At 42.9% G+C, this 72,089-nt stretch overlaps 1 protein-coding gene and 2 long non-coding RNA genes across 3 annotated transcripts; 1 reads left to right on the top strand and 2 right to left on the bottom strand.

Moving 5' to 3' along the window:
• The first annotated feature begins 25,804 nt into the window (after positions 1–25,804).
• DPT (dermatopontin) lies at positions 25,805–42,135 on the top strand. The gene is made up of 4 exons (XM_083611757.1): positions 25,805–26,146; positions 32,753–32,878; positions 38,435–38,542; positions 40,248–42,135. Exons 1-4 carry the CDS (start codon positions 25,848–25,850, stop codon positions 40,321–40,323), a joined length of 609 nt encoding a protein of 202 aa, XP_083467883.1. The 5' UTR covers positions 25,805–25,847; the 3' UTR covers positions 40,324–42,135.
• LOC310761643 lies at positions 31,379–36,987 on the bottom strand. The gene is made up of 2 exons (XR_014547622.1): positions 35,060–36,987; positions 31,379–31,829 (listed from the first exon to the last, which is right to left on the bottom strand). It is a non-coding gene; the product is annotated as an uncharacterized lncRNA (long non-coding RNA).
• Positions 41,519–66,135, bottom strand: LOC310761629. The gene is made up of 3 exons (XR_014547599.1): positions 65,428–66,135; positions 57,068–57,268; positions 41,519–42,520 (listed from the first exon to the last, which is right to left on the bottom strand). It is a non-coding gene; the product is annotated as an uncharacterized lncRNA (long non-coding RNA).
• Between the last annotated feature and the right edge of the window lie 5,954 nt (positions 66,136–72,089).

The following is a 72,089-nucleotide window of genomic DNA, read 5'->3' as shown; positions in this document are numbered from 1 at the left end:
GGGCCAACTTCTCAGTTTAGAAGCCCAGGCCCAAGTTACATGGTTGAGCCAGAGAGGTATGTGATGGGACAGCCTGATGCCTTGTGTTACCGCACCAATTGTGGCTACAGGCCTGCTGGATGCAGTGGTCATTCTGCTGGGTGAGAATGACCTGGGAAACAGAAAGACATCAACCTCACCTTTGTGGCAACTGCAGATCTTGCATCACTTCATGGAAAGCACCCCCTACTGGCTATTATTTGGTCAGAACTCTTGGCATGTTGGCACTGGCAAGGCACTACAGAGCCCACATGTATTCAGTAACAAGGCCCTGTTCAGACCTGATGAGGTGCACCTCTCACCAATCAGCAACAAGCTGGGCTGCTGCATAATCACAATGGTCTGTGGGATTGGTTGCAGATGTGAGTGGTTTGGCGGCAAGCCGGTGGGGAAGGGTCAATTTGGGTGGCAACTAAAGCATTGGTTTGGATCCTTAGTCAAGGCAGAGGGGGGTTGGGAGCCTCACCCCTCTCAAATGGAGTGGGGTACCCTGTTAAAGGGATCCAGGGGGAGGTGCTTCTGTCCAGGTGCCCAAACGGGGGCCAATGGGCCATAGCACACCCTCGGATGGTAATCGTGTGGGGGGGGGTCACTCCTATTTGATGCACATCCTAGGGAGATCATTAACCCAGGACAGACCCTGACACTTAATCAACCAGTCATCAGGCTGGATGATTCAGGATGCACACCCAATGCCTACGTCAAAACCTACAGCATACCCTCCAACATGATGTGGCCCAAATCTGGGACACCATCTTCCAGATCCAAAATTCTGTGCAAGACCCCAGACCAGAGATCTCAGCCCGAAATCAATAAACCAAAAATGGCCGCTGTACTCTTGCGGGGGGAAATGGGATGCCCCAGTTTTTCTGGGGCGCTTGAGGGGTAAGTTACAGACATTCATAATCAATGAACCTGTGGCCTGTTTAATCCCAAGACGTGTGTCTGTGTTTGTCGTAGCCCCCCCTGACCCCCACCAGCGGAGAGCTCATTATGCCTGGGCCCACAAGTTCTCCTATGTCTTAGATACTCCTTTTCCATTCATGACCTGCAGAAAATTCCCTCTTTTGAAGTGACAGTAAGGCGGCCATGTTGAGAACTGATATTCTTCCTAACCTTGTTGAACAGCTAGCTAAACTTTCACCCACCTATTTGACTTTTGAAATGTGAGGTGGACAGCCTAAAAATAGGGCCATAATTGAAACTAATTTATGCCAAGGGCGATGTTTGCATAGCAGCATGCAAACACAGTATAAATGTTAAACAGGTCCAGCTCTGCTTCCAGCTATATCACAAACATTTTCTGGTTTCTATGCTACCAGCACTGCAACTCCTGGATTTGAGATCCAGGCCCGGCGAAGAGTTGAAGATTATGAGAGATGCTTTGTCGGACATAGAGGGAAGACCACTGGGCATTTTGAAATCTGCTGAATAGGCTTTGTACAAAAAAGCCCTGCTTTGATTTCGGAAGTGTAATAGCTTTCAGTCTGCTGGCGCATATCAAAATGACAGCCTGGAGCTCAGCTGCCATGGTGCTCATGTCAGAATCAAATTACCCCAAAGGTCAGAGTCATTAACATGCATTTTAAAGGAAACGAAAATACCAGTGAAAAACTTACAAGCTTTCACTGCTGCAGTATGTAATCTCTGCTGGCACAATCTTCTCCCCAGTTTTAAATGACGATCGGGGTGTCCAGGACAGGAAAGAAAGAGAGAGCCATTGTGTACACGTAGGGCATCTTGCTACAGTGCAAATCTTTCTCTTTTGGATGCTATTAACATTTTCCAGTACGAGTCAAATTGTGTTGATGTGGATTCCTGTGCAGTATCTTATCGTCTCTGAAAGCCTGGAAGGGAAGTCTTTTTATTATTATGGATCAATCAAAGCATGACAATACCTAGGCCATAACTCCATATCTTTGAATGGGCATAAAACTCGACTGCGATGCAAGCTACCCCATGCTACAGCAGGGATGCCTTTGTCAACAAGAAGTTGAATTGCTCTTGAATCCTTCCATTAGAGCATCTAAACATGTCACTAGCACCTCATAGTCAAGGGTACCCAATGCATTCTGTATTTCCCCTTGTATGGCCCCTTTCCTAGGTCTCAAGAAAGCTAGTGACTTTCTTTTTTTGGACAGAACTGTTCTCCCTCCTCTTATATGACTCCCTAGTAGCTCTTATTTGAGAGGTGCACAGCTATATTTTTCCACTACAGAAAAAGAGATTGCTGTGCTAATTTTAGGAGCAAAATAATCAAACTGATAACGTCAATTTAATAGGAGCCCAGGAAAGTATCCTTGGAAATTAAAGGTCTAGCTGTGGCAATGATGGCTTTACCGTAAGCCATCATTTTTTTAGGCTAGCAGTGAAAAGAAAAATGTGTTATTCCTTCTGTTTGGGAGAAAGAGCTATATAAGATATAAGTGTTTGGTGGGTGAGAATGCTCCCAGTGTAATTTACCTCAAGTCATTTTCTGAACTTACATTCATGTGAAACTGCCCCCCCCCCCAAAAGCAGGATGTTGCTAGGCACTCAGGGCAAAAGCCCATAAGGCAATTTAAAAATAAATAAATGTATAATGCACTTCTGGGCAAATTAAAGATGGCGAGTGGCTAAGGCTTCACCAGCTATGCGTTTTTGTTTGATATCCAGCCATCTCGTAGACCAAGTCAAAACAAACATTTAAAAGAGGGGGAGGGGGAAATCTGGGGCCTGTCATAAAAGACATGGGGCTCAAGTCCCCTGGAGCACTCCCTAATAACAGCCATGCTTAAAAGTCACCGAGTGCCTCATGACTGCTATCTATGCAACCTGTTTCAAAAAAGCACCTAAAATGGTACTATAAATCTTTTCTTGCTGTGGACATTGCTTCAAGGGATAATGTAGGAAAGACACATATGCCAACACCAGAAAATTTGGCCTGAAGCACAGTCTAGTATCCAGGAAACTCTAGAAAGCCCCAAAGAGAGAATGATTGATCATGATCATTCTCTCACTCGTTGTGGGAATCACAGAGGATATCAGTCTTTATGAAGAACCCTGAATAAAGGGAGCCTGCTGATGTGTTAGAAGGGAACTTGTGATGGAAATTGCTGCTAAAACTGATGGTGAATTGAAACACATTTGGCCAGGACTGTGTAATATTATGCAATATGAAAAAAGTGGAGTTGAGACTGCAGCAGCAAAATTCTGTATTACTGAAATAAATCTCATTTATACAAACTCTAAAAGAAGTTTAACTGTAGGCTAAGAGGGTTGTAAAATGAACAGAATTGTCAGTCATTAGAAAGCATTTCCAAGGGCCAAAGGCATCAATAATGGCATCTAAGAATACTGAATAATAATAATAATCCCACCCTTCACCTCTATTGCCCCAGTGTGGGTTTCAACGTGGTAATACAATGTTAAAATGCAATATTAAATGCAGGTTTAAACAACTTGGGTGAAGCTGTAGACCCCAAAGCAACTATTTTGAACAAAATTACTGCTGTTTGGACACCTAGTTAACATTTTACATCAGGAGTGGCTAACTTGCAGCTTCCAGACATTGTTGGACAACAACTCCCATCATCCTGGGAGTTGGCTGTGCTGGCTGGGGTTGATGGAGTCCAGCAACTACTGGAGGGATAGACATCGTATCCATTTTACAAATTATATTTGCTCACAAGAGCATGGATGCTGGGATGCATGTGATAACCAGCCCTGATTTCCAGCAAACTATTATAAATGGAAGCTGAATTGGTTTAAAACTTGGGTTTCAGTATTGTATAACTGTCTTGTTGGCTGCCATAGAAGTGTTAGGATTCACCTCTATCTGTTAGGCGCAGGCTTTCTGAGAAAACATAACTCTTGCAAAACATCTTCCTAATCCCTGAGAATGTCATGCGTATTAACTGTAGCTCCAGCGGCACAAGTTATCTCAAGGGTGTTCAGTTGCATGCATGTGATAACCGAGGGAACACACCGGCCTAGGCACTCACCCCCTCTGAATGAATGGCTTTTTGTACAGAGTTGGGAATCTCCTTCAAGAAATTCACCTTCACCATCATTAAATGACTCAGACCCCCCAAACCCTGAAAGACTGCCACCTTCCCTACAGGCCTGAAGATTATGGAAGGGGCTGTCCTGATTGTTTCTCTGCCCGCAGAAGCTCAAGCGGTGGTGACCCAGGAAAGGACATTATTTATGGTACCCTTAAGTTGTGGAACTCCCTCCCCACAGAGGGAACTACTTCCCAACCTGGCACCTTCATTATATAACTCTTGGTGAATGCTGAAGACACACCTCTTTACCCTGGCTTTTGACTCTTGAGATTTCTGTGATTTAATATTGTTTTAAACTGTTTTTAATATTGTGTTTTAATTGTGGTAACCTGTTCTGGGTCTTTAGTGTGAAGGACAAGTTAATAATAATAATAATAATAATAATAATAATAATAATAATAATAATGTTGATGATGTCATACAATTATTTTGTTTCTTTTTCCAATAAGAAGCATGAAGGCCAGTGGTGTCGCAAGGGGGGGCGGGGGGGGGTGGTATGCCCTGGGTGCCATGTCTGGAGGGGTGACAAGAAGGCACCCTGCGGGGTGCTCACCACCCACCCCTGGGTGCGGCAGCGTGAGCAGCCATCGTTCCGCTGCAGCCGCATGTGGAGGATCCACTGTTCGTGGCTGCAGCCACGAGCAGAGGATCCTGACACCGTCCATATGGCGTTCGAGCAGTGCCAGCGGCAAACTGCTACATACAATGCATGCGCAGTGTCACACGCATGCGCTGTATGTAGCGACACTGCACATGTGCTGTACATAGTGGTTTGCCGCCGGCGCCGCCCAAGCACCATACAGAAGGCGGTGGGATCCCTCCATCGCCACTACAGCCGCATGTGGAGGATCCTCCGTTCATGGCTGCAGCCACGAGCAGAGGATCCCACCACCGTCCATACGGCGCTCAGATGGCGCTGGCAGCAAACTGCTATGTACAACGCATGCATGCTGTTGCACACACATGCGCCATGCATGCGTCGTACGTAGAGGCACAACACATGCATCGTACGCAGCGGTGCAACGCGTGCGCAGGCGGTGGTTTGCCCCGCCCTGGGTGTCGGTTAGCCTTCGTTCGCCCCTGATGAAGGCAGAAGCATGGCTGCTGGGTCCTGAAACTGGCAGTTGGGAGACCTTCCCGCTGTTGAACAACCGGTAATGTCAGAAAGTTCTTCCTGATGTTTAGTCGGAATCTCCTTTCTTATATCTTGAAGCTATTGCTTCAGGTCCTAGCCTCCAGAGCAGGAGAAAACAAGCCTCCTTTAGATATTTGAAGATACAGTGGTACCTCGGGCTAAGAACTTAATTCGTTCTGGAGGTCTGTTCTTTTTTTTTTTTAAATGATTTTTATTAATTTACAACAAAAACAAAAACACATATTAATTTCACATCCAGTTTTCACAAATTATCCCTTTTCTGGACTTCCTTCAGCTTTTCCGTAAATCATCCATAGTCATTATTTAAATTACGCATTCCTTAGGTTTATATTGACATTATTTATATCTTTCTTTTCTATTCCCTTTAGACAATACTTCTCAATTTTTCACAGTGCTTCTTTAAGTCCCTCTAGCGTTATCTGTCCCTCACTTAAACTTTCCAGATATTCCACAAATTTCCCCCAGTCCTCGATGAACTTTTGGTCTCTTAAATATCTAATCTTCCCTGTCAATCTGTCCAACTCCGCATAGTCTAAGAGCTTCATTCTCCATTCTTCCACCGTCGGTATTTCCTGTTGTTTCCATTTTTGGGCCAGTAGCACTCTTGCCGCTGTCACTGCATATTGAAGAAATTTACAGTCTTTTCTTTTTATCTCGTTTCCTAATATTCCTAACAGAAAGACCTCTGGTTTCTTTATAAATGTATATTTTAAAATCTTCTTCAGTTCATTGTATATCCTTTCCCAGAAGTCTTTCACTTTCTTACATTCCCACCACATATGATAAATAGAACCTTCTTTATCTTTACATTTCCAACACTTATTACATGTCTTATACATTTTCGCTAGTTTTACTGGTGTTATATACCATCTGTAAAACATTTTCATAACGTTTTCTTTTAACGTCATACATGCTGTAAATTTTAAGTTTTATTTCCATAGTTTTTCCCAATCCTCAAATTGTATGTTATAACCAAAATCTCTGGCCCAATGTATCATTACCGACTTAACTTTCTCATCCTTTAAATTCCATTCTAACAACATCTTATACATTTTGGATAAAATTTTGACATCGTTATCTATTATTTCCATCTGAAATTTAGAATCCTTGTCAGCATAACCACATTCTTTACTATCTTTCCTAAACATTTCATTTATTTGGAAATAATGCAGCCAGTCATATACATATTCTTTAACCTGTTCATATGGTTTCATTTTCCATTTTCCTCCTTCTTTAAATAATAGTTGACCATATGTAATCCAATTGCCTCTCATATTAATTTTCTTTACACTCATAACTTCTAAAGGAGATAACCAGTGTGGTACTCTAGGTTCTAATAGGTTTTTATACCTATCCCATACTTCAATTAAAGGACCTCGGAAGATGTGGTTCTCAAAACCTTTATGGATTTTCTTTTTCTCATACCATATCTGGAGGTCTGTTCTTAACCTGAAACTGTTCTTAACCTGAAGCACCACTTTAGCTAATGGGGCCTCCTGCTGCCGCCGCTGCACGATTTCTGTTCTCATCCTGAAGCAAAGTTCTTAACCTGAGGTAATATTTCCGGGTTAGCGGAGTCTGTAACCTGAAGCATCTGTAACCTGAAGCATATGTAACCCAAGGTACCACTGTACCTATCACATCCCCTCTCAGTCTCCTCTTTACCAGGCTAAGCATACCCAGCTCCTTCAACTGTTCCTCATAAGGCTTGGTTTCCAAATCGTTTATCGTCTTGGTCACCCTCCTCTGCACACGTTCCAGCTTGTCAATATCCTTCTTAAACTGTGGTGCCCAGAACCGCAGTCCTATTGACCAACCTTCTCCAATCTGTGGCTGGTTGGAGTTGTAGTCCAAAATTTCTGGAGGGGGCCAGGTGAGGGAAGGCTGCTATTGGCAATTTTGTGTTTGTGTGAATTTCATTTGTGTAAACAGCCCATTATATATCTGTTTTTTCCAGTATAACATCTATTTGTTGATGCTTGAGTACATTGGTTTTTGTTTTTTAGTATTTCCAGGTAGCATCTCATTGTGGAGAACTTTGAACGTGACTTTCCCTTCCTATTGTACTGATGGAGATGTTGCTGGGAATTTTTCTGACCCTCAAAGCTTTTACACTGAACTCTATTTAGATCAAAGGAAGAAGCTCAAAGGATGAGCGTTCTGGCAGAGCACTGTGACTGTTGTGTATCCAAAACTAGTTCCTGTGTGAAGTGAACTATAGGTGAGCTTGGATCAGTCTCCAAAAGGATTATAATTAATATTGTGATTAAGATAAAAAATCCTGTAATAATTTTGTGTGTGTTTTTCTTTCCTGAGGAAGGTTTCTGAATGGTGGTGATAGCAGCTGGGGAGCCAGTGATTCAATATTTTATGCCTTCTTGATCTGTAAGTAATATTTCCCCACTGATTTCTTTCTGCATCATCAGGTGACCTTGACACTCTGCCAAGTGAGGTGAGCACAGTTAATAAATATTCAGTTTTCCATCATTTTTGCTGGGTCAGAAAATGAACCTTATAAAGATTCAGTTGAGGGTTTATTGCCCAATTCGCCCTTTAGAGAGCCTTCTTTTTGCCTTAGCAATGGAAAAAATGCAGGTAGTTTGAAAGCACATCAAAAGTGCAAGTAGATAAACAGGTACCGCTCTGGTGGGAAGGTAAACGGCGTTTCCGTGCGCTGCTCTGGTTCGCCAGAAGCGGCTTAGTCATGCTGGCCACATGACCCGGAAGCTGTACGTCGGCTCTCTCGGCCAGTAAAGCGAGATGAGCGCAGCAACCCCAGAGTCAGCCACAACTGGACCTAATGGTCAGCGGTCCCTTTATGTTGCTCCTTTAGAAAAAAAAAATGAACTGCAAATACAAAAACCAGCGACCAAACTTTTTAAGTTCATCTTTTAGGAACTCATCTTAATTCTTGATTCAAAGTCAAAAATCCCACCCCACGTGTTTTGCTTAACATCTGGCCTGAAGAAGAATTCTAGTGAACCTGAAAACTAGCTCACTTCTTTTTAGTGGAGATTGTGTTGCTATTGCTATTTGGATTTTTTCAGCCATGACCCTCTGAGCCATCTAAAAACGACAAAAGGAAGTGGCTTATAGTAGGTCCTCGTGTTGTTTTCTATTTCTCTTTCTCCTTTGTAGTAAAATGTTCGAGCAACACGTTGGCTGGATGGCAGCCAAATCACTCCGGTAGTAACCTTTTAGCCCCTTCAACCAAAGGAGCGTGGAACGAAGCAGAAGGAGCTCATACTAGCTGCAGGGTGTCAGAAATTCTGAGTCTGAATGAGAAAATGCAGAAGCCACAGGAAATTCACCTATGATGAGTCACTGACTTGTGGAAGAACGTGGGAGAAAAGAACTGTTCATCTTCATGATTTGCCTTTCGTCCTCTGCTGTGCTGCCTTGCTGTCACCGTCCTCAGCGGCAATTGAAAGCAGTTACAGTGTGTACATATGAAAGAAGGTGCTCTTTTGGCTTAGGAAACATGTGACTAATTGCGACTATGAAGGCTGCAATCCCAAACCCACTTACTAGAGAGTCCCCCCTAAACTAACTTACAGTGGTACCTCGGGTTAAGAACTTAATTCATTCCGGAGGTCCGTTCTTAACCTGAAACTGTTCTTAACCTGAGGTACCACTTTAGCTAATGGGGTCTCCCGCTGCCGCCGTGCCGCAGGATGTTCTCATCCTGAAGCAAAGTTCTTAACCTGAGGTACTATTTTTGGGTTACTGTGGTATTATTTCTGGGTTAGCGGAGGAGCCTGTAACCTGAAGTGTCTGTAACCCGAGGTACCACTGTACTTGTGAGTAAACATGTATAGAATTTCATCATAAGCTGGTGGTTTCTTCCTATGAAAAGCAGTGAGATCCTATCTATAATCAGTGGCATAGAAGCCAATTAGCTCACTTGCTGTGGATAACTATAGTTTGCAAGCACTCAAGAGAAATACTAAGCAATATGGAAGAGGGATGATGATGATAATTTATTTTTCATTTATACCCTGCCCATCTGGCTGGGTTTACCCAGCCACTTCTGGGTGGCTCCAACAGAATATTAAAAAAGATGATAAAACACCAAACATTAAAAACTTCCCTAAACAAGGATGCCTTCAGATGTCTTCTAAAAGTCAGATAGTTGTTGATTTCCTTGACATCTGATGGGAGAGCATTCCACAGGGCGTTCCACTACCGAGAAGGCCCTCTGCCTGGTTCCCTGTAACTTCACTTCTTGCAGTGAGGGAACCGCCAGAAAGCACTCGGTGGTGGACCTCAGTGTCCAGATTGAACGATGGGGGTGGAGACGCTCCTTCAGGTATACTGGGCCCAGGCCATTTAGGGCTTTCAAGATCAGCACCAACACCTTGAATTGTGCTCGGAAATGTACTAGGAGCCAGTGTAGGTCTTTCAGGATCAGTGTTATATGGTCTTGACAGCCACTCCCAGTCACCAGTCTAGCTGCCGCATAGAGGCACCCCAGCCTGCTGTTGCCTACTCCACCTTTTTCTTTGGGAATGAAAACCTGCTGTCGATACAAATGGTCTAGTCAAACTTACAGACATGGATTATCTCCCCATAAGACTTCTCCTGTACACTATTTGAACCTTGAGCTGTATTTGTTCCTGACCATTTGGGGCACAACACCAAAAATAGGCATTGTGCCCATGGAGTAGAAGGTTATCACTAGCTATGAGCCATAATGGTTATGCCTCTGAATGCCAATTGCTGGGAATCACAAACAAGAGAGTGCTGTTATGCTTATGTTCTTCCTGAGGCCATCCCATAGGCATTTGGTTGGCCACTGTGGGAAGATGTTTGACTAGATGGGATTTTCATCTGATCCAGCAGTGCCTTTTTATGTTGTTCAGTTCATACACCCATCTTCTACATATATGTCAATGTAATGTAACTGTGAAATTATCCAGTTGTATGGGAAGTACATGAAAAGGTGTACTGGAGAAAAAGTTGGCTTTAATGTGACAACTGAAGTTGAATGTTTGAAGATTCGGAACAGATAAAAGAGAGTGGTGGAGTCTACACACCTATAAAAACACACACACTGTGAAAATGCTTTTTTAAAAAATGTTTTGAAAAATGGATTCAATTTGCCATAGCTCACCATCGCCATCTAGTGTCACATTCTTATATTGCTCTTTACAACACACTTAAAACGTTTTATTTGCAGTTGTGTAGCTGAGTCCGGTTTGCAAGTGTTGCTTCACATCTGCATTATCTTGAGAGGCAGCAGGCTACGGCTGGTGTTATTCTGTGAGAACCTTCTTCCCAACAACAGTGGCAGGTTTCCCATATGATTCATGTCTCTCCGATTATGTGTCTTGAGGGGCATTTCATTTTTGGAAGCCACCCTTGGTATGTTGGGAAGTGTGACAAGTCCCCTCATTAGCTGAGTTTCCCAGCCGTTGAAGTGAACAAAATATTATATTGGCAAGCCGCAACTGTCCAAAAATTATGACTAAGCCCTTAAGACTGAAATAGGTTTAGATCTTAAAGATACAGGCACCTCAGTAAATACACTGGCCCACATCCTTTCACTAATTTGGGTTTCTTTAATACTGAACCTCATTACTCTGCCAAGCTTTCCTTTTGTTTTTTGTTTTTAAAAAACCTACCTTTTATTATTATTGATTTATCATAAACAGCTGTGCAAATTAACACATAACCATGCAAATAATAACAGAACCCTAGATGGAGCATATTCAGTATAAAAAAAAATTACAGAGATGCAGTTACATATAGCCAAGTTTTAAAGATGTTAAGATTGCTATGTAGTTACTACTTAAAGTTATAATAATGCTTAACATTTGTATAGTGCTTTCAAGCATTCCAAGCCCTTCACAAGCCTTATCTAGTTGTAATCTACCTATAAGGCAAGTCAATATCATTATTTCCTCTACTACAGATGGCTGAGAGAAGATAACTTGCCTAAGATCACTTAAGTGAGTTCATGGCAGAGATGAGGTTCAGACAACAACAACAATTTATTATTTATACCCTGCCCATTCATAATAATAATAATAATAATAATAATAATAATAATAATAATATATTTATACCCCACCCATCTGGCTGGTTTCCCCAGCCACTCTGGGCAGCTTCCAACAAAATATTAAAAACAAAACAAAAAAAAATCAGACATTAAAAACTTCCCTTAACAGGGCTGCCTTCAGATGTCTTCTAAACATCAGATAGTGGTTTATTTCTTTGACATCTGATGGGAGAGCGTTCCACAGGGCGTTCCACTACCGAGAAGGCCCTCTGCCTGGTTCCCTGTAACTTCGCTTCTTGCAGTGAGGGAACTGTCAGAAGGCCCTCGGAGCTGGACCTCAGTGTCTGGGCTGAACGATGGGAGTGGAGATGCTCCTTCAGGTATACTGAGACGAGGAACTTTCCAATTCCTAGCTGAGTCTCTTAACTACTACACTGCACTACACCAGTTTACAAAAAATGTGCCAAGACTCCTCGAGTTTTTATGACAACGGTTGTAACGGATATCTGCTGCCACTGTATTATGTTCACCCTACTGGATAAAGATCAAATCATATGTGTTGCTCCTCCCACTTCTGCCTCTGGCCTCACTCACCATTTGCATGTGGCCCCTGAAAGGTTAGGGTGCAGCCCTCTGTCCCCCATCCCTGCTGTATAAGCACATGATGCTCAAACCACGTTGTGTAGATAGGTCTGAACACGTCTGTCATATTGTGGGCATTCTGTCCCAACAGGAGCATGGTGATGCTAGCAGCAGCCAAGCCACCTCTTCAAACAACAGCAAAGTTTGTTGTTGTTAAAAGAAAGAAGCAGGAAAGAGGGGGGAACCCTCAGCCACCTCATATTTGAAGGTAATACCAAAAAATTCAAAATGAAATCACCTAAAATGTGGAAATCATTGAATACCCTCCTCTTTGAAATACCCTCCCCTGTGAAAGGGGACAGAATCTCTGGCACAGCTTGAGTACTGACAAGTCTAAAAACCTAATGGAAAGTGAAATCAATAGATGGTGAAGCAAAACCCTGGTGCAGAGAACTATTGAGGTACATTGGAAAATTTGCATCTCTGTAGGGAGCTGGTATCCCTTGCCATCTTGAACCCGTTAATCCTAGTAAAGAGATTCTGGAGACAGGCAGTTGGGTGATGACTCTTCTCCAAGCAGAATGTGCTGCCTCTTTGAATAGGCACTGAGTACAAAGGGCTAGACCAAGGACCACTGTAAGCTTTGACAAGATCCTACATGAGCCACATTTTCCATGTCCCTAATGCAACAACTGAAGTAGTGAACATGTTTAATGTGGCAGAAATCCAGAGGAACAAGCCTGCCAAAACAAACCCAGGCAGCCCTCCAGCAGAATGCTTTGGAGTCAAATGTTAACGTGCACGAAAGCTTTAAGGGGGAATTAAAAAGAAAGAGAGAGACTCTTTTACCAAAGAATCACTATGGTCTAGTTGTCGCAAACTGCCGATAATGTGGTAAACTTGTGTCTGGATTGAACTACTTCAGATTACGGTAGAGGTCTGACATAACGGAATGCTCACTTATGGGGAAAATATCCTATATGTTAAAAATGGGAATTCTAGGCTAGCATCCTTCATCCTCTATAGTTTCCTAGGTACAGGGTAGTTTTTTGTATGTAAGAGCATTCAATCATCTGAGTCCAAGTAGCACACTCCAGAGACAGCCTTGACCCTATGGCAGCAAGTTAGCAAGACAGAATCTGTAGCAGTGTGTGTTAATGATTTTTTAAAAGTTAGAAACAGACATCCTACACTTCCACAGATATTCATAAATCAGTTTAAAAGGCAGTTTCAAATGAAAAGGGGTAAGTGTAGAAATTAGCTACTGTACTCTACCCACTTTTGCCTTTAGTGCAGCCCACCTTGGGCATGTCATCGCCCCCTCCCAAAGCTTGCCCAAAAGGGAATATGGCCCCCAGATTAACAATAAATAAATCTCCACTCCGCTTTGGAAGAAGGGGCGGGATGGAAATGTGACAAATATTCCAACAAAGAGGAACACAGACTACACCCAAATATATAATAACATGCGCCAGAAGAATAGTGCCTGAATCGGTTCTGTTTTATTTTAAAAAGAAATGGAATCTCATGCACTTGCACAAAAGGCAGCACGTAGATGGGACAAGCAGATGACAGGAGCTCAAGGAAGCAGTGAAGTGAAATGATTGGTAGTTGAATTTTCTCTTGTAAAAGATAAACTTCTGGCACATTTACAAGGAAGCTGTATCCATGCATCACCTCCCGTGTGGCAGCCACATCAGACGCGAGCCACGGAAGACAGAGGAGAGACCTGAGAATTCAAGGAAGATCAATTTCGCTATGCAAATTTCCTTTGTTGTCATGAATACAGAAATACACAGAACCTTCTCACTCAGTTAGTCTAAACTACCCATTTAGACTATAAATGCATATGACCAAACCAAGGATCCCTCTTTATCTTTCTTGACAATGGTTTTCAGTGGAGGAACAGTGGGTGTGGGTGTGATAAAACTTTTCTTTGCACACCATCTCACCGTGTTTGATCAGGTCAACACACCTTGTAGAGCAGGAGAAGGCAAACCAAAATGATTGATGGACTAGAGCTGCTCCCCTATGAGGCAAGGTTATTTAAGCTTAGACAAATGGTCAGAGGGGACCCAATGGAGGCATTTACAATGATTCATTGTGTGGCAGAAATAGTTAGGAATATGTTTTGCTCTGTCTTTCATACTACTAGGAGATGAGGTCATGCAGTAAAGCTGAATGGTGGGAGGTTCAGGACAGAGAAAAGTAAGTCCTTCTTTACACAGTGCATGGAATTTCCTGACAGCTTGTATGACTTTAAAGGGGGATTAGACAAATTGAGAACACAGCCTGTTGGATCCTATCTAGTCCAGCATCCCATTTTCACAGCCTATGGGAAGCCAGCAAGCAGGCCCTGAACACAACCGCACTCTTGTAAGAACCACTATTAAGAAGCTTACTGGCTCCCATGGTGAAGGTAGGGCTATCAGTGGCAAATGGTCATGATGGCTATATATTACCCCCAGTATCAGAGACAGTACAGTGGTACCTTGGTTCTCGAACTTAATCCGTTCCGGGAGTCCGTTCGACTCCCAAAACCATTCTAAAACCAAGGCACAGTTTCCGATTGGCTGCAGGAGCTTCCTGCACTCAAGCAGAAGCTGCAGAAGCCACGTCAGACGTTCAGCTTCCAAAAAACATTCACAAACCGGAACACTTACTTTGGGGTGTTCTGGAGCTGATTTGTTCAACAACTAAGCTGTTCGGGAACCAAGGTACCACTGTATGTATCAGAATACCAGTTGTTTAGGATCATTAGTGGGACAGTACTATTGCACTCATGTCCTGCTTGTGGGCATAGCTGTCAACGTTTCCCTTTTTTAAAGGGAAATTCCCTTATTCCGAATAGGATTCCTTGCAAGAAATGGGAAAAGTTGACAGCTATGCTTGTGGGCTTCTCATAAGCATCTGCCATAAGAACAGAATGCTAGAATTGGTGAGTCTTTGGTGTGATCCATCATGTGGGGAAGATCAGTGCGCTGATTTGGAGCACAGACCCAGCATACAGGGGACACAAGACGGAGGGCTTTTCTGCACTAATGGCAATCCAGGTTTTCTGCAGATTGCAGTTTGCTCTGATTCAGCAGTAGAGATGGGATTTTCCCAGTGGGGCAAAAATGAAACAAACGCTCAGCCACAAACCTGAAAAGCCTAGGCATGTGCCTAGAAATGTGGAGCAAATGCGGAGTAGATGAGCCCATACATGCTTTGCACCTCCAACTCATACATTACCAGTCCTTTATGTCTTTGCTCGTTGCTCTCACACAACATGCTAGGGTGGGGTCTGGCTCTTGAGATGGTACAGAGCAGATTGGCCCAATCTGGGGGCCACAGATCAGGGCCTCAAAGTGATTCACGTGTGGGGGTGTATGCGTAGTTCGACTTCTTGATTTGTTCTGCTACTGAAAAGCTTTTTGGAATACTTTACTAATGTTTCAGCTGTATCTACTATCTTGTTACTGAAACCCATACCTCCATGAATACAGCAAACATCTTCCTTTGGGATGTCAACGTTAAGGTAATCATTTATCTTCCCCCTGGATGTTCTGTTCATGAGAATAAGACTATTGCAGCATGATAATTGTTTAGTTGTACCATGAAGAGTTGAAGCGCTGATGTTCAGCGTGGCATTCCTGCAAACGTTTATATGGTTCAAAGTTCAATGTAAAGCCTTGCAGTTTCCTGGAACTTGGATCCTGTTGTTAATTTTTGAACTACGTGCGGCTTACTCAAGAAACTCTGCCAGTATTAATAGCTCATTTTAGTATAATGCTGTGGGCACACTGAGTTCAAGAAGTACTTCAGTGAGCAATTCTCTTCTTAACGGTAGATCAGAATGGGTTACCCACACAAATCTTTTGGGAGCAAGCCTTGAGCATCAAGGAATGCTACAGAGATTTCTTTTGCAAGCAAAGGTTTGAGTGTCAATGAGCTTGCTCTGTTCTGTATTATTTTTGAATTTGGTTGTCTTCATTACTGCAAATAGGCTTGTGGTTTTGCCTGAATAATCTGATGGATAATTAGGGAATTAACCAAAGGAGGTGGATGGTTCTTAATGTTCTGGAATCTCTCTTCAGCCTTTGGAATATTATACCCATCACAGAATGTTAGAGAGATGGAAAGACAGTTGGGAGGAGTATGAATTTCAGTGAGTAGGGGAGAGCTATGATATGCCAGAATATGAAGATCCTTAGGGTACACCTGCCTCCTTAAGAGCCTGATGCAGGATTAGCACCTCTGCCTGTTTTTAGAAGTCTGTCCACTCCCAATAGGCTCTGCTTATACACTTGTGAGTCAATAGATATAGCAAATACATCACAAGTCTCCAACACTTTTTCATCCATGTTAAATCCAGTAGCACTGAATACTTTCACTTTCGGATGTAATCAGTTGATTACAAAAAAAAATTATATTGCTAATACAAATGAAACTTATTACTTCATGTACATACATACTGATAAGTACTTTTCCTCACCATGAAACTGGCCTTGGATATGGCAGGATTCCTGAAGGTGATTTTGTGCTATACAGGGATGATGTGAAGCAGTCATAAAACTGATTGAGAGTCAGTGGTTGCCTGTGTTTTGGAGCTTGCCAAGATGATTTATCTCCCTGCTGTGCTTATGAGTTCCAAATCAAATGCCCTGTATTTACTGATTTGCCTCTGATGCATCTAGGTTGACGTCATGGTTCCTAGATGTATCTTTACAAAGGGGGTGGCAAGTCAAGGAGGTACTGGGTGGTAGGGAATAGAGAAAAAGGGGTCATGCAGAACGACTGAACCATAGGAACTAGCCCCACTTTTGGCATACGGATCTAATTTGGAGGGCTTTTATAGAGCCACGTTTTCTATCTGCCTGCACAAACAAAAGGAATGTATTACACTCATAAATCTTTTCCCCCTCCTTCCCACAAAAGCCAAACAGAAGGCTGGGAGATGTGCACAAGGAGCAGAAGTGGTTTCCAAGAAGATTCAGGGAAAACAAAGCAGGAAAGAATATGATGCAGTGCCAGAATATATCATGCCAGGGTGGGTGTGAAAGGCTTGATGACAGCAGCCATGGCCACAATGGTTTGTCATTTTTTGCACGAGTCTTCAGTTCATGCTCTTCACACTTTACTCTTGTCCTCAGCCATGGCATAGGGATGGGGAAGAAATTGAATTTGGATTCCATTTTTACAGGAATGTACCTAACTCACACTTCCTGAAAAATATAGACAACACAGCCATCCTTCAAAATTCTCAGTTTTCTGAATTTTGCATTTATTAGGGGGTAGTGTGCAGGAAAAATGCATATGTTGATGCTGGGGGAAATTGCTTGCAAAGATGTCTATATTGGGCAAACTTGCAGGAAAAGTTGTAATTGGCTGATTGGTCTGTCCCTAGAATGTCCATAAGGAGCTCTTGCTTCTTATTTCGATAAACTACTGTTTAGTGCTATGTCTGAAACCTAAATAGTTGTTGCTTAACTGGCTTGGTTACTTGAAGGAAGCCAGATTTATAACCAGTGATTTGAAGTTTGCTCATTCAACTATCTTCAGTTGAGACTAAATAAAGTTTTTTCTGAGTTTGGGCATAAAAGTAAGCTGTGGTTAATCTAAAGTGAAAATTTCCAATCTCCTTCTCCTGGTTGCACAGGGGGAAGGGCACAAACCTAAGGTTTGCCTGTGATTGTTCCTCTAACCACTGTTTATAATTTCAGCCCAACCCAGCCATGGATTGCACAGGGAGAAATCTAGGCCCATTCTAAATTTTCCATGGAGATTGATGAATTGATGGGACTTTAAAAAAATATTACTAAGTATGGGCATGCTCTGGTAGCCCATGGGTTTAATTAAGCCCACCAGGCATCCTAATTTGACCCACGGGCCTTTTTACCACAGTCACACCCAGCTGTTTTGCACCTGACATCGGGTGTGGGTCAGGTTACGCTGATAATACACCCCCGATTGTTTCACTGAAAGCTAGGCTTGCCTTTGTTGTTGCTTTACTCTCAACTAAAAGGAACCTACAATAGCAGGTATAGAGTACTGGATACAAGGGTGAGCTGGGAAATCTCAGCTCAAACATAAAGTCTTCAAGTGCTCTTAGGCAGGTCACTATTCCCTCAAGGCTCAACCTCCGCTTTGTAATATGTGCATGTCAAGTATCTTCCTTATTAGAATGCTACATTTAAAAATGAACAGATAATGCTTTTATTGTGTTTTATATCATCTTTTCAGCATTAATTTTTTTAAAGAAAGCAACAGCAAGAAATAATGCTTGATCATGTAAACAACCTTTAAACTTTGTTTCTCAAAGATGCATAAAGATGGAAGCAGATGAAAATGAGAATACTCTACACTTCCTTTGCTCCAGTGTACGTAGCGTGTACCTAGAGGAATTAAGCCCTTCAGCAACGCTTTCAAGAATGAAGCAATAATTGTGCTTCCCTGAGAACTACTCAACACACAGGCTGGACTCAATCTCATTCCCATGACCAGCCTGAGAATTACAGTCCACTTCTGACGCTTTAACTCAGAAGATCAATCGAGCGCTGACCTCTGCTTTACCCCTGTGGATCTGTGGAGAGTTATTAAGAGTGATTAGTTAGGAATTACCCCACAGCAGTTTGCAATGATATTATTATTATTGTTCTGTCATGGCATAGACACACTGCACAGAACAACAGGAACAGGTTTCCAGCAAAACCCTTATCCTGGATACAGCCCAACTCAATGTACAGACATAGATTTGTTCCCATGACAAGCACCAGAGCTTTTGCACATCTTAGTACTGTTGAGTAAGCACAGCTTCAGGAGAACCCAGAAGACTGGAGGTATTGGGTTGGATCAAGACTTAGTCATGCTTAGAGTAGACCCTGTTCCATTGATTTCAATGGGTCTACAACTCTCATCATGACTTATGTCTGACTCTAACCCAATATAAGCTAGCAAATAGCCATCACAATAGGTCTAGGTCATGTTTAGAGTAACAGGCCAACGAAATCAATGGGACTGAAGTTAGTCCAAACTTTCAACTACCTGTTATGACAGGTCGAGTGTGCATGAAGATAGTCTCTAGATTACACAGCAACAACAATTTTATTATTCATGCCCTGCCCACCTGGCTGGGTTTCCCCAGCCACTCTGGGCGGCTTCCAGTAGAATATAAAAGTATAATAATGTCAAACATTAAAAATTTCCCAATACAGGGCTGCTTTCAGGTGTCTTCTAAAAATTGTGTAGTTCATTATCTCCTTGACATCTGAAGGGAGGGTATTCCACAGTGCGGGTGCCACCTCCAAGAAGGCCCTCTGCCTGGTTCCCTATAACTTCACTTCTCGCAGTGAGGGAACCTCCAGAAGGCCCTCAGAGGAGGACCCCAGTGTCTGGGCTGAATGATGGGGGTAGAGACGCTCCTTTAGGTATCCTGGGCTGAGGCCATTTAACTCCTCCATCCCCTGCATCTGACAATGTAACTGTCTGGAGTAAGATAACACTTTCGGCCTCTCTAAACTTCCTCTCTCTTTACTATGTTTTATGTGCAGAGCTGGGCAAACCAGTTTTCCCCTGGACTGCTGTGGGGAACCTGGGAAATGAAGGACCTTTCCCTTTTACTTACTTTTAAATTAGGGCCTTGCAGTGACTGTCGTACCAAGAAGAGAGCAGGGAGCAGGTAGGTTCCTTCTGATGCTTACTGAGTAGTCAGTGCTTCCAGAACAATGTCCCCTAGGAGTTGTAGTTCAACTAAGGGTCACTGCGATGCCCATGTCCCTTGGAAGTACTACTACTCCCAAGAGAAACTGCTTTGGAAGCTTTGACATGCTCCACTGCCATGGCACCATCCAAATGTAAAAGTAAGTAAAAAATGGAAGTTACATAGGTGGTATGAATCTGAGTCAGTGAAGGTTTAGGGAGCTCAGAGGTCTTTTAAAAGCTCACCTCTCCTTTGAGCCAGGCTCAAGTGAATTCTCATGTCAAGCCTAGTTATGTGACATTTCATGACTCTTTGTGGGGATATATTACACCATGTTGTCACCAAAGCTACAAGAAAGGAAAGATTAGAGTGGAAAGTGAGGACTTCTTAACCATTCCCCCTCATGCGGTTTTCCACTGAAAAAAATCACCCCCTTCCCTTGCATGTGGTTTTTATGTCCACTGTGAGGGGAAAGACAAGAAGTGGAAGGTAAAAGTAGCTGGGGAGGGGTGATTGTCAGTGGAAAACATGCATGAAGAGAAAAGGTTAAGAAGCTGATATAATTATAATAATAATAGTAATAATAATTTACATAATATCCTCTCCTCTCATGCAGATCTTCCATTTCAGAATGCAACTTCAACAGCTGCATTCTGTAAAAACAGAACCCTCTTCAAAAGTATAACAAACTACACTCATCAAGTAACCCCTTCTTGCAGTGGAGGCTGATGCATAAGGAGAGTAGAACACTGCCCCACTAAAAAAACAGTCATCCTTTGAAGTGTCCCCACATTTCTTCACATTTTGCAGTGTCATTCTGCAGACTGGTAATGTGTACAAAAATGTATTTGGTAAAGTGTGCATAAAATATTTATATTGGTGAAATATGATAGTACAGTGGTACCTCAGTTACAAACACCTTGGGTTACAAACACCTTGGGTTACAAACACCTAGGGTTACAGACTCTGCTAACCTGGAAGTAGTACCTCAGGTTAAGAAATTTGCCCCAGGATGAGAACAGAAATCGTGCGCTGGCGGTGCTGTGGCAGCGGGAGGCCCCATTAGCTAAAGTGGAACCTCAGGTTAAGAACGGTTTCAGGTTAAGAACGGACCTTCAGAACGAATTAAGTTCATAACCAGAGGTACCACTGTAATGATATTAATAATAGTAATATTAGTGACATGATATCAATGTTGGTGAAAAATAACGAAGCAAAACTGCATTATTAAGGAAAAATGCATTGCAAATATGTATGTATTAGGCAAAACGGCATATAAAAATGTGTCTATTAGAAAAAATTTGCTCTAAAATGAAGCGTTTGGTGGCAGCTTTGACCACATGCACCTCTGACATGCACCATTTGTGGTGGTGGTGGCCAACCTTCAGCGTGGGCTAAAAAGGGTTAGCCATCACATTTCCTGGATATTTCATTTGCTCATCCACATAATCTGGCATTTTGAGGTCTCCGCTTTCAATGCTAGATGCAGTTTTTAACCTGACAAGATGCTGAAATATGGCAACTCTTGCACTGTATGATGTGGCAAAAAAGAAATGAAAAAGCAGGCGAGTGCTGGTGGTAGAAGAGTCATTGCTATGGTGATTAGCAGCTCTTGCAGAGTAAAACTCTCTTGGGTATAATGTCATCTTCATTGCTGGAGTTGGACATTTTTCTGTACGATGATGAGTAATCACACAGGACCTCAATGTAAACCTAGAATGTGTCTCACTGTAGAGCTAGTTAAGCATGAGGATGTTATTTGGCAACGTGGCAGATTCATATTATCATATAAAATTATTGTGAAATCACAGGGACCATGTGAGAATCTCAGATTTCTTTCTTTGAAGAAGAGAAAGAGTCTGATCAGTCTTGCAGTGCAATCCTATGTATGTGTACTCAGACACATGCCCCACTGTGTTCAATGATGATTATTCCCAGGTCTAATTAAACAAACTAAACAAACAAAATATATTAAGGGTGTAGGAATCCCCCCCCAAGAAATGAATGGTGTCCATTTAATATTTACTGTTTTAATTATTTGTATATATTTGTATAAATATGTTTTGAATTTATTTATAAAGATAAAACTGGAAATAATACTATTACCAACACTATTATCAAGACATGGAAGCACAGCTACCTTTTCTTTTTTGTAGGCTGCAAACAGACTTCACTTTCACAAAGTCTAAAAGCATTTTTTTAAAAAGTTGAAAATGGAGACATTTGCAGTTCAAAACACAAAGGTCCAGGCTGGATATAATTCCCCACCACCCTGAGAATTGAAGCTGGTTGGAAGAGGGAGCCCTGTGCATGGTGTGTTCATCTCTCTTTCATCCCTGGCAAACAGATTTTGCAGCTTTTTCTATTCTTTGTTTCAAAAACCTGCAGATCCTGTTTTTAAGGAAGGACCATATCTCAGTGGTAGAGCATATGCCGTATTTTTCGCTCTATAAGATGCACCAGACCACAAGACGCACCTAGTTTTTGGAGGAGGAAAACAAGAAAAAAAATATTCTGAATCCCAGAAGCCAGAACAGCAAGAGGGATCGCTGCACAGTGAAAGCAGCAATCCCTCTTGCTGTTCTGGCTTCTGGGATAGCTGCGCAGCCTGCATTGGCTCCATAAGACGCACACACATTTCCCCTTACTTTTTAGGAGGGAAAAAGTGAGTCTTATAGAGCAAAAAATACGGTACTTTGCATGCAAAATATCTCAGGTTCAATCCCTTGCATCTTCAGGAATATATCATCATCACCATTATTTGCAGTTGGGGGAAATTACTGGTACTTTCAGAAACCCTGGAGAGCCATTGCCTGTTGGTTTGGAAAATACTAAGCTAGATGGATCAAGTGGCTGACTCACTATTAATCACTTTCCTATATTCCTTCCAACATCCAACAACAGGTGATAATGAGTAAAAACATATATATGCATATGCAAGGGCAAACTATCTGAAGCATCAGAATCAAGCCTCTGACTCAAATCACTTTCTGCCCTCTGAAAATCTGTTCCCCAGCCCCAGAAATAATCCAAAACGAAAACATACTACTCAAGTATTCCAACACTTGGCCGTCTTGAAAATGGATTTAAAAACACCCTATCCAATAAACATTGGGTGTATGTTTCTCATGTGAGATTCAGCAACTTGCCTATATATCCACTTTTGCTTGGTAATTTTTTCATCCAGGCTGTAAAAAAAAAAAAAATGTTTTGTAGCATTGGGCCAATGAGGTTTTATGGTAAGAAGTTGGAATGGTCTTTCTATTCAGAAGAAATCTGTGACTATTTACTAGTAATGCAGTTTATAGGATTGTCAGAGGAGTGCCATTAAAGCTGGATAACTGCAGAATGCAAGATGCTTTTCGGGGAGGTTTCATATCCTGGAGCCGTTATAGGATTAGCATAAATTACCGCTGTTTGCTAGGCTGTCAGCATGAGAACAAAACATCAGGTGGAAACTACGTGTTTAGGAAGAGGATGCAAAATAAGCAGGTGCCACTAGGGATGGGCAGATAAGCCTATTTCCCTTCTGAGTCATAAGTCTGTTTTGTCCCAGGTTTTGCCTACAAAATGAGCACATTTGTGAGCAAAATGAGCCCACAAAATGAGCACAGGCATTGCATGCATTTTGTACTCATTTTGTACACATTCTTCCTCTATAATATCAAATGTATTTCCAATGTATTTCCCCCTAAAATATGTATCTTGGTGTGCATTATTTTTTTTTTAACCAAGAGTGCCCAGGTAAGATCCTCCCTCTATTGTGTGGGCAGGTAATCCCTCCCCTACCTGGCCTGGTCTCCTTGGCAACGCTTCCCCCAGGTGGGATTGGACAACTGACTGAGGTAGGCGGAGACCTCCAGGTATCCCACCTGAGGGAAGGCAAAGCCAAGCCTATGCTGATGGAGCCGCTCCAGATCTAGGGGCTGCACGCGTCCACGCAAAGGGCGCCCCCCGTTTTAAGTGGGGAGCGGTCATTGCAGTAATTGGAGAAACACATAAGCAAGCACATAATCAGAGCACGCCAGGCACTCCTGTCTTCCACTGCCTCCCGCAGTTTGGTCAAACTCATGCTGGTAGCTTCGAGAACACTGTCCAACCATCTCGTCCTCTGTCGTCCCCTTCTCCTTGTGCCCTCCATCTTTCCCAACATCAGGGTCTTTTCCAGGAAGTCTTCTCTTCTCACGAGGTGGCCAAAGTATTGGAGCCTCAGCTTCAGGATCTGTCCTTCCTGGGAGCAAGCACTCAGGGCTGATTTCCTTAAGAATGGATAGGTTTGATCTTCTTGCAGTCCATGGGACTCTCAAGCAAGTAGGCATGTATATATATCTGCTTATAAGTTTGGGAGTGACAAATTAGGCCAGTTCTCTTCAAAATGCAGAGCAAGCAGGGGCATCTGCGTCATGCTGGCCCATATCTTCCCTAGTATTATTTATCTTAACTCTCACAGGCAGTGGCTTTAGTTTCCAAGTTCACAAGCAGAGGACTTTCCCAGCCTTTCTGCCCAATACCTTTTCAACAGGAAATGCTACACCTTGTGCATGCAAAATACTTCACTGCCATATGTGCTCTAGAATTCAGAGTCTGGAGTCCCTTCAAACAAATTGTGCTTTTTGCAGAACAGAAAGCAGAATACCAGATTTCAGGGCAAAATGCTCCTGTACTTTCTGCTGTTGGGCTTCCCATAAAAGTGGCTCTTTCAACACATGCACATTAGAAAAGAACACATGAACACTTGTTGGATTAGACCAAAGGTTTGTCTAATTCAGCATCCTGTTGTCACAACAGCCAACGAGATGCCAATGGGAAGACCACCTGCAGTACATGAGGGCAATAGTACTTTCCCCACTTGTGGTCTTCAGCAACTTCAGAGGCATACTGTCTGCAGTATGGGAGGTAGCAGACAGCTATCATCAGGGATGGATTAAATCTGTCCATTTCTATTCTCTATGTGTCTCATTTTCTCACTTGTTTGGTGACCCCTATTTCCTGTCACAGAGCTACGTTTCTCAGAGTGGTTAAACTATCGTTCCCCCTTCCTAGGGAACTCTGGGAATTGTAGCTCTATGAGGGGAAACAGGGTTTTTCTAGCAACTCTTGACACCCATAGCAATTTGCAGTTCTCAGAATTGTTTGGGGGAAGCCATGACTGTGTAAAGTGGGGTGATAACTGCTTTAAATGTATAGTGCAAAATTGGGCCTTGGTTAGGAGAAAATATGGGTAGAGGCAGCATGTTTAATAGGTACCCAAATAGTATTTTATAACTGACAAAGAAAGTAAAAAGGATATTAGCAGGCTCATTCAACTGACCAAAGAGGAGACACATGGGAGGAGTTGAAACTAGGAAGCTGGAGGCTGAAGAAGGCAAGTAAAGCAGGTAAGTTTGTTTATTATTATTATTAATCATGGTGTGAAACCAATTTTGCAGCAAGGGCAGCCTCAGATGTTTTTCATTCTTTGCCTCCATTTCCACACTTGTGCTTTAACACTAACTGTTCTGCGTGAGGAGGATTTCAGGACAAAATTATGGGACATGAAATGATTGGAAATGAAGCCTAATATCTGCCCGGAGACCTTTGCAGGTGCAAACAGCATGGAAAACGAGATGGCGTATAACCATCATGAGCACAAATAACTATGACTGGCTAATTTAAAAGGTGTCTGGAGGGGCCCTCAACTGTTCCACAAGAGTTGCACGTTTTATCCTTTCCCGCCTCCCCAATGATCTGTTGATTTTATCACAGGGCAGCAAGCTTACAGTGCAACAGTTGCATAGGTACATACTTGGATCCAAGACTGTATTTTTTAATCTATGAAGGAATATTTTTCTCCAATAAAAAAGAATGTTGTTCCCCCCCTCCCCAAGCCAAACAGAGGCTAGGGGTGGAATATTGCAACCTGAAGTTATTTCATTGTGATTCCTGGAATTCCAGCTTTTTGCCAAATCACGATTGCCTGCAGCAGTAGATGTGCTTTCAAATGGAAAAGGTTTTCTCCCCCCCTCCTGTCCCCATCTCCAGCTACTGTATGAACATCTGTGATATATAACACTCACCTCTTTTTATATGGGAGCCCTTGGGATTGCAACTGGTTTATAGTCCTAGGAAATCCCAGCTCAGACGATGTCAGGAATTAATGTGCTCATAAAGTTCCACCTTAAAACTAATTGAATGTGTCTGCGGCCAAGTCTTTCGCCCAGAGAAGCTCCGCTAAACGGTGACACATTGCGTTTGGAGCTAGATATTCCACATCTGGAATCCAAATGTTTGACGTGATGCTAAAAAAAAAAAAGCCAGCACAACAAACCAGCAGGACACTTTACAGCCAGAAACACAAGCAACATGGACCTCGCTCTCCTCTGCATGGTCCTGCCGCTGCTCACGGTGGCCTGGGGCCAATACATGGACTATTATGACCCGTATAGTGACTACAGGGGCAGCGACGGATGGGTCAATGTGTACCGGCAGGCTTTCAATTTCCAGTGTCCTCATGGCCAAGTGATAGTGGCCGTGAGGAGTACTTTCAGCAAAAAGGAAGGCTCTGACAGACTGTGGAACTATGCCTGCATGCCTACCCCTCACACCTTGGGAGAGCCCTCAGAGTGCTGGTGGGAAGAGATCAACAGAGCTGGATTGGAATGGTAGGACACCAAGCTTAAACTTTCTTTAGGAGCTGCCATTGTGTTTGTGAGAGAGAGAGTGTGTGTGCGAAACCCATGTTACTCAGCGCCAGGCTGATGCGATGTTTAACAGATAGCAATGCATGTGGTACTAAAACAAATTAATTAAGGAATTAACGCTCTGCTTAAGCCAGTGTGAACAACCCAACAAGCTGCAGTGATGATTCTGCTATGTATTTCCATAGATGAGGCAGTCACAACTTCATGTATTTATTGGCTTTATATCCCACCTTTACTCCAAGGAGCTCCAGGTGGCATTTTTGGCACTTCCCATCCCCTCATAACAACCCCATGAGGCGGGTTAAGCTGAAAGGCAGTGACTGGACCAAGGTCACCCAGCGAACTTCATGGCTGAGTGGGGATTGGAATCCTGGTCTCCCAGATCTTAGTCCAGTGTTTGCAAACCTAGGGCACGCATGCCAGAGTGGGCACTCAGAGCCCTCTCTGTGGGCACGTGTGCCATCGGTCCATCCGCGCCGTTGCTGGGGGTTGACAAAGTGGGCAGCTGTCTCCCCCAGTCCACTGTGGGCAGAAACTCTCACTAGAGTTCCTTGGGGGCCCCCCCATGCCACTGCAAGCTGGAAATGGGTTATTTGTTGCTTGTGCGAGCTGGAGATTGTCTGTGGTGATTGGACGGGAGACTATTGCCTGTTGTCAATTGGCTTCCTCTGTGTTAGTTTGGTGGCTGCCTCTCGGCATTCCCCTCAAGAAAGCTCAACAAGCCTTGACGAACACATACACACCGCAAAAGCTAAACAACTCATGGCACTTTGTGTTGGCACTTTGCGAGAAATAAGTGGGTTTTGGGTTGGGGTTTGGGCACTCGGTCTCTAAAAGGTTCACCACCTGGTCCTGGTCCAACACTCTAATCACAACACCACAATGGCTCCCATTCGTACTGTTCCATTCCTTGCTTCCTCCACATTGTGAATGCTCCTTGATTTGTCTCCCTCCTTGTCTTGCAAGCATTGTACTTTTGTCCACCGGTTCAGCAACATTGGCTGGAGTTAGATGGATAATAGTTCTTGTTGTTGTTTGTAATGAGAAGAATTTTTGCTTGGCAGGGCTATCATATTCTGTTCTAGCGAAGCAGATTTTAACAGCGCCAGGAAACCTTGCAAAATCTATTTGACTAGAGAAATATTCCATGTGGGGCAAGAGGGGGGAGAGCAATGACTGTACATGAGCAATGATAGCTCTATTAGAATATGTTCAGCTCTCTGAAGAAAGTGCTGTTGATCTCCCGCCAACATTTTAATGATTTGAGAGATCTGCCCAGTGCTGGATGAATTTTGCAATGAAAGACTCCTGTTCCTATTCAGTTAAGAATGATTAAAAGTCCACCTCAAAAGATAGGGAGGGGATATTTTATGTAGTCCGAGTTCTCAGTTTCTCTTCATATTATGTGTGCAGAACATTCTGTCACACATACTGTGCACTAAATATTTCTAGGCAGGATATATCTAAACATGTCTTCTAATGGTTCGGTGTTAAATGCGCTGCCTCATTTCCTTGCTTATGATTATATATATATATATATATATATATATTTGTTTAAATGAAACTATAGATGGAAGAATTATCTTGTCCTTTGACTTGTGGTCAAGTAACCTTTCCTCTCCCCATTCCCCCAGTAGTAAGTTCTTCTTACTAAGGTGTTAAGTTGGTTGCAATCTCATTTTTACCTTACTGCCTTTAAAATTTGTGTTTGTACTAAAACGGCACCACAACTTTCCCTCAATATCCTAAAGCCAAAAAAGAAAACTGAACAAGAGGGCATAATCTCTCACCACCCCACCTCCCCTAGGAGCCTTTGGCACTTTGTGTTAAACATGAAAATGTTAACTGAACTCAACAAAACATTTTCACATCTTTTAACTGTATTGCTCATCATTGCATATATTTTTCTTCTTCACTTTGCTCACACAGAATGTGCTTATTTGGCACAAGATAGGAGAGGGAGACCTGCCAGTTTCTTTGCTAAAAAAGAAAGGAAGAGATGGTCTGGAGTTATGTCTTTAAAGGCGAAATGGAAATAAGAAAAAGCATCTAAATCTGGAAAAAAATATGCATATTAAGAAAGCATTAACACTGACCTCTTAACACTCTGGTTTGGAAATACAAATGGCCATTTTTTCCCCATGTATGCTATCGTTAGCTAATATTTTGCCTAGAAATGCTGATGGAGTCTATGAAATAAAACAGGCCTAGATGACTCATCATACCAAAGGATGTACATTTATTTCCCACCCTTTTCTCAAGGCCTGGGTTTAGGAAGTAATATATCTTTGTGCCATTTTATCCTCACAACGACCCTGTGAGGAAGGCTAGGCTTGTTGAATGGTCTCTTTAAATTTGAAGGTTCATTATTGTTCCACAAGATATGTATGTCTTTAAGGGCCAGAGCAAATAACTTGTCCCAGTTTTACAGCTGTGAAACAGTATAGCAGGTGCTGCTAAGTTGTGTTAGTTAAGCTGTGTCAGCAATTGGGTATAGTATATAAAGAGCAGCACCTAGCTCTCTCAGTACCCTGGGGGATGGGTTGGTGGTTGGGTCATGCTTCTTGATGTATTTAGTGTAAAAGGAGTTTTTGTTTTTGTTATTAAAACCTTGTTATTTTTGAGTTCCTTGTAATGCGTGGTCTCCCCAGCAAGCTTTCTGCAGCGCAACTAAACTGCAAATAGCCAACAAGGCTAGGCTAAGAAAGAGCTGGGACAGCTTCATGAGCCTGAGTTCTCCCACTTGCTAGCCTAGCTCTCCCTCTACTCCACCACACTTTCCCTGTGACTGGGGCCACAAATGACGATAATTTTGGTAATGCTGCTAAAACTTGCAGAGGCAGTTTTACTAGTGGTGACAGCGGTACACAAGAGTGTGTAGCCACAAGCAGTAACAGGTCTACCGTACTGCCTTCTACTCTTTTAAAAAGCACTGCTTGCTTCTACCTATGCAGCTGGCGATAACATAAGATGTTCCAGCACACCATCATAAAATTAGGTCGCATCCACTCCAGACATTTAAAGCACATGGCTTCCCCCAGAGAATCCTGAGAACTGCAGTTTCTGAAGGAAGCTGTGAACTGGGGACACACACCCTGCACAAAAGTAGTTGTGGGGGTGAGGAGAAAGGGCTTGGCACTCAGGAAGGCTAGTATGGGGCAAGGAGTGCTGGAGCCTGGGCAAACTCATTACAAACTGGAGAAGGGATGCAGCTCATTGGTAAGCAGAAGGTCCCAGGTTCAGTCACTGGCATTTTCAGGTAGAGCTAGGGATTGTCCCTTGACAATTGTCCCTAGCAAGCCTATGTGATTCTAGGCTGTACTGAACCAGATTGACCGATGGGTCTGCCAGAGTGTAAGACAGCTTCCTTTGGTCTTTGAAAACTGCTATAAGAAAAAAAAAGGCTCCCTTTCCCTTATGGGGTATTCCGGAGCCCGTATAGAGTCCTTAAGTGGGTTCCCCATTGGTAGGAGAAAATAACAGAGGCCAACCAGAGTATACTGAGAAGCAAAGTGGCTAGTAAGCCTGGTCTTTATTAAAGGAACTGTTGCAATAGGGTCCCCACTCACCACATGCAGGAGGGAGGGGAACCGTGAACAATGGTGTGCAAGCCCTTATATAGATTTTTGAAACTGCCCACCCTGTAGCCCAAGGCCACCCCCCAAAACATCACAGAGGGAGGCGGTCTACAGCAGAAATCCTGTTTGCCAGGATACCTGATAATGGTCACTAATTGCATTACCTGGGCAGTCTGGCCATTCTTTTGTGATGGTTAATACTTTAGGTCCTGAATCCGGGTCACAGGCTCACCCTATTCATACACAAATACGCCCTTAAGACAGGATTTGCAAGCAAAAAGACAATGGGAAGGCTTTCCTCATTTGCCTCCCTTACTACAGAGGAATATTCTGCCCGGACACTGAGGTCCAGCTCTGAGGGCCTTCTGGCGGTTCCCTCATTGCGAGAGGCCAAGTTACAGGGAACCAGGCAGAGGGCCTTCTCGGTAGTGGCGCCCGCCCTGTGGAACGCCCTCCCATCAGATGTCAAAGCGATAAACAACTACCTGACATTCAGAAGACATCTGAAGGCAGCCCTGTTCAGGGAAGTTTTTAATATGTGACATTTTAGTGTATTTTTCATCTTTGTTGGAAGCCGCCCAGAGTGGCTGGGGAAACCCAGCCAGATGTGCGGGGTACAAATAATAAATTATTATTATTATTATTATTATTATTATTATTATTATTATTATTATATTTGAGGTCATTGGGAGAATCAAAATGGCTTCAGGATTGCTCTCCCATACTATTGCAGACACATTTCATATATTTAGATATGTGTGCATTTTTGAATATTTATTCTATAACAGAGACCTTATTTTTTTAAAAAACAAGACCATATCCAAATGCAACTGTCTTCGTTCACCCCTTTTTGCTGACAAAGTCGAAAGTCAGTGTAAGGGGAAAATGACTGGTTAACAATTCAAGGCTATAGAGCCATTTGAGGTCATGTTCCTTTGGAATGTCTGGCTTTATTTATCCAAGCTGAAACTGAAATCCTTACGTGGCAGTTTTACCTAGTATTAGCACCTCACCCCACCTTTGTACCGTTTAATGATTTTAAAAACAAAGCAAAAAACTTCCTTGATGGTGGCACTGGTGACTGTGAAGTGATAGATGAAGCCATTAGCCCCAACTACTATTTGATGGTGATATGACACAGTAACCGTATCAGCGCTTGAGAAAGAAAAGCACATGAAACAATCATCTTGAAAGAACTGCATGGCTTTTATGGTAATAGCTGAGCAAAGCAGCCCTAGTTTATCGGCTGTTTTGAAAAACGGAACACAGGGATTTCTGTGAAATAGTGCCAGCGAAATAACTGCCACACAGTGGTGACACTATTAGAAGTGCTAATAGATTTGGTTTCCACGACAGGCAAATAGATCTTTAAAAAGCACTTATTCCTAGTCTACAGCAGCATTTCACTTTTGGAAGAATTTACACCTTTGCCAGCAGCCCCTAGAGACTGCAGATAATTTTCTTAGTGCATGTATGGTAGACTATCACAATGGAAGGAGAATCATCATTATGAACTATTATTACGTTATTGATTCTGCTGATTTATAAACTATTTCATAGCTACAAGCTATCAAAGCGATGTACAATAAGTTAAAATGAAATACAAAAGATAGACTGCAAAGACAAAACCGTTTATAAGATATGCAGTTAGCAATCCATAAAACAAATAGCTTATGGGAAAGCCTTCTTAAACAAAAATATATTTAACCTTCAAGGCACCAGGAGCTTGTCTGATTTCAGCTGGTAATTGACTCTGGAGGGTTGGTTTCTGGTACAAACTAAGAGGAACCTTGTGGCATGCACAGCGGTGCCCTATCTGAGGAGCACAGTTTTTGGGCAGGCATACAGCTACAGGTATGAGACCATTTAAAACATCAGAAAAAGTTAAGCTTCAAGGGCTGGCGCTGTTGGGGAGTCACCAATGTCCCGTGTACTCAGGAGGGTTGGTCTTCCCATCACAAAATGTCAGCTGCAACTACCAAAGCTTGGTAGTCCTTTCAGGGCTGGGCAAAGGGAAGCCAGTGATAGAGTCTGGGTTGCTTCTCCATATTTTGCAATGTCGTTTGCTAGCAAAGAAGTGTGTATATAAATGCATAGGTTAGTGAGAATACCATACAAAAAATGCAATACATATGGGGAAATCGCTTTACAAAAATGTGTTTGTGAGGCAAATTTGCACACAAAAGGTGACTATTAGGAGAAATTTGCACTAAAATATTGATGAATTTTCATGAGGACTTTTTTAAAAGTTGCAAACTGATGTGGAAAATGGAATGACATGGGTTGCATGTCAACCCAGTCTCTGAGTGGTGCAAGAGTCCAGGGGTTCCAAGCACTCACCTAGGGTTCCATTTCCTTGGAAAGAGAGACAGCGGGGACTGTGGTGTCTTTAGGATATGTGGTTTATTTACTCATATATACAACCTGAGCCTAAGATGGAAGGGCTCACAGCATTTACACTTTCTGATAGTCACAGGTTTGGAATCAAACAGAAATCAAGCATGTCTCCCACTGTCTGGCTTCTACCTGCTTCTAGCTGAAGCCCCAGGACTCTGGCTATTGTCCTTCTAAGTAGCAGCCAGGTGAGGAGAGGGAGAGGCTCGCTCATTTGCCCACAGGGCACCATCACTTCTTTTGCTACATTAATGGTGGTCCTTAGGTGACAACTATGCCCATTCTCTCACACAAGAACTTGCCTGACTAGTTCATCAATGGAATCCTCCATTTAGATTTCAATCCTTGCTGGAATCAGGACTTCGGGAGTTAGAAGGGACTCAGGCACCATGCAGACCAACTCTTCAAACTCACAACAATAATATTGGAAAATTAGAAACCAAGAAATACAAAAATAGTCATATTTGCTCATCCCTAGTTGCTAGATTCCAGTACTCTGCAAGAAAGTATTTACAGGCATGTTTATAACAACAACAACAACAAAACTGCTACTACTAGTAGTACAACTTATTTTCATTATCCTTTTTCTCTTCAGGTATCAAACATGCTCAAATAATGGGTTGGTGGCAGGATTCCAGAGCCAATACTTTCCGTCGGTGCTTGATCGAGAGTGGCAATTCTATTGCTGCCGCTACAGCCGGAGATGTCCATATTCATGTTGGTGAGTTCACAAAAGTGCACTGGGTTTTTAATGCATTGAGAGCATTTCTAAAAAAACAACCCAAGATCATTCCCTTAAACTCTGAAAGCAATAAAACCTTTCCAGAGATGTACAATTAATATTTTGTAAATGATTGTATAAATGATTCCTCAGAGAAAGCCTTCTTAAATAAAAATGCCTTCAGTAGGTACCTAAGCATCAAATACTATGTGCCTGTCTGATTTCAGTTGGTTGACCCCAGAGGGCTGGAACTGTAATACAAAAAAAAACAGTTTCTAGTACAAACTGAGCTTTAATATAGAACAAAACAGGGTAATTTGATGTATCACAAGCTGAGCGACTGGGTTGTTGATATAGCTGTCCAAATTAGAAACCAGGATGATTTTGTCTGTGCACATAAGATGAGCACTGGCAAATTGCTTCCTTAAATGGACTGACCAAAGGTGATTCAAAGTATCATAGACAAACAGAACTACAAAGGAAGTGAAGTTTTCAATTAGATGTGCACAAGATGTTTACTTGCCTTTTAGTGGGCCAGCTGCTGACCTACATGCAACAACAATGCATACAAGTCCAGAATAAAAATTGCCTTGCAGATAGGAGGGAAAGTAATCTTGGATTTCCCTTCATAAAATCTTCAAACATCCTTCCAAGTGTCGGCTGATGTTCTGCACCTGTGCGTGAAGCAACGGCCCTGCCAAAAGTCTGCCTTGTGAAGGAGGTGCTTTCTGCTTTACTAGCGAAGGTCATCATTAAGGCCTTTGCTTACATTTATGAAGGAACTGGTTTTGTGCCTCAGTGGGACAAGTCACGCTACTGTATCATCCAATTCAGTTGTAATCTTGGAGCATCGATTTGCCATGTCAATTGAAGGCTCTTGCCTGGCAGCTTCGGATGCTGTTCATATCTGAAGCACCACCTCCCTGCTTCTGGCATCCTCATGAGTGTGTGCTTAGGTATCCATCTCTATCTTTACACATGAGAACATAAGCAGAGCCTGCTAGATCAGGGCCAATGGCCCATTAGTCTAGCATCCTTTTCTCACAGAGGTCAACCAGATGCCTGTAGGAACCCTGTAAGCATGAGCTGAGTGCAACAATATGTTCTCTATTTCTGATTCCCAGTCAATGGTGTTGTCCAATCCACTTTTTAAAGCCATCCAAGTTGGTGGCTGTCACTACTAGTGAATTCCATAGTTTAACTATGCAGTGTGTGAAGAACTATGTTCTTTATCTGTCCTGAACCTTCCGATGTTCATCTTCATTGGACATCCATGAGTTCTAGTTTTATGGGAATGGGAGAAAAATGCGTCCCTGTTCACTTTCTCCACCCTACACATCAGTTTATATACTTCTCCCATCCCCTCCTTTGCTCACATTTTCTCTGAACTTAAAGAACTCCAAATATTGTAGCCATTCCTCATGGGAGAGTTGCTTCAACCCCATGCTTGCCCTTTTCTGAGTCTTCTCCAATTCCACAATGTCCTACACTGTGCACAGAATTTACCCCTAAGACTTTTCAGCAAAGATACGTTTTATTATAAAACCTTGTTAAGTGTAGCCTCCTCCTAGTATTTCCATTTTACAAACTAGATACAGTCGGACCTTGGTTGACGAACGCCTTGTGACGCCTTGTGCAGGAGCTCCCTGCAGCCAATTGGAAGCTGCACCTTGGTTTCCGAACGTTTTGGAAGTCAAACGGACCTCCTTTACAGATTGTGTTTGACTCCCGTGGTACCACTGTACTCACTTTGTGTTTGAGCAGACAGACTGGCCCCGCAACTTCTGTGTTTAATCAGGATTTGTGCAGAGTCCCTGAGTCTACATACTGACTATTACAGTACTGCGTCATTTTATGAAACCAAGCAAACCTTGTGCTCAGCATCCTGTTGGTTGGTGTCTTAATGGTCTGACCTTGCCCACAAACAGCTATTTGCATTTCATTATTATTATTATTATTATTATTATTATTATTATTATTTTGTATACTGCCTTTTATCCGTAGATCTCAGGGTGGTTCATCACAACATACCCTCTTTATGACACAAGCCTATGCATTTGTTAAGCCCATGAAGTTCAGAGGGATTATTTGTACATCAATGTGCATAGGATTACAGCTTTAAAGTGTAATCTTATGCACCTCTACTCAGAAGCAAGCCCTGATGAAATCTATGGGACTTACTTGCCGGCAACTGTTCCAGAAATCCAGCCTTCATTTACTAGGAACCTGTGAGATCTCATTAGTGCTGAACGTGGTTGTCTTGTTCTTTTATATGGGACAGTTTTATTACTCTATCAAAATATAATCTTGGAAGGCAAAGTAAGGTATTTCCCTGGGAAAGGCTCTAGCAATCAGCTACATTTTATGGTTCTGTGATGAGAGGCCAGCTGTGTTATAACTTCCAGCGTTAGCCTGGAAGGAATAAAGAAGAAAGTTAAATAGAGAAGTAGCAAATTCTTTGCAGATGTCACTGTGATGTTGCATCTATCTGTAAATGTATATAAGTGGAGGGAAATCTCAATCCTCAGCTTGAAGCAGTCTGAAAGTTAAACAGCATTTGGAATGCTGTTTATAATAACTTCCCTGCTCCAAGCAAGCAGGGCTGCCGAGGTCCAGAAAGGTTTGGCTGGTGCTACAGCTGCTCTCACTCACCATTGCCTCTCCAAGCAATGACCACATTTACCAAGACCTTACAGGATTATGGGCCCTAGCGGATGCAACTGTTTCCTCTACACAGTTTGCCATTTGTTAAAGGTGTTGATGTTAATGGACTCTTTCACTGGCAATGTCAGTGTCTGGAAAATGGCGCAACTGCAGAATACAGCTGGTATCCCTAGAAGGGAATGGAGGAAGTCTCTTTTGCTCTTCTTCATGCCTCCTTCCAAGGAGAAAGCCTTGCTGAAAGGGTGCTACCCTTCCCATGTTGCCCTCAACATGGCTTCTCGCCACTTCTGGTGATTTTCAACACAATGGCCTGGGAGGAGCCAATGTGCAGCTGGGTCCCCCTCAAGAGGAGCAGGGAGAGAGGTGCTTTCTCCTCCTTCTTCCCTCCTCCTGAGGAGAGCTGCCATGGCGCTGATACTGCTGCAGGGCAAGGAGGAGGAATGACCACCTGCACCTTGGGGCCTCTTCTCTCTCCTATGCTGTGATGAGATGCCACCTCCTCAAATTTGCTGCCCCAAGCAAATGCCCCATTTCCCATAAATACATCATTGCCTACCTGGGAATGCCTGGGATTGCACCTGGTTGGTTATTATGAGAATAGGGTGCTGGATGAGGTGAGCCATTGGTCTGATCCAGCAGGTTCCTAAGGACTTTCCATATGCAAAGCAGATGCTCTACCAATGAGCTACAGCTCTTCCAAGGTTTCTTGTGTTTGAAGATGACACAGACATAGCAGGAAACCTGAAAGGCAATTGTACATCTCCCTTCCATCTTCCACACATGCACGCCACATGGCAAGAGAGAAACTTACATAGTACCATTGCTCTCTCTATAAGGCATGGGAGATAAGTTCTCTTTTAAGAATTTTGAGCCGTTCCAGAATTTCAGAGTCAGTTGTTCTTGTTTGTGTTTGTTAGAGAATGTTCTTCTATTACTGGCAATGTTTAGACAGTGCACTGAATGGTCTTTTGAGGGCGGGGGCGGGGGAGATGAGAAAAAAGAGCCAGGAAATGATCTGTAATTAAACCACATCTGCTATGTACATGACATAGTAAACTACTAAACAGAAAAACCAAGTTGTGGAATATATGTTTAATTATATAAAAAATAGGGCAATTTCAGTGTGTCTATAATCACCGAAAATAGCTAAGGGCTTGTAGACAGAGAGACTCCACTGAAGTAGAATAACCAAGTGAGACACTATGCTCTCCTCATTTCCATTCCTGACTCTGACACAGGCTTCTTGTGTGTACTTGGGCAAGTTGCCTAAATTTTCTATTTCCCTTAATCATTTGACCAAATGGTGCCTTGCGGACTACAACTCCCATCAGCCCCAGCCAGCATGCAAAGGGTGAGAGGGGTCTCACAGGGGCTGAATTTTCGAGGATGCCAGCAACCCTTAAAAAGTAAAAGAGGAGGAAGAACAGCAAATTCAGGCCCAGTACAACAGGTTACTCCCTGGGCCAGTCTCTAAGAATGCCCTGAGTAGCAGTTACAGATAGGTAGCCGTGTTGGTCTGCCATAGTCAATTGGACAAACAGACCAAACCTTACGCCAAAGAATAAATGGACATAAATCGGACATCAAGAATCACAAGACAGAGAAACCAGTAGGAGAACACTTCAATCTCCCAGGACATTCTATACAAGATCTCAAAGTAGCTGTATTACTACAAAGGAATTTCAGAAATAGACTGGAAAGAGAAGCTGCTGAATTGCAACTCATTACCAAACTTAAAACTATGGAGAGACCTGGTCTGAACAAAGACATTGGATTCTTATCTCATTATACATGACAAAGCCATTTTTCACCTTCTCACCCCTTGCTTTTTCCTGTAAGACCTATTGCAGTCGTTAAGAGTCGTCAACAGGCTCATCACAGCTATCTGCCAATCACCCATTCCCACCACCCTTCTGAGTAATACCCCTCCCCACCTTCTCACTATATAGAAGGATCTGGCAACTTCTGTTTCAGTGTATCTGAAGAAGTATGCGTGCACACGAAAGCTCATACCAAGAACTAACTTAGTTGGTCTTTAAGGTGCTACTGGAAGGAAAAGTTTTTTTTGTTTTGCCCTGAGTAGCAGTAAGACATCTGTATTTGATGAAGCATGAATGGGTAAACCAACATGCTGCACAAATGCAGACAATGTTGTTGTTGTTGTTTTATTTTGCCCATCTGACTAGGTTGCCATAGTGACTCTGCATGGCACATCACGTGTCACACATCCGAAGCATTTTCTTTTCATTGAAGAAACTAGCAAGAACTAGATGAAAAGTACTGAAGACAAGAACTGACCAAGACACAACACTCTCTCTTTACATTGCTTTAATTTATTTGTTTATTTGAAAAAAAATGTACTACCAATATTAAGGTGAGGGTGGGAATCATGGCAGTGAGCAGCATAGTATCCATAACAGATCTACATCCATTTAAAAAAAAATGTCACCCATCAGCTTAATATATCGACCATAGATGGATCGGGTGCGTTTCAAGCAGGTGCCTAAATGCCAATACTGTAGGTGCCTTCCTGCTGTTCATTGGGAGTGCATTCCAAAGGGCTGGTGCTACCACACCAAAGGCCCTGGACTTAGTAGACACAAAATGGACCTTAGGAGAAGACCTTGCTCCAACAGAACCATCTGCTTAATACTACTTTGAACACAGCCCCTCTGTGTTTGTCAAGAGCAGACATGAAATCACAGGATGTGGGGCAACTACCCGCACTTCAGTTCAAAGTGGGCGTGATATGCACTAGGTTAAGTTACATGTGTGAACAGGTTTTTCAGTGGGCTGACAAAAGCAAAGTCATAACATTTGAAACAAAACTGTTATTACTTTTTCTAGAGAAGGAAAATAACTTGATTTCCCCCAAAACCTCCTATTTAAAAGGTTGACAACAGAACACCCAGAACACTACGGGGAAGATATGGACATGATGATGTATACCTATGATCATTACATCCGTGGAGCAGCCACAACTTTCTCCGGTGTGGAAAGGTCAGATACAGAAATTCTCTTGAAACCTGTGCTGCAAAGAAATGGTTTGTTACATTGTAATATTTCCCCCCCAAAAAACAATGGTGTGGAAGGTACAACATAGACCAAGGGAGGTAGGGACTATGGACATGGAAGAACCAAGTTCCATGATGATCCCTCTTCATGCATTCACTGAGCTGGAGACAGAGTGGCAATCTAGCCCTTACCCAATCTGAGCAGTATGGGACTTCTGTATCCTACCCCCTCCTTATCCCTTAACCAATCAAAGCAATAGGGGAATTTCCGTACCCCAACCCCTCCAATGCTTGCTCTGCTATCCTCCTCAAGGAACCCTAAATGCAGGGGTGGAAGACTTCAGCTCAAGGGCTGATTGTAACCCTCTGAGGAACCCTATTAGGCTCCCAATAGACTCCAGCCAACCCCCTTCTCAAAACCACAGCCCTCACCAGCTCTGCTGTCCTTGAGTACTTTTGCCAGGCTGCAGTTTGTCCTTGAATTGTGATAATTCTTCTTTTGCTTGTTTGGAAGGAGGATTGGGAGATGTGAGTAGGTGGGAATGGAGTGGGGAGAGACCTTTGATTGTTGAGTGTCTCTGGAATGCACCCTACTGTACAAAGGTAGGGGCCACACATCCATTACTCTGCCTAATTTATGCTTCTGGCCCTAACCACTTGTATGTGGCCCCCAGAAGCTGGCCCATAAGGGAATGTGGTCTGAAATTGTATTGTAGGCCTAGCAATGCCTGGCCACATTTGCAGCTTCACCTTTGGCTGAGGGCAGAAGTATTCATTCCCAGGCAAACTCTGCCCGCCTTCTGTTTTTCTTTTCTTTTTTCACATTCAGAGAAAATGGGGTCAAATTTCATTGAGAGCAGTAAAGGACTTGCATTGTACTAAGGCATTTTTGTATTTGAAACAAAATGCCAAAAATGATGCCTTCTCCCCTGTTCATTTTTAATTATGGGAAATGTCCACCACATACCCAGTGTCTCTCGTCAAAACATCTGTTTCTGTTTGCTTCATGGCAATGCATCCTCTCTCCCATTGTTTCCTGGAGAAAGCTATGTCTAGAAGTACCCTAAACATCAAATTAAGGTTCCTCCCTTATGGGCCATCCTGGCATTTAGGATCAAACACCCAATTTTTGTTGAAGTTTCCACCTCCAATAGTTCAAAATCATGAGATGGTGATGATTAAATTATTACCTGCCTTTCAGCAGCAGATCCCAGGGCAGGTTACATTCAAAATTCAGAATTAAAAGCAGTTAAAACAGATTACAGCCACAACATAGAACTCAGGTCTCAAGGTCAGAGTAAAGACGTGCGTCTTTAGCATTTGCCAAGAGCTGTATATTGAAGTACCCAGACACACCTCTGTGGGGAGGGAATTCCACACCATAAGGGCTGCCACAGAGAAGGCCATACTCTGGCTACACCCTCTGAACTTCCAAGGGTGGTGGAACTACCAAGAGGGTCCCCTCTGCTGATCTCAACTCCCAGGAAGCCCTGTAGGTAAGAAGGCAGTCTTTTATATATTTTGGGCCTAAGTCATTTAGCTAGAGATGATCAAGTTGAAAGAAACGAGCAAAGTTCATCCTGACAGATCGCAAAACAAAAACAGAAGCCCAACCAGAAGCCTTGCTCTGTTGCAATGTTCTGTCTTGGTCATCACCTAAACACTTGTTTCCTCTATCTTTTCCCTTGCAGGGATCGCCAGTGGAAGTTTATTATCTGCAGGATGACGGATTTTGACTGCCAGTTTGACAATTTTAAGAAGAAGTGAATATGCTTCTGGGGGTGGGGTGGTAGGGGGGAATGAAGGTAGAGGGGAAAGGAGAAAAAAATAGCAAAGGCAATATATCAACCATACACCAGTTTCTTTGCAGATGAGTAAGAATGACTCTTATTCTGCAAAGAGGGCTGCGAAGAACACTGAGCTCAACTTTACAAGACACGCACATCCATTTGGCTCTTAATTAGGGATTAGATGGGCTGGGTTGATTTACATAATCTCTGCAGAGCATGTGTGCAGAGTACTTCCACTTCCACCCTTTCCTGGCCCTTCGACATACCTGGTGGATGCAACGGCAGTGGACCCATGTTAACACTGTAGTGTGTAGTGTGTGTATTTCTGCCCTTCACTGGGTCTCTTCCAGCACTGACCTGAGAGTATGGGTAGCTGCCTTGTGTGTGTGTGTGCCTTTAGACAACACTTTGGACCATTCCCTTGACTTTTTAGATTTTTTTTTTATTCACAGCTACTTTACATTGTTTAGATGCTTTCTGATATAAACCTAGATGAAGCCATTTCCTTTGCTGTCTAGCTCACCTGTACAGCTGCATCTTGATTTTGCATGGCATCTTTGTATCCACTGCGCCCCGTTGTCAGTTTACAAAAAAGGACCGCCAAAACTCCCAAAATTGTGCTTTGCTGATGTTTCAGAGCTAATCATTTGCCAATAAATGCTACCAGTGTACATACCTCCTTCAGAATAACCCAGAGCAGCAATCCAAACCACACAGGGTGTTAATCATGCCCCTTCGCTTGGAGTGCAGGCTTCTTATTGCACAAACTAAGCAGTGTGGCAACTCAATCCATATTGAGATCTTGGTGGGGGGGCAGGAGGGGGCTTTAGCGCTCTGTCCCCTGCTGTAGTTTCAGTATTTGGATTGCCCTCCATGCCCACAATTTGTATTGGGGAGGCGAAGCAGCTGAGCAAATGGGAGCTCCCCCACCCCCCACAAAAGAATTTCAGGTTCCCTCCTCATCTCGACTGGGAATTCAGTGGTGGTGATATAGGGCTGAAGCTTCCCTACCCCTGATCCAACTCAGGACCCCACCCTGTCAATTTCTGCAAAAAAAAAATATCTTGCTCCCTGTGCCAAACAACATGATTAATGTAGTGCCTCTACAATTAGAGGATAGCAAAGGCATTTTTTTCTATGCCACAATTTTGCAACCCATGCAAATATATCACATTCATATTATCTGTTGTGGGGAACCCTTGCCCCCCCCCCGATGTTGCTTACCTACAACTCCCCTTATCCTTGGCCATTGGCCATGCTTTCTGGGGCTGATGGGAATTGTAGTTCAGCAATATCAGGAGGATCAAAGTTTCTCCATACCTGTTATATAGCAAGCCCGCCTAACAGGAAGGATGCCAGAGATTGCTTATCAACACCATTGCCTGAAATATGATCGCTCGCTTCTACAATTAATATGTCTAAATTTCAGGTGAACTTTGAAACGGTATCAAGTTGTGTTTTTCTTAATGTTTCCTTTGACATCCTGAATAATCAGAGGCCCATGATGAATAAAATAAGACCAGATCTCCAACTTCTAACTAAAAAGGGAATATAGAGTTGCAGTTTTGCGACTGAACACGATTGTGTAAAACTGACGACATCCTGATGTTGTGTGCTATGTAAGTCAAATGTGGGGTATAACTTTATTGGGCATTAAAAGGTGTGACCATGTCCCTGAAGCTAGTGACAATTTGTTCTATCACAGGAGAGGATTAAATAAATAAAAAAAGGGAGATACTTAAGAACCCAAAGACAACCCTGTTGAAATAAACTATGCAATTTACTCCAATTGCCTGTATTAGGATATCTTTATTATGTCTGGTATTTACGAGCACATTGTCAATTGTTATCCTAATCCACTGAAAAAATAAAATAATTTGGTGATGCAGTAACTTTAAAACATTCTCTCCCGCCCCTCAACTACCGTATGTTTCTACATTTGCTGGTTGCCAAGAAATAAGTCAATCGTGTTCTCAAGGACTCTAGGGAAAGAAGCAACATTCAGTTTTCAGTCAATGACAACAGGAAATATAACTGCTGGCAGATGGAAGCATTATAACTTGTTCTCTTCACTTGACATACCAGGGGTGGGTGGGGGTCATAGCCAGAAGCTGTCATGGCCAGAGCCAAGAGCAGCAAAGATACCCCTTTCTCTCTGAGCTGCTTCCTTTTATCTGAAAAGGAAAATGGAAATGCCATGTTAGAACTGGCCTTGTATCACTGTAGGCCCAATGGTGCCTCACACAATGGGTCCCTCATTTAAAATAAACAAATAAAAGAGTTGGACACTTTCTCTTTAAGTAGCGATGCCCTGAACAAGCACAAATTTCTGGAAAAGACGAGAGACTGCATGAATTTGCAGGCGATAAGATTACAGATGCCTCTGTGAAGAGCAAATGACTCAGTATGATACTGCTGAAGACCTGCACTTTGTTCACAAACGTTTCCTTGTTTGTAGAAGAGCCTCAATGGATTTGTTCTAGCCTGCTTCAGAGACTTTATCTCACTCTAGTCCCTTGCCAGCTCCTGCTGCTCGCCGTGCATGTGGCTCCTCTCTGTCTCCTTAAACAGTTGTGCCTTGTCCATTGTAATGCTCAACTGCAGCAGCCTAAAAGTCACAGGAAGTATGCATCCGCCGCTCTTTTTCTTCATCATGAGTTGTCCCAAGTCACTCGAACATATGGAACATAGGAACATAGAAATCTCCCTGGTGCCAAGTCCGGCCTACTAGTGACTGGCAGGATCAAGCAGATACACAAGGCTTCAGACAGGGGGTAATTCCCAGCTTTGCTGCCTTCATGTAGAATTTATAATGGCCAAACTAGATGCAAAGCTAATGTGTCTTTGGGGATTGTGGGTGGTGGCACAATTTTAAGCACATTTGGATTTTTGAGCAAGTCCTCTGGATCAGCCCTCTGCCCGAGACAGACAGTATGCTTTCCCAAGGGATCTGTGTAAAAGTCAGAACCAGTAGAATTAATCTGAGTCCTGAAAAATTCATTGAGCTGAAAGAGGAAGTGGTAAAAAGACTTACTCTTCTCATTTCCTCCCCTAAGTCTATGATCTGTTCAAGGGGGGAAAGGTATCCATCACCTCATGATGCCTAAGGAGGCAGAGGCTTCATGGGCACCAGGGGAAGACCTCAAGGAGACCACAGTGCCCCTGGGCACCATGTTGGCAGTCCCTGCAATGTCATACCATCCAACTTTTACAGAGCCCAAACTGGGTTGTGTGTCTTCTGGGACGTGCTCCCAGGTGAGTCACATGGCCTGTACCGTGCTCTCAACCCCAAAAGTAATTTTTTGAGGTGAGAACACGACCTGAGAGTGTGTGAGATTGTGGCACCCAAAATGGCCACCATGATCTCGTGTGAAAGAAAAGTCCCATTTTTTGATGGAGAATTTCAGAGGTATTCAATGCACAATACAATGTGTCCAAAGGACAAAAAATGGCAAAGCACTCTGATGAATGCAATGTTGAATAGAACACCAGATTGTTCTGCCTTTTGTGTCTATTTATAGTTAATGCCTTTTCTCCCGGCCTTTTGTTTTAATGCACATCCATTTCCACCACCATTAAAACTGGAAATTGAAGCAGAACTGAAATTACTTATGCACACAGCAGCTTACTCTTTGGATGTTTATGATCAAACCACCAAGGATAATGGACATCCTTGATGGTATCTGGTTGTGCAAAAATTATGATGGTAGGGTTTTTTTTTTTTTTAATCAATGGGATTCTCTTGAAAATGGTGATGATGAGGCAAGAGGACACCATTACGCAGATGGGAAGTCATAATGCTCTTTAAGCATTATGCTTAAAGCATAATGCTCTCTGAGCATTAGGTCCAGTCGTGGCCGACTCTGGGTTTGCGGCACTCATTTCACTTTATTGGCCAAGGGAGCTGGCATACAGCTTCCAGGTCATGTGGCCAGCATGACTAAGCCGCTTCTGGCGAACCAGAGCAGTGCACGGAAACGCCGTTTACCTTCCCGCCAGAGCGGTACCTATTTATCCGCTTGAACTTTGATGTGCTTTCGAACTGCTAGGTGGGCAGGAGCAGGGACCGAGCAACGGGAGCTCACCCCGTTGCTGAGATTCGAACCGCCAACCTTCTGATCGGCAACCCACAGCGCTACCCGCATCACCATGCTCTTTAAGAGAATGCAAATGCTCTTTAAGCACAAAGAGCGGACATCTTGTCTTTTGAGAGAATCCCCAGCCAAACAGATTGATGTACTTCCTTCCAAATGTCTCCTTTTAAGGTGAGCTAGAGGGAATCAACTGATAGGAGGGAGGAGGTGGGTATGATGTGGAAGGGGATTTTTTTTTTACAGGGGGTGTTGTAGGACCACCTTTAATCAAGACGATTTATCACAGGGGAGGTTAACATTTTGGGCCTTAAGACTGCACGGCTAAAAATGAATGTGTCCACACTCTTTCATGCACACTATCATGTGAACAGGCACAGAGGTACACAGCCCCCCTCCCCTGCCAAAATCAGTGAGGTCTATGTGTGAGTGAAGACATTGCTTGAGGAGCTGCCTTAGGCCTCTGAAGTGGGAATTAGCCAACTCTGGTTTAGCACTTGCCCTCTTTTCTTTGCTCCCTGCCCTTTTTCTTTTTTCTTTTTAAAGAACCCCCTGTCAGGCACTGTACACACACAGAATTCTGAGAATTTTGTTTGTGGGTAGGAATAATAACCATCACAATAACAATATTCATTAATAAATAAAAATAAAATAATGACCACCTGTCTGTGAGTACATTCAGTTGTGTGCTCATGGAGTCTGCACAAAACTGTAGCCTGCACATGTTGGCAGGCCATGCTGAGGCAGCTTTTTCTTATGCTGCGAGTCTTCCTTCAAGGGATGGCTTTGTCAGTTTTAGTTCTCTCACTTTCTCGTTTTTCCATCTGAAACTCGATTCTCCATATTTCTGCAGGAATTTGTGATCCTAGGGAAAATTCATCAGTATTTTAGTACAGATTTCCCCTAATAAACCCATTTTTATATGCAGTTTTGACAATTATACATATTTTTGCAAACAATATCTCCTTACATAATGCAATGCATTGTTGTATGTTATTTGCACTAATTTTTGCACACTTCCCCCTGAGATGATACCAGATAGATAGATAGATAGATAGATAGATAGATAGATAGATAGATGATAGATTCCAAACATCAGTTGGCTGAAGACATAGGAGCCAACTCCTAGAGGTCGAGGTCCCTTCGCACCCCCAATAAAATATTTCAGGGGGCCAGGCCCACCTAAAGATGATGGGCATTGCCATTCAAATGGTGTGTGCACACTGCATCTTGTGCTTATCATAGAATCATAGAATCATAGAATCATAGAGTTGGAAGAGACCACAAGGGCCATCGAGTCCAACCCCCTGCCAAGCAGGAAACACCATCAGAGCACTCCTGACATATGGTTGTCAAGCCTCTGCTTAAAGACCTCCAAAGAAGGAGACTCCACCACACTCCTTGGCAGCAAATTCCACTGTCGAACAGCTCTTACTGTCAGGAAGTTCTTCCTAATGTTTAGGTGGAATCTTCTTTCTTGTAGTTTGGATCCATTGCTCCGTGTCCGCTTCTCTGGAGCAGCAGAAAACAACCTTTCTCCCTCCTCTATGTGACATCCTTTTATATATTTGAACATGGCTATCATATCACCCCTTAACCTCCTCTTCTCCAGGCTAAACATGCCCAGCTCCCTTAGCCGTTCCTCATAAGGCATCGTTTCCAGGCCTTTGACCATTTTGGTTGCCCTCCTCTGGACACGTTCCAGTTTGTCAATGTCCTTCTTGAACTGTGGTGCCCAGAACTGGACACAGTACTCCAGGTGAGGTCTGACCAGAGCAGAATACAGTGGCACTATTACTTCCCTTGATCTAGATGCTATACTCCTATTGATGCAGCCCAGAATTGCATTGGCTTTTTTAGCTGCCGCGTCACACTGTTGGCTCATGTCAAGTTTGTGGTCAACCAAGACTCCTAGATCCTTTTCACATGTAGTGCTCTCAAGCCAGGTGTCACCCATCTTGTATTTGTGCCTCTCATTTTTTTTGCCCAAGTGCAATACTTTACATTTCTCCCTGTTAAAATTCATCTTGTTTGTTTTGGCCCAGTTCTCTAATCTGTTAAGGTCGTTTTGAAGTGTGATCCTGTCCTCTGGGGTGTTAGCCACCCCTCCCAGTTTGGTGTCATCTGCAAATTTGATCAGGATGCCCTTGAGTCCATCATCCAAGTCGTTGATAAAGATGTTGAATAAGACCGGGCCCAAGACAGAACCCTGTGGCACCCCACTAGTCACTCTTCTCCAGGATGAAGAGGAACCATTGATGAGCACCCTTTGGGTTCGGTCAGTCAGCCAGTTACAAATCCACTGAGTGGTAGCATAGTCAAGACCGCATTTTACCAGCTTCTTTACAAGAATATCATGGGGCACCTTGTCAAATGCCTTGCTGAAATCAAGGTAGGCTACATCCACTGCGTTCCCTTCATCTACCAGGCTTGTAATTCTGTCAAAAAACGAGATCAGGTTAGTCTGACATGACTTATTTTTCAGAAATCCATGCTGACTATTGGTGATCACAGCATTCCTTTCTAGGTGCTCACAGACTGTTTGCTTAATGATCTGCTCAATCTGCTTGATTATGTGGTACAGGGTTACCTGCCCCCCAATATTTTATTCAAGTTGGCGCCCCTAATTGGAGAACTGTATTACAAAGTCTGGATATGCACACATTTTGAAAGGTGTTTGTGTGTCGATCCTTATATTGTTTCAGAAAGGGCAAATTTGATATGCAGTGGTACCTTGGTTCTCAAACAGCTTGGCTCCCAAACAAATCGGCTCCCAAACACCGCAAACCCGAAAGTAAGTGTTCCGGTTTGCAAGCTTTTTTCGAAGCCGAATGTCCAACGCAGCTTCTGCTGCTTCTGCTTGAGTGCAAGAAGCTCCTGCTGCCAATCAGAAGCCGTGCCTTGGTTTTCAAATGGCTCCAGGAGTCGAACAGACTCCCGGAACGGATTAAGTTCGACAGTCAAGGTACCACTGTATTCACCTTTCTGTGTGGACTGAATTGAATTTCTGCCCTATCCCTACCCCCGTCTAGGTGTCTGTCTCAGTTTTACAAGTCTCAGACATGGAAGGCAAAAGTATGTAATCAAGTGGGGAGCACTGTGGGAAAATCCAGACATTAAGATTGAAGACTTGCAGATGATAAGCTGGAGAAGGTTCAGAGAGACTGGTCAGATGAGCGCCTGATGCTTACAGAAATGTTATCAGAACTTCGTGTATCTCTTGCTTCCCAGTACAGCTGGAAATAGCTTGCTAGCCTCTTCTCCCCAGAGAGATTGCAACAGCCCTAGAACTGCCTGGCACTTGAAAGGACATGGTGACATGCAAATTCTTCTTCTTTCCATTTCTTTTTTAAAAATAATAATAGCTGTGTGATCACCCTGGAGTCTGGGAGACTTGCAAAGCTATAACTGCGCCTTAGCCGAACTGCTGGCTCTTATAACATAAAAAGGAACTGATTTCTCCTGTTAGTAACAATACAAATGGGAACCAGGAGCAATTTCACTGAATGGAGTGAAATTAATTTGAAATTAATGGAATGTAATTTCCATTCAGTGTAGTTAACCTAGTGTAAAATTAGTGCTAATGAGATCAGCACTGGGGATGGGCTCTGGCTCAGAGCAAGAGCACATGTTTGAATGCAGAAGCCTCCAGGTTCAATCCCTCAGATCTCCAAGCAGGACTTAAAAAACACCTGAAAACCTAGAGAACCACTACTAGTCAATGCTGACAATAGTCAACTTGGTATAAGGACATTTTCTCTCATCCTAGTCAGTTCCTCAGAAGAAGCCAGTGATTATGCTATGGGTTGATTCTAGAGGTTAAAGGTTATGGGAATGTAGTCCTATATTCACTCACCTAGTAGTACTTTACTTATTTCTGAGTAAACAGGAACATAGGAAGCTGCCTTATATCAAGCCAGACCATTGGTTCATCTTGTTCAGTACTGTCTACATTGACTGGTAGCAGCACTTCAGGGTTTGAGGCAAAGGACTTTCCCAGCTCTATTTGAAGATGCCACTGATTGAACAACGACTTTCAGCAGGTCAAGGGTGTCCTCCACCACTAAGCAACATCTCTTCCTATTCAATGCAATCCTAATAACTTTTACTCAAAAGCATGTTTTGCTATATTTAATTCAGCTTGCTCGCATTGCAACAGAAGCAAGCACCAATGAGTTGCATGGGATTTACATCCAGGGAAATGTGTAAAGGATTGTATCCTTAACCTCCTTGGTTCTGTTCAAAGCCATTGACTTGTTTGGGCTGGGTAATGTTATTATATGGCTTATGCAGAACACCTGTTTAGGGAAGCTTTCAATGTTTGATGTATCACAGTATTTTAATATTCTTTAGGAAGCCGCCCAGAGTGGCTGTGGATGCCCAGCCAGATGGGCGGGGTATAAATAATAAATTATTATTATTATTATTATTATTATTATTATTATTATTATCAACATAGGCTCTCACTACTGAGGTGATATCTTATTCTATGCCATCACAGTTATATCAGAAAGTATTGCACAATAGTAGTGATTTGTCGCAATGAAGCCAATAGTATGGCTCTAGATGACAACTAGACACAGATCTATGGCAACGAGTTTGCTATCAGACAGAAATTCAATGAAGTACTAGCAAGCTCTTTAAAAAGTGCATATGTGTGTGGAGTGAGGAGGGGAGGGGATAATCCTTCAGCATGGTCTTTTTACGGTGCCATGGGCTGCTGATTGACCATTGCTTTTTCTAGGAAGGATTAATAGTACAGAATAACTCTCCTTCATACACAAATTATTCCAGCTGCATAGGAGTACACTGCTGTCAAAAGGCTCCCCTATTCATGGAGGCTATTCCAAGGACAAGTCTTAATGCAGTGTCAACAGCCCAGAATAGTTGGTTGATATTTCCTCTCAAGTGGGTTAGAAGATAGTTGGCAATTGTTTTTGCTGCCTTGGGTATCTGAGAGAAAAGTAGTGTATAAATTCTGGCAACAAACAAATAAATAAGCCTCTCTGTCAGCTTGAACAATAGCCCACCAGAGAATGGGGAAGGTGAAGACACATCTCAAGCTATTGGGAGTGGGATAATGGAAGGATGTGTGTGAAGATGAGAAGAAAAGACAAACTGAGGAAGTGTATGCCTTTGCCTGCTGTTGGCCTCCACGTTTGGCAGGGATGGAGAACATTTGGTCTTGAACTACAACCTCCATCATCCCTGATCAATGGCCTTGCTGGCTGGGGCTGGTGGAATCCAACAACATCTAGAGGCCACAGATTCCTCAGTCTTGACTTGGGGTGTACCTTGTATAAAACATATATTACAACAATAGTTGAGGTCCTTCTGAAATGTCTTCTCCAAAGAAAGATAGAATCATAGAATCATAGATACTACTGTCTGTTGAAGTTCTCAACATTCAAGGAAAGCACACAATACTATGCTATCCATTATGCAAATTATGGAAAGATGTTGAGGAAACATCTGGATTGTACATCTCCAGTACTTTTGACCTTTCTCCCCACCCAGTTGATCTGGATGAACTGAAGCAATACTGTCTTTTGCAGAAGGGTTAGACTACAGTTAGGGACACGGGTGGCACTGTGGGTTAAACCACATAGCCTAGGACTTGCCGATCAGAAGGTCGATGGTTCAAATCCCTGCAACGGGGTGAGCTCCCGTTGCTCGGTCCCAGCTCCTGCCCACCTAGCAGTTCGAAAGCATGTCAAAGTGCAAGTAGAGAAACAGGTACTGCTCTGGCGGGAAGGTAAATGGCGTTTCCGTGCGCTGCTCTGGTTCGCCAGAAGCGGCTTAGTCATGCTGACCACATGACCCGGAAGCTGTACGCCGGCTCCCTCAGCCAATAAAGCGAGATGTGCGCCGCAACCCAAGAGTCGGCCATGACTGGACCTAATGGTCAGGGGTCCCTTTACATTTACTAGACTACAATTAATGGCATCAGCACCTGGGAAGCAGTTATCAAAATACTTCCACATACACACTCTTCCCAAAAAAGAAACCCGTATTTGCATTTCCCAACAATAAACCCTGGAGAGAATTGGCTTGGGGCCTCCTCTAGATTAGCATTTGAAATTTCGTAAAATGAGATAACCTTGCCAGGGAGTCACAGGACTCCCAACTGGCTAAGAGGAAGCTAGTGCCTGGCACAGCGATGCTTTTGGCAGAACATCAGCTGGTTCTCAGGAGAAGTCTTTAGATTTCAAGGGACCAGCCCTCAGCTCTCAGTTGGCTCTAAGTAAACAAATCTATTTCTGTTTGCTAAGATTTATCACATCGGTGGGAGGTTCCAGCTGATCTCTTTTAAACAGTACCAGTTTTCCATGTACCGTGGGATTGTTTGGTGAAATTTCAAGAATTGCATAATTTCAGGAATTGCAAATGCATGCAACACAAGGCTCAAATGCAGATTTCTCATGCTATGAAGAATCCAGTTATTCTCTTCAGTTGGGCACCCTGTTACATTTTGATCATAAACATGACCGGGGCAGGAATTACCATGTATTACAGATTTGCAACCTGGAGGGAAATCATTCCTAGTTGTGATTTGGGGGTGGTATCAGTGCTTACTTGTAGCTCAGTAAGACATGGTGACTAGCTATGATGACTATACTCTGCCTCCACAGTTGGAGGCAGTAATGCTTCCATTGCTGGAAACCACAGGAGGGGAGAGTGCTCTTGTGTTTGGGCCCTGCTTGCTACTTTTCCACAAGCATCTGATTGGCCCTGGAAGAATAGGATGCTAGCCTAGTTTGCCCATTGGCAATGTCTAAGCAACACGATGACCATGTACATATGCAATAGACAATCTTTATAGAATTCCTTTATAGAATTTATAGACAATCTTTATAGAAACCATAACAAGTACAAAATGAAATCTTTAGTCTCAAAGCCTCTGAAAATCTTTAAATGAAGTGAGGTACCAGACTTTGTACGATGAAAGACAAGCTGTGAAGCTTTCTGTATTCAGCAAATATAATGTCCAACACTGAACAGTGATTCTGGATATTGACTACTGTTTCGTAGAATTCTTTGTTAGCGTGGTGGGAGGATATAGAATTGCTTCATAAACTGAAAATGAAATGTTACTAGTTTGCCCATTGGCCTGATCTAGGAGGCTTTTCTTAGGATCTTAGGACATGTCTTTACTGGTTATACATTTAACCTAGACATGTATTTTATCATCATGTCTACGTTTTGTTATAAATACACACTTTTAAAAACACATTCATTGAACATTTTCTTTTGAGCCAAGAACTGTACAGTGCTACCTCAGGTTACAGATGCTTCAGGTTATAGACGCTTCAGGTTACAGACTCCGCTAACCCAGAAATAGTACCTCGGGTTAAGAACTTTGCTTTAGGATGAGAATAGAAATCACATGGCAGCAGCTGGAGGCCCCATTAGCTAAAGTGGTACCTCAAGTTAAGAACAGTTTCAGGTTAAGAATGGACCTCTGGAACAAATTAAGTTCTTCACTTACGAGGTACCACTGTATCACAAAATTCAGGGAACTGTGAAATCTAAAGAATAATTACATTCCAATCTGCATATGAGTCTGGGAGGCACAAATTAGGTCACTTTACTAAAAGAATGTGGATCAAAATAAATTCTCCTCCATCACTATCTACACTGTTTCATTTCTGACCCTGATTTTCTTTCCTATCTAGGAACAGGAGAAAGCATATCACCCACAGAGTCTAACTTGCTTTCAGCAGACTAAAGTCAGCAAAAAATAAACAAAAGACTTGTGCAGGTGTGAGAGGTAGATAAGGGGACTAGATTGAGAGACTTTAAAAACCAGCTCAGCCCGCAGGGTCAACCCAGCCACAGAGGTGAACTGGGAGTGATAGTTGCCTCAGTCATGTGACTATCCTGGAGAGGGGGGAGGGGGGAGATTGCAAAAAGTAGCTCAAGAGGTCTCCTCTCTAGCTGCCCTGGGGTATAGGCACAGTTGCAAACAGGAAGAAATATGGAAATGACAGGCACCAATAATAAAAATAAGGAAACAATCTTACAGTTAGTTCTTTAATGTTATTTTATGCTACTCAGCATACAACAAAATGTGAAGGCTGGGTAGTTGGGGCTGGATTTTAATTTGCCTACAGCACCGAAAAGCTTGGTCCAGCCTTAGCCTGGTGCTTGCACATTATGAAGATTCCTTTGAACTGTGTGTGTGTGTGTGTGTTTGCTTAACAAATCAGTAAACACTTTAATCCCCACCACAACCAATTGTCTTACATTGGCTTTTGAATACTATTTGGCATTAGGCTTCGGGACAAAATACAAGAAGAAGATTGAAGACTGTGGAAAAGTGGAATGTCCCGGTTTTTGAACGTTTTTCGGAAGCCGAACGTCTGATGCGGCTGTCAGCTATTGTTTCCAGGGCGCCTGTGTCAATAGGAAGCTGTGCCTTGGTTTTCAAACGTTTTGGGACTTGCACGGACTTCTGGAATGGATTAAGTTTGAGAACCAAGGTTCCACTGTATTCAGAAGGATACTGCCTCTGATTATGCAGGCAGAGCACAGCCATTATGGCCAGTAGACACTGATAGTCTTATCCTCCATGAAGCATACCCTCCAACATGTTGAGTCTCAAAACTGGGACGTGCGTCTTCCTGACTGTGTTCCTGCACAAGTCACGTGACCTGTGTGACATCGCGGAGCCCAAAAGATGCACTTTGGGGAGGGGGGCTGCACTCTTGCATGAGAGCACAGCATCCAAAAGTGTGTTTTGGAGTGCTATGCAAGATTGTGGCCCCCACAAAAGTGCTTTTTTTGGGGGGGGGAAATCGCAGCATTAAATTGTGTGAGATCATGATGGCCAAAATGGTTTCTGTGTTCTTGAGTGAACATACTTGTGTGAACATACCCAGGACACTTGTGTGGTGTGCATGGAGACAGATGTTTAGCCACAAAATCAAACGTTCTAAATTGGACGGCTCTAATCAATGGACTTTAACATTCATCCCTATCTGGCAACTAGGACTCAGGTGAAATGGGAAGACTCAAGATAGAGACTAAGGAAAGCCACATTCATCTGGTAATGAGTTTGCTCAGTGAATGCCAAAGATGGGGACAAAGATGAAGGAGTATAGAATTTAGGAGTGGTGACAGAGCAGCAGACCTGGTGAAAATTTTTATATACTGTAGTGTTCAGTGAAATAACAAATGGCTGTCCTGTATGGCCAGGTGCGTACAAAAATACAAGTTGTGAGGAATGGGGCAATTTTGCAATCAATAAACTAGATAGCCAAGAGAGCCTTCCAAGTGACTTTATAAATGAAAATGTTAGCCCTCTGGATATCAGATACCTGTCCTGACAGGAGAGTGGCATGCCAAGCAAAATGAAGCCCCTGGGTAGTTTTGGTTTATCCATTTAAAATCTCTGTTTAGAAACTCAGATCAGAGAAACTGGGCAGAGACATGAACAAAAGGACAATAAAGGGACAGACATGCAGGCAGCAGGAATAATAAATATGAATAAGACAGGAAGAAAAGGAGTTCAGTAGCTAGGTATGCTATATTTAAAAGTTAGATTTGGGTGTTTGTGGATGCAAACTAAAAGCTACTTTCTAGTCTGCTTCCCCCTATAATACTTGATATATAATGCTTAGGGATGGGAGAATCTGACAGCTTTGGTTTCTCATTTTTCCAATCTTAGAATAACAGAATTGGAGAGTAGGAAGGGATCCCAAGGGACATATACAAATGAAGAGGACAGAACAGTTAAATTACTCCATGTCAGCATGTCTTAATAACCATTTATGCATCCAGTGGCATCCAGAAAAGAACACAAGACTCTATAATGTGGGAGCCTCACAGGAGACAGGGTCTCCATTTTCTCAGCACAGATGTGCCTTCCTAAGGCAGAGCACACTTGCATCTGCATGGAACTCTGCTCTTGAAATCTTACTTCAGTGGTGCCTTTGCACTTTTAAAAGACTCTGTTTCCACACTTTACCAATGAGGCAGCAGTGAACTGACCTTGGGGGCTCAGCTGCAGCATTTTGTTTCATTCCACATCAGGCAGTTCAATTTCTAAAACTGTACCCACATTCTCCTTATTAAGAGGATCAGTGTAGGAGTGTGGATATGTGAGTTGTTTTTGCCAAATAGCTCTACCAGGCTCTCTGAAACCTATTCTTATCTTATTTACTATTCTTATTTTACTAACTGGCCAAGAATTGCTGACAAATGCACTCTGACCAGATCCAAATGGAGCCAATTGCTTTGAACCAGAGCAGCGGTTGTGGCATATCGTTTCAAGAGGGATGCCCTTTTTGTCTGATAGTTTACTATTATATCGGCAGCTGCTGCTGCAGCTGAGTCACTCTTCTTGTGCTGAAAGTCTGCCACAGTTCTTGGGGATTCTGCAGAGTCATAGACTGTGCTGAAAGGATACTCATATCAGCAAATGTACAGCATGAGTTCACCTTTCAAAAGGCAGTGGGGTGATGTCACAGAACAACTTTCTTCCTGATCTTAACACAAGTGAAACAACTTCGCCTATAAAGGAATTGCATTCACTTTCAGAAGGAATGTATGATTTCTTCTATAACTGCTGTTTCTCCTTTAATTAGCTACTAATTGTGACTCCTCTCTTTTAAGACCTGAAGAAGCAAGTCCAGATGTGTTTTACCCCCTCCTGCTTCTGAGTATTGTAATATGTACAATTATTTTAAGTGGAGTTGGGAGATGGCTTTTTTTAAAAAATAAGCATTATTTTAAAAAAGAAACATTTTTTTTAAAATAAGCATTATTTACTTCAAACTGAAAAATGTTTATCTTTTATTGGAATATGGTTATGTATTATTTTTATTAATAATAATAAAAGCCTTCCACATACATGTCTCAAGGAGATGTGCAAAATACAACAAAAACAGTTAAAACCAATTTAAAACAACAAAGAAAATAACAGCATATAAATCTTCAATCCTCAGATGTAGTGCTAAATTTTCAATAGTCCGCCCCCCCCTGTACATAGTTGTATTTATATCTGTATAATGAATTGGTTACAGCAACATCATTCTAAATGAATTATTTGTTTTTCTTTTGTCTTAGAAGGTATTTCATTTGTGCAATGGCATTTGTATTTTATGTGTATTTTAGCATGTTAATTTTTGGGAGAAGGAAAGATTGAAACCTGTACTCCAAACTGAGTCTGGATAAGAAGAGAAGAAGAGTTTGGATTTGATATCCCACTTTATCATTACCCTAAGGAGTCTCAAAGCGGCTAACAATCTCCTTTCCCTTCCTCCCCCACAACAAACACTCTGTGAGGTGAGTGAGGCTGAGAAACTTCAAAGAAGTGTGATTAGCCCAAGGTCACCCAGCAGCTGCATGTGGAGGAGCGGAGACGCGAACCCGGTTCACCAGATTACGAGACTACCGCTCTTAACCACTGCACCACACTGGCTCTCTAAGGAATAGGCAACCAGCACAACGGGTACAGTCTTGCTATATTGGTGTCCTCCAATGTCTAACACACACACACACCATTCCAGCAACTGTCTTCTGTGCCCACTGAAGTTTCTTTAAGGGCTCGAGTGGAAACCTGTATACAGAGGAAGTCCAACAAGCCCATTAGCGTGCAGTACTAGATATATGAGTATCTCTAGCCAATAACAGTGGAACAGGCCTTCTGGGTATCAGTGAAGGAGTCACGATAACACTGGGAATGAGTGGCTATGACTAATTAGTTAAAAGGCACTTCTAAACATAATTATGCAGTGCTGGAAAACTAAATGCAGCTATAAAAGACTTCTTGCTGAGAAGAAGCTTGTAGAATAATGCACAGTTGCCTTCATTTCCATGGTTACCCAGGTGCACATTAAGTCGAAGCAAAGTCAAAAACATGGGGGCTAGTTTCTCACTGCTTACCTGCTCTTTAATCTTCAGCTCGTGGGTCAAATGGGTGGTAGAAACTATAATAAAATTAGTAGAACTTTGCACTTGGAAGGGTAGAAGCACAGATGGTCTCCTATTTTAATTGGTGGTATAACATTTCAAAACCTCTTTCCTTTCCCTGCCCCCAAGAGAATAAAGCTAAATTCCTGTTCTATAGCTGAACTGAAATTTTGCAATCCTGCTACCAAATCAAAAACTGGAAATTTTCAAATTTGACTTTTGAATCCAAATCTTGATGGTAGAATGTTACCATCTTGGCACTAGATAGATAGTTTTTTTCTTTAAAAAAATGTTTAGGGGTACTCTAATTTTCTTACTCATATTGAAATACTGCCCCTCAGTGAGGCCAAATTTAGATTCACAATTTTTTTAGGGGTATGTGTACCTCTGCGTACACCCAGAAAAAAAGCACTGGATAGATAGATAGATAGATAGATAGATAGATAGATAGATGATAGATAGATGATAGATAGATAGATAGATAGATAGATAGATAGATAGATAGTCAGTGTTAAACATATAACATGCCATTTGTAAAATCATGCCCTATTTAACTTCAAGAGTGGCTGCTAGCCATGACCTCTCCTCAGGACCAAGGCAATAAGACAAATGAGGGCACAAATTTGCATAAAAATTGCATGTATTGATTTCTAGTTAGAGATGCAAATTTAGAAATACTTCTTGTAATTTAAATAGAAATGCAAGTTGTCTCACCATGGTAGGGAAGAGAGCCTGTGGAAGTTGGGAAAAGAGCTTGTTCAGACTGCTGTCCAGGTGCTGCTGATGGACAACTGTGAGACCTTTGCTCTCCCTCCTTCTGGTTTCTTATTTTGGGAGCAGACTTCCAACTGGACAGACTTTCAAATGGAAGACTCCTAGACGACTGTCCTCTGGTAGCCCCTCAAGCAGAGGACTCTGTAAAATAGGACAATGACAATTGTAAGTGTTACAAATCAATCTAAGTGTGTTGCAGTGGTGGAAAGTGGGGATTCAGCCTCCATGTCTCCACCTAGCTCTAACTAAAGGACAGAACTGCAAGGAGACAAGACACACCAAGAAAGTCCTGCTGCACCATTAGAACCGAGAGGATCATGGTTCCTGCAGAAGCTTCAAGGTCCTCCTCAGTTGGTGGCCTGAGCAACTAGGCTATAGTTCTAAACACATGAAAGAAGAAGTAACCACTGAATTTAGTGGAACTTATTATTGAGTAATCGTGCACGTCATACATTTCAAGCACAGCGCTTCCCTCAAATGAATTCTACAGAGCGATCCCAAGAAAATGAGCTGACAGTGTTCCCCGGTAGTCAAACTGCATATGATATTAGGTAAAGGTAAAGGACCCCTGATAATTAAATCCAGTCGCAAACGACTCTGGGGTTGCAGCGCTCATCTCGCTTTATTGGCTGAGGGAGCCAGCGTACAGATTCCGGGTCATGTGGCCAGCATGTCTAAGCCGCTTCCGGCGAACCAGAGCAGCGCATGGAAACGCCGTTTACCTTCCCGCCAGAGCGGTAACTGTTTATTTACTTGCACTTTGACGTGCTTTTGAACTGCTAGGTTGGCAGGAGCAGGGACCGAGCAACGGGAGCGCACCCCGTCGCGGGGATTCGAACCGCCGACCTTCTGATCGGCAAGCGCTAGGCTCAGTGGTTTACACCACAGCGCCACCCGCGTCCCACACTGCATATGATATAAGTCACCATTAAATGCAAGGATTTATTTATTTATTTATTTACAAATACCCAGTGCGGGGGTGTGTGTCCCGTTTGGGTGCATGAGAATGACAGGAAGTGGGGGGGGCTTCATTCTGAGACCCCCGGGTATAGGACAGTATATAAATTCAATAACAGGCCTCATACCAGTGGCTTGTGTGGTAAAATAGAGCATGACTGGACTCACATCGTTCTCCATTCTCCATCCATGGAAGCAAAAGGTATTATCTCAGTAACAGTGACATGTTCCAGCCCAAATCACTAGAGGAGCAGGGCCAGTGAAGGGCGTGGCCTGTCAGGAATGGCCTGGACAGAGTCCTGAAAGTCCTCTGAGCTGGGAGTTTCCCAGCCCTGCCCTGAAAGGTCCCGCAAAAATGGAGGCCTCCAACACCAGTTTTTGGTCTTCCTTCAGTAGATGTGCCCCTTCGGAGGAATGTGGATGCTGCATGAGACATAAGAAAGAAGCAAGATTCTTGTTGTTTTTTTCTTTCTTTCCATTTTTGTGCTCTCTGTGGCTCTCTGGCAGAATTAGTGGGTGTTTCGTTTTCAATTGCAGGAGTGGGAGAAAGTGGAGGCAGATGTCAGATTGTTTAGAAGATGTCTCTGCTAGAGCGCTGGGATATGATGCGCAGCAGCTGTTCTGCTGGCCACTTTCTCGTTTTTACACTCCTTGTGGTCAGGCATTCATTCTCTCCACAGCAGATGGCTGGGGCGGGGGGGGGAGCAGCAGCAAGATTTTATTTATTCTTCTCCTATAGAGAGAAAATAATAATAGCCGTCTTCAAATATCTTAAGGGCTGTCACATGGAGGAGGGAACATGCTTGTTTTCTGTGAACTGCCTTGAGACCTCCGGGTATGGGGCAGTATATAAATTCAAAATAATAATAATAATAATAATAATAATAATAATAATAATAATAATAAAAAATTCTCCTACTCTGGAGGGTAGGACTCGAACCAGTGGCTTCAAGTTGCAAGAAAGGAGGTTCTGAATAAACATTTGGAAAAACTTTCTGACAGGAAGAGCTGTTTGACAGTGGAACAGTCTCCCTCAGGAGGTTGTGGACTCTCCTTCCTTGGAGGTTTTTAAGCAGAGGCTGGATGGTCATCTGTCAGGGATGCTTTAGCTGAGATTCCAGCATTGCAGAGGGTTGGAATAAATGACCCTGGGGTCCCTTCATACTCTAAGATTCTATGATTCTATCATTTCCTTCTATTTCTTTTTTTGTTCATTTATCAGAATGCAAGTTTCATTTTTTGAAAACGCTACATTTTTTTCCTTGTTAATTCTCTTTTTAATCCAGAATTCCAGTAACTGTCTGCCCCCTGTCCTTGAACTCTGAAGGATTCCAGCCTAGCTCTTACAGATGGCAGATGAAATGGGAGATCTGGATAGTGCCACTTTGATATAAAGGCGAATCTTACCAGTGGGGAGCGCACTGTTGCACTCAGGATCTGTTTGAGGGCTTCCCATAGGCATCTGGTTGGCCACTGTGAGAACAGGATGGTGGGCTAGATAGATAAGTCTGATCCAGCTTTTGTTATGTTCTATGTTCCTTTGTTAACCAGTGGTCATTAACTGAGCTGCTATCTCTATATTAAATCAACCAACACAAGATAATATCACCAAGGCAACTATCTGTAAACAAGCAATAAACGTCCATAAGGAGGTTTAACAAACTGAAGGACATGGTCCTCTTTCTATGCTCCTTCCGATGGAAACATGCAGATGAGGACAAATATACCCCTGCTTTGAGTCGTTTACATACTCTCTTCTCTTGTATATTATTTACTGCTCGATGACTAAGCTCTTTAGCGATGAAACATCAGATTACTGGAACGGCATCCGAGCACTGAACCACTGGTATATCACAACTGGACTCTTTATTACTGCATTTGCAATTGTTCAAGATAAAATCTATTTTGGAAAGAGAAGAAATGAGCACTGAACCACTGATATATTACAAGTAAACTATTTACTGTGTTTGCTATTGTTTAAGATAAAACCTATTTGAGAAAAAACCTACTTTTGCCATTTTTGTGGACGTTTATTGTTTGTTTACAGATAGTTGCCTTGGTGATGTTATCTTGTGTCGATTGCAATAGTCATTGTATCACCACCCTGTTCATTGTTTTATTGTTATATCTCTATATTAGGCCAAGAAGGAAGGCAGTTGAGGAAGGGGACTGAGCTAAGTTTGCAGTTTTTGGAGAACTAGATGCTAGAGTAGGTGTTGCATTCGCCTGATCTAGCATGCTCCAGATCTTAATAATGTGGTAACAGCATTACAGAACAACTTTTGAAATAGAATGATGTGTGGACAGTCCAGTCTAAATCCACCACCATTGCACTGTCATTGCCTCAAGGACACGTTGCAGAAGACACCCACATTAAAAACCCCACTTTAGAGGGGCTTCTATGGGGAATAACATAACTTTAGCAGCTTGCATCTTTTCTTCCAGCTAGACAGATTTTGCAACAGAGGTTTCATATAAAATGCAACAGTGGATGATCCAAAGAGCCAGAACTGTTCCCCACTGGCTGTTCAACGGTGTAAGTTTCAATGGGCCTCCCAGAGTCAGCTGGTTGATTCTCATTAATCATGTGCCAACTCTGCGTGATTCAATCACCACTGCAAATTCCCATTCATCTCTACAGACAGGTACTCTCTGTGCTCGAACTATAATTAGATGATCACTGGGGATAGAAGCCACCTGCTAAACAGGCGCTGGCTTATGTTGGCCGTTGCAACTTTTGTTTTGTTTTCATTCATTCAAGAGCAGAGAGGAGATGGGCCACTAATGGCGCAACTGTTGTCCTTCCGCTGGCTGCTAATATTATGTTGACGGATGTTCTTTGAGAGGGAATTATTTTATTGAGAGTCTGCAAGAGACACCAGGAAGAGCACCAGAGGTGTGATTCTTGTTTTTTTAACCCCCTTTCCCCCATTTCTTTTCGAAATGCTTAAGTGTGAACTGTAAGCCATTCCAGAGCCTGGGAGAGAGGTGTTCTGATGAAGTAAAATAAATAAGGAGCAAAGTGTAGGACTCAAAGTTGGGATGTTGGGCTAATTCATCATTTATCATTCATTTAACAAATCTATAGGACGGGGAGTATGGGATGTTAGGGAGGGCTAAACGAGGTGAGGGTAGCCAAGGACTTTCCCTGTATGCGAGGACAGGCTCCAGAGGATTGAGCGAATGAGACCAAAAGTGGGTCCAACAGTCAAGAAGGCAGTTTCTGCATGTACTGTAGAGGGAAGTGAGGGGCAGATATGGCTCATCAATCTGGGAAGGTAGCCCATCCAGGAAAAGGAAAACTCTGATCCTAAATCTCTGCTACCTTGCAGGATATCTTTGGGAGAAGAAAGGGCTAAGGAGTGAACCCCACACAAATCCAGAGTGGAATCCTGAAATATACTCAGAGTCGCAAAGTGATTTCATGCTCTTTATTCAGCTCATAGTGGTGAGGAGGAATGAATGAATGTCCCCTCAAAGTATCTGCTTTATATACATTATTTACACAATGGGCTGCACATGATTGGCTAATTCCGGAATTCTACTGTAAGCCAATCAGGTTGTGGATTCACTTCTATCTGGAGCATGATTGGGTGGTTCCTGCCAACCAATCATACTGCTGCATTGTTCTAGGACCAATCAGACTGCTGCATTCTGAATCCTATTGTTCTAGGACCAATCAGACTGCTGCCTTTTGGATCCTATTGTTCTAGGACCAATCAGACTGCTGCAGTTTGGATCCTATTCAACTCAGTACATAACACCCTTATACGCCTCCTTCTGGCAACTCCTGCAGCCAAGCTGGTGCCAAGTGTATTGCTCTGCTTTCTTTAGGACCACATCAGTGAGGCCGGGGGGGGGGGAGGTTGTCTTTTGGGCAGCCCAGAACCTCCATACACACTGCCCAGGCATGCGCCCCAAGGATATCAGTTTGGTGCTGCTAATGCAGAGTTTTGACTTCACCCCTTGAAGCGCACTCCATTGTTTCTTAAGACCAACTGATGACGACAACAACAACGTTTTTCAGGGCAAAACTCTGAAAGGCCCACAAATATCATCCTATCTGTTTGTGCTCTGCTCTGTTTCCTTTTTTTTTCACGAAATGAATTTCTTGACCCCCTACTGTATAGCCTTTCTTGCATAGGGTTCTCTCTTCCCCTTCAAGCCTCCTCTGCTAAACCTCTTGGACTCTGTTCCATTCTCACATTCTTCCTTTCCATCCTCATAACTATTGCTTCCCAGTCTCCCCAGCTTACTAGAAGAAGACTGGGAAATGGATGGAATCTCAGCTTCTTTCAGCCTGACCTATAAAGCCTTTGGCACCTTTGTTATTATGAGAAACAACAGCTGCAAAATCCAAAATATGGGCGGGGATGTGTGTGTTGTCCTTGATCCAGAAGGACTTTTAAGATTTCCTGTCCCACAGGCCCTGTTTTCCAATTTCAGGAACAGAAAGGGCATGGAAGAACGTTAGGATTGATTTCTTTTCTTTTTGAATAAAATTAGCAGATTACAATTAGGTCAAAACAACCTTATCGGAGAGATGAGGTCATCATCCTTACTGAGCTGTGTCTAAATAACTGAATTGCATGTCCCCCAAACAGTTACATCCCTATCTGCTAACAATGCTCTGAAAGCTAGGAAAGTAGCAAATTTTTCTCCTTCCATAGACCCCTTCTCGCTCCCTGATGTCCTTCAGGCTCAGGCACACCCCTCACACTTTTTTTTTCATGATACCATTCGCACATGGCTGGGTATGTGAGAGAAAGGCTATGCCAGCACAGGTCACACACCTCCTATTTGCACAAGGACTCAATATAAACCAGTGTGGTGTAATGGGAGAGCAGGGTTCGAATCCCCACTCAGCCATCAACCTTGGGGCAGTCACCATCTCTTAGCCTAACCTGATTCATAGGGTTGTTGTGATGAAATGGGGAACCACGTACACCACCTCAAGACCCTTGGAAGATAAAGGTGGTATATAAATGTAAGAAATATATATATATATATATATATATATATATATATATATATATGACTAAAGTGATGATGAATTTGATCCAAGCATCCTCCCAGATGCTGGAAGATATACGGACTCTGACCAAGAGGCTGACCCAGAAAGCCATGGTGGCCCTGGGATGGACAAACAACGTTGTGGTGGAAGCGCATCAGCCGTAGAAACAGCGCCAAGATCAAACTCAGCAATGAGGACTCGTTTGCAACATTAGATACAGGCCTTTCCCTTGCAGAAGATGAAGCACTAGTATTACATCTGCTCAACAGCCAAAGCTAATCCCCGTCACTCTTATTTTTGTCTTTGTATCAGAAAGGCACCCAGCCAATTTGGTTGTCAATAAATATTGCTACAGACATTTCTGAGATCGTGGTCTGTCCAACGAATGACTCTTGTCCAGGATTATTAATTGTCTTACTTTAAATGTTGTGAGGATCCTATGCCCTTTTAAAATGTGTTTTTTTGGGGGTGGGGGTTATTGGGTTGTTTTTAGTTTTATTATGTATTTTGTGGTTTTATATTTTGATTTTATTCTGTGAACTCCCTTGAGACCTTCAGGTATAGGGCAGTATATATATATAATAATAATAATAATAATAATAATAATAATAATAATACAGTGATACCTCTGGTTAAGAACTTAATTCGTTCTGGAGGTCCGTTCTTAACCTGAAACTGTTCTTAACCCGAGGTACCACTTTAGCTAATGGGGCCTGCCGCTGCTGCCACACCACCGCCGCGGCGCAATTTCTGTTCTCATCCTGAAGCAAAGTTCTTAACCCGAGGTACTATTTATGGGTTAGCAGAGTCTGTAACCTGAAGCGTATGTAACCTGAAGTGTTTGTAACCCGAGGTACCACTGTAATAGACTTTTAGCAATCCCTCATTCATGCCAACTTAGCTGCCATAATTTTGACTGTCAGAGATGCGGTTTACAAAAGAACAGAACTGACGTGAGGTGTGTCAAGCTGTTTATTGGCCTGAACCATGTGCAAACTGGAATGGCTTCAGTCCACTGTGGTTTCAGCTGTATCAGAAATGGCAATGGTTTAATTCCTAGATTTTTACACATCTGTAGGACTTGGGCATGGCTTATGATGTTAAGATCACATCAGTAAAAAATAAGTAACATCTGAAAAACTCTTTCCAACAAAAACTACCCTGAAAACAAGTCCCATGGTTGTGTACTAGATACAGGAGCCCACTCTTAGAGGCTGTGGGGGCTTTGACCCCCACAACAAAATAATTGAGGGGCTGTGGGGGCAATCAAATAAAATAGTTGATAAAATAATAAAATATTTGAGGGGGGCAGGCCCCCACAAAGTTGATCGGTATTCCCATTCAAATGGTGTGTGTGCACTGCATCATGTGATTAATTATGTGGGGTAGGACTTACCTCGCCCCCCCCCAAATATTATATTCAATTTGGCACCCCAGTACGAGATATGAAGAAAGCCTCTCTAACTGCTCAGACATGGTGTATTTTAAGGAATAGTTATGATCAGATGATCAGAGAAATGGAACTGGGGCATAATTTAGGAGCCACCCTTCCAAACAGGGTAGTCCCAGGAAGGCACTGCAGAGCATAAAAAGCAACAACTATGCAATCGTTTATTCGCAAAAGCCCTGAAGAAGGATTCCACAATGAAACATAAAACATTTACGAGCGTACAGTGTAAGACTGAAGAGAGATTATTGGATTATACAGGGTTATAATAAATATGAATATAAGACTCAGAAGCACAATAAGCTTGGTATCAGCATTCTCATTTCATTAAAAAGCTGTACTCTTGGGTGAAGATTTCAGATAAAGACAAAAATGAGACAAGGTGACTGTCTGGTGCTGAAAAGCAGCTCTCCACTGATCATCTTCATCATGTTTAGAGATGGACAACATTTGCTGTACTTGAGAAACAGGTACCCACCTATTTCCCCCTGCTGGGCAAATAGCTGGAGCAACACCATCTTGTTTGCGGCTGTTTGTTCCCTCTCCTGGCCACCATGGAGCATCTCAGGTTCCCACCAGATCCAATTTGAAAATTGGCCAATCGGCGGTGGCCTGGGGGTGGGGCTTCGGAAGTGGACCTGAGTGCAGCAGTCTTCATATAAGGTGGCCAGCCCTGCTCCTCACAGTGCAGTCAGCCAGGAGCTTTAAATGTATGGCGCAAATATGGCCTTTCACTGGCTACATTGAGACTGCCAAGCTGCTCATATCCGACAGTGACAGTCATCCTTAATGCTGGTTTAATAATAAATCGTCTGTCTGCAACAGTTAAAGAAACGTATTTGCGTTAACAATAGGAAATATCAGAGAAAAAGGCAATCTTACTTGATAGCCTCAACAGCAGGAAAAATGCAGAAGGAATGTCCAGAAGATATCTATGTACCTAGAAATATTAGGCTGTAAGGGAGAACTTAACACTACAGCTACTCCAGGAGATCTGCAGAAGACCAGAGATTGCTTCTCCTGCATTTGTTTACAGATATTCCTGCCTCTTTTCACAAAGATATGGGAAATGTAGCTTCATAAAAATATTGTTCAAGTTAAACAGCCGTATTTACACAGAGAATGAGTGGAATTAAATAAGGCTCTTTCCTGCATTCTGCACAGCAGCAAGCCAAATTATTCAGATTTACAAGGTTTTTAGAAATAGTTCTTAATATTCTTCAGAGCATTTCTGAGGCTCATAGATTGTAGGCAGCAACCTCCTCCTTTAGACTCCAATTACCGGTGCAAAATAAGTCTACCCAGTTGATGCTTATGCTTGTTTAGAGGTGCAGAATCCTGACCCCTCTTGCGGTAGAGATCAAACGAGAAATTCTTCTTGTGTATTTGCAGAGAGTGCGCCTGTTGTTTACAGCTTCCCCTTCAAATTTAGAAACAGGGACTTTTCTCCCCCTGCTTTCTTCTGGCTACAGAAAGGTCTATAGCTATTTCAGTCCATTGCAGAGATGCCAAGGGACACGATATACTTGGCAGCCTCTTGAGCTCTTGGCAGGAAGAACATTGTAAGTCTCCAGATCTTTTGGAGGACACATTTCTTAGGGATGCTTCGAGTAGTAAGCTTCACATTGCAAAATATCTTTCACTCTACCACAGTTTTTAAAAACCGCTTTCTTAAAATGTTGACCAGCGCTTAGCTGTTCAGGAGTGTCTCATTGGACTGTGTACATAGAAGGCCCATTAAAGTCTATGAAAGGAATAGATGCTTGCTGTTGTCTAAGTTATCTTGCCATGGCTATGCTAAATTTGGAAGATTGCCCTGCCCATTAAAGGACAGTGTGATGTCACAGATTAGAGAGAGATACTGCCAGGCTAGGATGTGAATTTTCAAAAGTAAAGAGGATCATTGCCATATAGCTATGGTTTACACTATTATTACAGTAGGTACAATTCAAAACAGGGGATTGTCCTACAGAGCAGAAAGCAGGAGTGACAGTACTGTGTAACCCAGTGATACAAACTGAGATATCCCTTATCTCACATAGGCTCTGGAGTCTATTGTCCCTCTTGGCTTGACATTATGGTTTGCCAAACAATGATATGGCTTACTTCACCTGTTCAGTGGTGGCACCCGATCTTTGGGATGTCCTTCCCAGGGAGGCTGGTCTTGCACAGACACTGCTATATTTTTTGGTTAAGGTGAATACCTCTTTTATTTATTCCACTTTTTAGTTCTTTTTTGATCCTGTTTCAACAAAATGGATTTAAAACTTGGTACTGGACTTAATATTTGGTTATTTGTTATTTGATATTTAGTGAATTGATAAATTAATTGCTATTTAGCCTTTTGATTTGTGAGCTGGCCTGGGAAGTCTCTAGCAGTGAAGAGTGGAATAAAAGTATATTAACTAACCATGTAAGGCACCTCGTTTCTACACAGTCACATTAGCCAGTGGCCCACTGCTGTGGACCTTGCCTCAGCCTTCTATGTAGCTTCCAGCCATCCCTGATCCTGATGCAGTTCTCCTGCATCTCACTCCTAGGGCCAACAATAAGAAGCTGTCTATTTTGGGTTTTCTCAGTTTATGCCAAGTTTGGTAACTCTATCTCAAGAGGCAACCAAACCAAGTCAAAAAAATGAAGCCACACCAGAGTAGTGTTTTGGTCCACCATCTTGAATCAAAATGGCGTCCAGCATCTAAACATTGACGAAGACTGCCTCTCCCACCTCAGGAACCCTTGTGATGAATTTGGCAATGATATCTTGAGAGTCGTCCGAACACATAGAGAACAAACATACCATTTCCCACAATATATGGTAGATATAAAAACAGTGCACACATAAAATCATTTCCAGTTCAAAATGGATGTGAACTGGGATTAAGATTTTAAAAAGAACATTTTTAGCAGGTGCCAAAAAGGCAATAGAGAAGGTGCCTGTTTGGCATGCAATGGAAGGGTCTTGGCATGCAATGGAAGGGTAGATGATGCCATAGCAAAGGCCCAATTCTGACATCACATGAAATGGATCTATATATAGAATAGTATCTGCAGGATACCTTCTAAAGTGGAACACAATGGTTGATTGGGTGTGGAGGGGTTGAGATGATCTTTTAGGTATCCAGATCTCAGGTATTGTACAGAAATACAGTACTTCTCACAACAGTGGGGAACCTGGTGACCTGTGTGCTCTCCAAGTGCACAGTGCTGATGGTCAAGTTCAGACCTCTGCTATCCCTACACATGGATTACCCTTCACACAGAGGACAGTCCTCTGTTAAGTAGGAGATGTGGCCATCCTGCTTCCATCTGGCACTGAATCAAAACTGCTGCCTGATTATGGCCAAGCGCAGCCTTCCCAGAAGGGGAAAAGTCGTTCAGGGTTGCCTGATGGCCTTGGTCAGAACTGCAAATTGCTTAGATGGTTTGGGACTTTGTCTCCCTCATCTTATTCTTGACATTGCCACTTTAAAAATACACATTGCAGGGGTCGAAAGAAGGAACAAATAATTCCTTGGCATGCCAGCTGCTTCAGTTAGTCACCATGTACTCAGCTCATATTGCAAAAAGCTAAAATGTACATGTGAGGCATCTCCAGACCTCGGCTGGCTTTGCTATTATTCTCTCCCCAAGAAACCTTAGAAAGATGAGGGGTTGCCTCTTTTCCACATTTCAAATATCTGTATCTCATCTCCCCCTGTGCACAGGGCAGCTGAGTTAAAATAATAAAACTTACAGAGGCATTCTAAAATAATGATTAAACTGCTGAAATACAGCAGGAAAAACACACCCACACCTGGAAGACAATGCAACACCACAAACCCACAACTCCTTCCAAGGTGAAACCTGTCCTTGCTGGCATTGTGTACAACTCCACTGTGGGGCACATCCATCCAAATTATTTTGGGTCGCTGCAAGCAACAAAGTGGTTATTCTCCACACGCCATGCCTCATCCTATCGGGATAGAGATAGAATGTTCAATCAGAGTTCATGGGAGTATCACATTTACAGCTTAGTCCTTTCCCTTGAGTTATGCCAACTGGATGAGGCTAGGATTGCACTTAGATCCCCTGAACTGGGGTAGCTCAAAGTTCTGATGATGCAGGCAAGTTATGATGGAACCGTGACATAATTCTACATCACTGCAACTATGATGGAGGGAGAGAGGAAAGTTGAAGACATGGTAAAAATAAGTTTGGAAGAATAGTCTGGAGTCTACCTGTGCTGGCAGAAAGCTCTGGCAACAAGATAGATGTTTTATGTACCTAGGCAAAAGGAAATTGGGCAACCCAAGGCAGTTTCTCTGTCCCCACCCCCCACTTCCATCCTATATATCACTTGGTCCATCATCAGAGGACTGTCATCACACAGCAAAGGAGAACATAAAGCCCACTGCATATAAACAACTGCAGCGCAAAGCAAGCTACACCAGCTCTGCCATTGAGTGTGTGCAACTATATGACTGACAAGTGGGATCTCTGGGGAAAGGGAGCATTTAGCACAAATGCTGCAATTTGTACAAACAGCGAAGAGCTAAGAGAGAGAGGGGAGAAGAATGAACAACATGCATCTTCTGAGAGCCTCCGTGCAGGTACCTTCCACTAGGATTCCAGATGCAAACCTCCACCAGGAATATCAGTTCCACAGCTGCAGCTGGGGCTGCAAGGACAAGGCAACCCACATAAAAAAGCAAGGGGAGGATCTCCTGGAAGGGGAACTCCTCAAAGCAGAATGCCTCCCCCCCCCATACTCAGCCACTTTGATCCCTGGAACCAGCACTGTTACAAGTTCCACATAATAATCTTTCCACATTTTTCAGAAATAGATATTTTAGTCCATGCTTGGGAACTCCTTTCCTATTGACACCTTCATCGTACTCTAATTGGCACCTGACATGTACTTAAATCTGGCTTAAATTTAGCTTAAAGATTTTTTGATATGTTTTGAATAGCTGTTTTTAATTGTCCCCCCCCCCAATTTCATTGTTTCATTATTTTTGAAACACTTTGAAGTGTGTTTTTTTTATAAAAGAAAACACACACACACCATCAGGGGTATATAAATTTTATGAAAGAATACCTCCCCTGCTCCGCTCCAGAAAAGAAGCTGAGTACTCAAAACACTAGTCATGACCACCAAACATCTCCAATTTACCTGACTCCTTAATGATAAGCAGAAAAAACCATATCCATCAGGGAAAGATGTTCTGACACTCTTAGCACAGTTGATATATTGGAATCTGGCCTAGCGCATTCTTCCTTCCAGAGACATAGCACCTGATGTAGGTAGGTCAAGGTTGCCTCTTTCTCCTCCTGCACACCTTTTCCAGCACAGCCTCCTATCAGTTGACTGAATGGCACTATAATAAGGACATGTTCCCTCGGGTCTGTGCTCCTTGTCTGGTGCAGAGCCAAACTACTGGGCTTCTAAGGTCTGCAGACACTTGACACTGGCCTGTGGCCAGGATGGTCTCTCACAGCTTCCATTTCTGCCACCATTCCACTCACATGAAAGATCTTTAATCTCCAGTTCAGATCTCTCCATGTCCTTGGCTTGTTTGTGGTGTCTCAAAGGCTGTTCAGTCTCAGCCAGCTGCTATTCCAGAGAGGGTGGCATGCAGCTCGAATTGCTGCTTTTCTGAGTCACCTTCTATGTACTGACCAGGTGAATTCCAGATCCAGCAAGAGCAGCTTCCCATCATTGCTACCTAGACCTTCTGCAGACCCTCTTGCATCAGAGGAAGAGGCGGAGCTTAGGTGTTTAGTGGCAAACCACAAACCCGTTAGTCTCAAATCTGCCCTCTGCTGACTAGAGGCATGCAAGGTTGCTGGCACCCAATGCTGGCAATACCATGAAAGAGGACATGACATTGCATTGCTGGGGGGAGCCCCACAGTTTGATCTGACACCACCATATTGGTGGGGTGGAGGTTAACCTGTAGGGCAAATAGCAACCTTGGGAAGAGGATTTCAATTAGGAAAATGGCATGAGGAGAACAGTTATCCCTTTCCGCCTGACTACTAGTAATGCTTGAAAATTCAGCTAACACCAGGGCAAGTAATACCATTAGGGAGAGTGGTGCCTGGGGGTGGAAATAAGATGCTAGGAGGACAGCACATTTTATTAAAAATTGCTTGATTTCACTGCTTGATTGTAAAAAAAAAATACAGTAAAACAGCACACATTCAAAGCAGTTTAGGAAAAAAATGAAATTATCAGTAAAAAACAAATCAAAGCAGTTTGTTCCTTAGCAGTGGAGCAAGTGCTTTGCAAATGGCATCTTTAGTTAAAAGGTTTTTCAGAACCAAGGCTAGAGAAGACCTGTGCCACTGAGGGAGATGAAGCAAGTGGTTGAAAAAGGTACCGTTATAATAATATGCTTGTTGGGCCAGAGACAGAGTATGGCCACATTCACACCTATCATTTTCAGCACTATGATACCACAAATCCCCCAAAAGTATTCTGGGAGCTGTAGTTTGTTATGGGTGGTGAGAGTTGTTAAGAGATGCCTATTCCCCTTCCAGAGCTACCGTTCCTGGAGTTCCTTGTGAAAAAGGATTGGCTGTTAAACCACTAGGGGAATTGTAGCTCTGAGGGTGGAAACAGGGGTCTCCTAGCAACTCTCAGCACCCTTGACGAATGACAGCTCCCTTTGGGGGAAGCCATGCCTGTTTAATACCGCTTTAAATGTATGGACGTGGCTGAAGACAGCACAAGGCCCTAGTGCCCAGGAGACTGGCCATGCCCTTTCTGTCTTTACACCAAAAGAAAAAGAGAGGCTTCCTTAACCCCACATTTTCCAACACAAGCAGGCACATCTCAGTCCTGAGAGCTGCAAATGTGAGTCACCACCAGCCCAGTGATGACTCACGGCTCCTCCTTCTGTCTCAGATTACAGAGAAGTACAGAAGTACAGAAGAGGAGGAAGGTCGGGCTGAGGACAGCCGCAGCCAAGCCACTCGGTGCTGTCAGGGAATTTCTCGGCCTCTTGCCGCGTCAACACTCGGATCATGAATCTTTCACGTTCGGCAGTTGGCGTATGGTGAGGAAAGAAACAACCGCACGAGGGAGGTGACAGGAGGGGAGGGGTTTCTCCCTTCTTCCTCCCCCGCCGTTACTGACAGTTGCTGTGGCCATGCTCTTCCCAGCAAATTAAAGCACTACAAAATAAGTAAGGTGATATCTTTTATTGGAGCAATGTGGGGAAATGGTGAGAGTAGGGACAGCTGGCTCATCTTGAACTGGCAGGCATTTCTGCCCACAGGGTGCCTCTTCCCCTAACCTCTGGGTCCTTCTCTTAAAAGGAATCCTTTGCGATTGCTGTAAAAGGTGGTATTTGTCAGTGCAAATCCACATTTTCCTTATGAGTACCACAGAAGAAGGCTCAGGCACCCGAGCACTGAAGGTGGTTGCCCAGAGGCAGAATAAAAAGGAGATGGGGAGAATAGAACCTTCTGGAAGAAACTCCAGTAGTCTACAAGGTGGAAGGATGGAGCTCGACTCACCACGATATAATAATAATATATAATTTATTATTATTATTATT

Source organism: Podarcis filfolensis (assembly GCF_964270895.1).
Source record: "Podarcis filfolensis genome assembly, chromosome: 4".
NCBI lineage: Eukaryota > Metazoa > Chordata > Lepidosauria > Squamata > Lacertidae > Podarcis > Podarcis filfolensis.
This window is presented reverse-complemented; position numbering and strand designations above follow the sequence as displayed.

Bases quoted from the DNA above. Each gene is read 5' to 3' on its own strand.
- DPT (XM_083611757.1), top strand. From the start codon at position 25,848: ATGGACCTCGCTCTCCTCTGCATGGTCCTGCCGCTGCTCACGGTGGCC. The intron at 26,147-32,752 runs GTAGGACACCAA...TTTTCTCTTCAG, and splicing joins AACAGAGCTGGATTGGAATG to GTATCAAACATGCTCAAATA. The intron at 32,879-38,434 runs GTGAGTTCACAA...CCTATTTAAAAG, and splicing joins AGATGTCCATATTCATGTTG to GTTGACAACAGAACACCCAG.